This window comes from Manihot esculenta, chromosome 10 (genome assembly GCF_001659605.2).
Source record: "Manihot esculenta cultivar AM560-2 chromosome 10, M.esculenta_v8, whole genome shotgun sequence".
Taxonomy (NCBI): domain Eukaryota; kingdom Viridiplantae; phylum Streptophyta; class Magnoliopsida; order Malpighiales; family Euphorbiaceae; genus Manihot; species Manihot esculenta.
Window position 1 is genome coordinate 451,324 of NC_035170.2, and position 60,948 is coordinate 512,271.

At 37.3% G+C, this 60,948-nt stretch overlaps 6 protein-coding genes across 16 annotated transcripts in view; 3 read left to right on the plus strand and 3 right to left on the minus strand.

The window, feature by feature from the left end:
• The window catches only part of LOC110624389 (putative F-box protein At1g49610), a 12,173-nt gene extending 9,417 nt beyond the window's left edge, over positions 1 to 2,756 (plus strand). For 5 of the 10 annotated variants that reach the window (XM_021769493.2, XM_021769492.2, XM_021769494.2 and 2 more), the window contains 5 exons: positions 1 to 237; positions 830 to 1,004; positions 1,146 to 2,041; positions 2,143 to 2,283; positions 2,355 to 2,756. The exon at positions 1 to 237 is cut by the window's left edge. In XM_021769493.2, the coding sequence (XP_021625185.1) occupies positions 1,217 to 2,041; positions 2,143 to 2,283; positions 2,355 to 2,693 (1,305 nt within the window). In that variant the 5' untranslated portion in view covers positions 1 to 237; positions 830 to 1,004; positions 1,146 to 1,216 and the 3' untranslated portion in view covers positions 2,694 to 2,756. The remainder of the gene's footprint in view (positions 238 to 829; positions 1,005 to 1,145; positions 2,042 to 2,142; positions 2,284 to 2,354) is intronic. The other 5 variants (XM_043960527.1, XM_021769497.2, XM_021769498.2 and 2 more) reach the window with 4 other exon arrangements.
• Positions 2,757 to 20,527: 17,771 nt separating this feature from the next.
• LOC110624083 (probable WRKY transcription factor 70) lies at positions 20,528 to 22,319 on the plus strand. The gene is made up of 3 exons (XM_021769159.2): positions 20,528 to 21,251; positions 21,338 to 21,439; positions 21,736 to 22,319. Exons 1-3 carry the CDS (start codon positions 20,914 to 20,916, stop codon positions 22,142 to 22,144), a joined length of 849 nt encoding a protein of 282 aa, XP_021624851.1. The 5' UTR covers positions 20,528 to 20,913; the 3' UTR covers positions 22,145 to 22,319.
• Positions 22,320 to 23,482: 1,163 nt separating this feature from the next.
• Positions 23,483 to 25,643, minus strand: LOC110625259 (WRKY transcription factor 55). Its single transcript, XM_021770863.2, has 3 exons — positions 25,109 to 25,643; positions 24,516 to 24,647; positions 23,483 to 24,013 (listed from the first exon to the last, which is right to left on the minus strand). Exons 1-3 carry the CDS (start codon positions 25,504 to 25,506, stop codon positions 23,596 to 23,598), a joined length of 948 nt encoding a protein of 315 aa, XP_021626555.1. The 5' UTR covers positions 25,507 to 25,643; the 3' UTR covers positions 23,483 to 23,595.
• A 4,841-nt stretch (positions 25,644 to 30,484) lies between these two features.
• On the plus strand, positions 30,485 to 42,829 carry LOC110624813 (N-terminal kinase-like protein). 2 transcript variants are annotated; one of them, XM_021770147.2, is made up of 21 exons: positions 30,485 to 30,760; positions 31,703 to 31,801; positions 32,187 to 32,338; positions 32,577 to 32,649; positions 33,107 to 33,229; positions 33,715 to 33,823; positions 34,681 to 34,760; positions 34,891 to 34,972; positions 36,115 to 36,254; positions 36,340 to 36,450; positions 36,539 to 36,655; positions 36,774 to 36,863; positions 38,798 to 38,851; positions 39,087 to 39,161; positions 39,265 to 39,340; positions 39,495 to 39,594; positions 39,690 to 39,759; positions 40,743 to 40,816; positions 41,120 to 41,229; positions 41,631 to 41,879; positions 42,200 to 42,829. In XM_021770147.2, exons 1-21 carry the CDS (start codon positions 30,635 to 30,637, stop codon positions 42,472 to 42,474), a joined length of 2,385 nt encoding a protein of 794 aa, XP_021625839.1. In that variant the 5' UTR covers positions 30,485 to 30,634; the 3' UTR covers positions 42,475 to 42,829. The 2 variants fall into 2 exon arrangements, with proteins under 2 accessions (XP_021625839.1, XP_043816888.1); XM_043960953.1 differs by having other exon boundaries at positions 30,622 to 30,760; positions 32,192 to 32,338.
• Positions 42,830 to 42,953: 124 nt separating this feature from the next.
• On the minus strand, positions 42,954 to 46,980 carry LOC110624814 (transmembrane protein 87A). Its single transcript, XM_021770148.2, has 5 exons — positions 46,475 to 46,980; positions 44,634 to 45,570; positions 44,153 to 44,245; positions 43,890 to 44,026; positions 42,954 to 43,309 (listed from the first exon to the last, which is right to left on the minus strand). Exons 1-5 carry the CDS (start codon positions 46,723 to 46,725, stop codon positions 43,117 to 43,119), a joined length of 1,611 nt encoding a protein of 536 aa, XP_021625840.1. The 5' UTR covers positions 46,726 to 46,980; the 3' UTR covers positions 42,954 to 43,116.
• Positions 46,981 to 47,420: 440 nt separating this feature from the next.
• On the minus strand, positions 47,421 to 51,113 carry LOC110624452 (pentatricopeptide repeat-containing protein At2g40720). Its single transcript, XM_021769599.2, has one exon. It carries the CDS (start codon positions 50,020 to 50,022, stop codon positions 47,461 to 47,463), a length of 2,562 nt encoding a protein of 853 aa, XP_021625291.1. The 5' UTR covers positions 50,023 to 51,113; the 3' UTR covers positions 47,421 to 47,460.
• Positions 51,114 to 60,948: the final 9,835 nt, after the last annotated feature.

Here is a 60,948-nt window from a genome sequence, read left to right on the forward strand (position 1 = left end):
AGTTCCATTTAAAGCCCTTTTGCACATTTATATGAGATTCTGTTTAACTTGCTTCAATCTTCCTCCTCTCTCTCTCTCTCTCTCTCTCTCTCTCTCTCATAGACACATAAGAGATCTTTCACTTCTAGTTCTCACTCATTTATTTGTCTCTTCTCTTATGGTGTTAGGCTAAAGGCACTGTGGAAGAGAGCATATATAAATTGAACAGGAGTAGAAACACCGGTTCCTTCATAAGTGGTAACACAAAATAAATTAATTATTTAGCCTGTCAATGCTAAATTTAAATATATTTTAAATCCGATAATATATTAATTAAATTTGTTGTATTGAGATTGAATCGGATATTCGAAAATAATTGATTTATTACCATCTCTAAAATTTATTACATTTTAAAAAATTAACCGATAAAAAATTTATTTTAAAATAAAAAATTATTATTTAATTTTTATAATATTAAAAAATTTACTATTTAATTTCTAAATTTTTAAAATATATATAAAACATTATTCACAATTTAAAAATTTAATTTCCCTCTTTTGAAATCACTAAGGACCGATGAATAAACGAAAATGTCTTAAAATTTTATATTAATAACTTAATTAACTTAAAAAAAACTCCTAAATCTCCGATTTTTGTGCCATTCCCTCCCAATACACTCCTGCATCTCTTGTCCCTCTCTCCTTTCCCTTTCTCTCTTCTCTCTCTGGTCATTCTCCACACAAGCGCCACACCCCCAAAATCGCTAATTTCCCTTTAATTCACACAATGTAACACAAAAATTCTTGAATCAAATCATGGACCTCAAGCTCACATTAAAATTGCAACAAAGACAGGTGTGGAAGTACAAGAAGGAAGAGAAGGTGGAGAAATTGAAGATCAAGAAGAAAGAAGATCTAGAAGAGAAACATGGATGATGCTCGGATCTCCACTAAGAATGCCATCTGAAATCATAGCCAGTGCTATAGCAACAGGAAGAGTAAGAGCCCAGCAACATGTCTCCCCAGGTGTGATTGATTTCCAATATCTAAAGTTTGTGTCTTGGAAATTTTTTTTTTGTGTTTGGTTTTTGCTTGTTTTGCTTGATTGATATTCAGTGAGTGAATAGAAATTTACATGGCAAGACTTTTTGCTTTTTGTCTGATTAGGTTGAAGTAGTAGAAGCTGGTGATGATTGTATCAGTGAATTGCCTGATGATATTCTCTATCATTTTTGAGCATGAGAGATGCTGTTAAGACGGGATTATTGTCGCGAAGATGGAGATTTCTATTCTCCTTCACACCTCAACTCAAGTTTGATACTCTTTCTGTTTTTGGAAAAAACCCTGATTTGCAAAACAAGTCCAAATTTTTAATGGCTGTTAATCAATTCTTGCGCTGCTATACTGGTCCTAAAATTGATACCTTCCAACTTACTTATCGCCTTGGGGATGAGTCTGCCTCTCATATTGATGGATGGATTAATTTTGCTTCGCAGTCGGAGGCTAAAACAATTTTTCTTAATTTTGATCTTGTATTTGTTCCTGGTATTAAACATTATGATTTTCCTTGTCACCTTCTCATTTATCATGCTAAAACATCTAGCTTGAAGCATCTGCACTTAGTATCATGTACTTTTACACCTTCTCTTGATCATGCCAAAAGATTAATTTCTTTGAGAACTCTTTACATTGGTTATGTACCTTTAAGTCCATGCCATCTAGACACTATAATGTCTACTTGCTTGAACCTGGAGTGCTTAACACTGAATAGTTGTTATCTGCCTGGGAGTCTTCGAATATTTGGTCCATCCAGTGGATTGGAATCTTTCAAGATTTCATGTAATGACTTCCTGAACCTTGAGCTTAATTCTCTTAAAAAGTTGAACTTCTTTGAGTTTGCTGGTATCGCAGAGGCATTAACATTTACTGGCCTTCCAACATTGAGAAAGGCATATTTCATGTTCTTAAATAAATATATAAGCGGCGCTCGATATATGTATAAGAAACTTGCAAAAGATCTTCCCCAGCTAGAAATTCTATCAGTAGTTCTTTATCCTTTTGAGGTACGTGGAGAAAGTTCACAAAATAAATTTTATATTATAATTAAATACAAATAATTTATATTGATATCCTTTCCCGCCAACTATGAAATTTGGTATTGTAGGGTCTGCCAGTAAGTGACAGTGCGAGTCCACTCAGGAATGTGAAAGAACTGGTACTATATAATTACGTATGGAATTATGACCTTTTTGGAATCGTACCTCTAATTGATGTAGCTCCTGCTCTGCAAAAATTGTATCTCACTCTAAGTATTTTCTACGTTTGTTTTAATTTTATAAAAGGATATGTATTTATAGGTTGATTTGTTTATGGCAGTTGCACTTTAGCACCTGTGATCAATTTAATAGAGCGAAAGTGGGGAGTAAACAACCACATTTACAACTCAAAGAGCTTGAGATAAGTGGATGTATTGGTAGATCATGTGAGATGGAGTTTTTTACTTATTTACTTGATAATTGCGTCGCACTCAAGGTGATGACTGTTAGAGGAGACAGAAAGAAGTATCTTGGAGATGGTAGGTGGATGAATGACGGAATACCTCGTGTAGGTAGCAAGCTAAATCTTGAGGTGCTTCGTGATATGCTTCTGCAGCAAAGGGTTAACTCGTGTATAGAAATAATTCACACCAACATGCTAGTTATGAAATTGGAATAGAAGCCAATAACGCTAATGTTGCATTATTTCTGAACTCGGATAATATATTATTTAATTTCCTGATTTTGTGATTAGTAATTTTTTTACATATATTTAACTGTCAAAGAATTAGTACCTTTAAATCCAATTTTATACAAGTTTGATAATGACATTTGTCAATTTCTAAATTACAATTTTAGTTCAAAATGTTTGATTAACTAATCTAAAATATTATAAGGGTATATATATATATATACATTGCCTGAGAATATAAAAAATATATGGCCTAAAAATTATTCCTATCGCCATTCTATTCCAACCAAAAGAAGTTGATCAAAGAGGTGCAACTTTGGCATACACATGGAACCAAGCATATTAACAAAACTACTCATCCCTTCTTTAGTAATTGCTTGATTAAGTTAGTATTCTTGGATGCAGGTGTGTGCTCTGTGTGTGTGTGAGAGAGAGAGAGAGCAAAAGCTGAAGTACAATTATTATAAAAATTGCACTTGAGTTTAAAATTGTCCAGTTAAACCAGGAATTAATGCCAATAAGGTCTCAACAATGACCAGAAAATGAAACAACAATTTTCTTGTCAGCTTCACTCAAGGTTTCTCATTGCCAACATGATGAAAGCTATCGAAAAGCTGTTCAGAAATCTGATCCTTGTTCACTTTCCTTCAGGCTCCTTCTCAATGAACGTCTTCTTAATCCAATCAAATGGCTGAAGAAAGACACAAAATTTTTCAGATTGAAAAAATCATGAACATCATATGAATGTGACCGGCACAAATAAAAAAAGTTAAAAATGACAAAATGCAATAAGAATTACCGCTAAGTATGTAGGTAAGGATGATTTAGAGCGCATGAAGCAGTTATTCTCCTGGCAGGATCATATGTAAGAAGCCTCTGGAGTAAATCCATTCCGGAGTCACTGAGTTCGTTTCGACTTTTTCTTCGGAAGTATTCTGAAAAATCCTGCTGGAAAATAATAAATTCTAGGAAATCATAGAGAAACTAGGACTCTGATACCACTCTATAACGATCCGAAAATCAGACTGCTACCGGCGCTAGGGTTCAAATCGACTTAAGGTTGCCAAAACCCGTAGTAAGCCTACTATACATCCTATTACACCTGATAAAATTCCATACATGATCACACGAAAACATAAACATAAGCATTCCATGAACCAAGGCTCGACCTGTGCATGTATCAAAATTGAAAACATAAAACTCATACTAGAAATCTCATCAAATGCTCCAGTATGGTAAATATCATATGCCTCAAGCTTAGTTCAAATATAAACTCATACTTCAAACTTTTACATAAAAATCATGTAAACAGGGATTACAAGGACAAAAACTAGGGCAAGCACGATTCTAAAACCATAAAGCAATATATGTCCACATCTATACTGTTACAAAAGGTTATACCAGCAACTCAGCCGCCTTTCCCGAGCTAACTCTGATCCAACAAACCTGGGGTTAGGGGAAAGGGATAAGTTACAAGAACCTAGTAAGCAGAACATAAAAACAGTTCAATAAACATATGATCGAATGAAATGCGTTACAACACAAACAATTCACATCAAGATGGAATTATCACCAGTAACCCTCTATAAATTCCAATAGTGCCCGGCACACGACGGGTGCTCCTCAGGACTTCTTCTTAAACATATCATAATATATCCATTATATCAAGGGCGTAGAATGGGCAACCCTGGTCTTTTCCTTACATAGTGCCAGGGGCGTAGAATGGGCAAGTCCTGGTATTTCCATATCCGTCATAACATATCATACTCGAGGGCTAGTAGGTCATCCAACATCCATCCACAACAATAGTAAATTATGCAATGCATCATATTCGTGAATTCTAATGCAAACAACCTAATACATATACATGGCATTCGTGATGCATGAGCATACTTAAAAAGTTTAATTATTTTAAGAGGAATAAATCAGTTTAGTTCTACTCACCTCTGGTTGACGCTCGCCTAAAACTGACGCAGTTATCTCACTGCAGACCTCTACGGTCTCCCAAGTTCGATCCTACACAGATAGACTTAAATGAGGGACCAAACATAACTTTTACAAGACTCTAAACAACTCTCCAAGAACCCCCTAAAACATACCAAAACATGCATATAAAACAAGCAGGGGGAGGCTGGGCAGGGGATTTTCGGCTGCAGATTCGGCGGCCAAAGGTCTCTCACAAATTCGAAAGTCAGTAACTTTCGGGGGTAGGTTCGGCGGCCTAAACCTCTTCACAGATCCGAAAGTCAGTAACTTTCGGGGGTAGTTTAGGCGGCCAAAAGGTTGCCTCTACCTGCAGGTTCAGTGGTCGAACCTTGCTTCGGTGGCCGAACCTGGATTCTCCAGCAAGGCAGAACCCGATTCTGCCCTTTACTCACAGCAACCCAAAAGCTCCCTTTCTCACATCCAACATCCCAGAAACAAGAGAATATACTCAACAAGTGTAAGGGCATCTAGAACTAGCCTAAACCTCATCAAGCAACAACCACCACAACACAAGAATACTCCCAAGCTCAAAAACAGAACTTTAAACCCAAAATATAGAAGAAGGAAAAACTCCAACCTTTGCATGATTTCAAAAACAGCGATTCAGGATTGACATCGAGTCCTAAACAGGGGTTTTCAAAGAAGCCAAACTTACCTTTTTCTTTTGGAGAATCACCAACAAAACAATCAAGAGGAGGTTTTTGGGAAAGTTGGAGTGGATGAACTTTAGAAGATCCGAGAACTAGAGCTTGGAAACACAACACAAATCTTCAAAAAAACAAAGGAGAATTCGTGAGGAACCACACATTTTAAAGAAGCATTGAGGAAAAAGGGTCATACAACTCACCTCTGCTCGAAAATGGGGAAAGAAACCTTTACATTTTCTGGCAGATAGCCTTTTATAGGTGGCTGAGGAAGCCACGTTCGGCGGCAGAACTTGAAGATTCGGCGGCCGAACCTTGGGATTCCTCAAAACTCTTTTCTCTTTTCTTTTAATATGATTCCAAACAATAAAAACCAAAATTCATTTTATGAAAACCCTATTTTACCCTTCTAAACATTCCGGCTTCGAGATTCTGAATTTCGATGGAGATTTCCGTTGGAAAGTGGAAATTTCGACGCTGGAGATTAGCCGGGTATTATAATTTATATTTATATACTTAGACTGTTTTTATGTATATAACCTGTGAGCTCTACCGGGTTGTCAAGTCGTTAATCTTGCCTTATGCGTATTGTGTCTTTCCTGTTATGTTATTTCTCCTTTTTATTGAATGTCTTGGTACTTTTTACTTTCTATTTTCTTGAAACCTTTATTTGAACTAAAGTTCGATTTTCTTACAGCTCTTTATTTCAGCTCATACTGTTCTTTAGCTAGCTGAGTTTTTTAATTTTTTCTTCGTGTACTTATTTATGGAGCTTAATAATAAAGCTTATTTTTATCTTAATTTTGCCTTGGTTTTGTTTGCTTGGGGGCTTTAAGGACACTAGGCTCGTTTTTGAGGTTGACATGGTATTTTAGCTCGTGAGCCTTGAATTAGCTTTTCTATAGGCAACATTGTTTCGTGAAGTGAGCATTAGGATACCTCAGGTTAATTTAATTACATTTTTTTTTACGCTGAGCCTTTTCGTGAGATCGGAATCTCATTTTCCAATGGTCCGAGCCCTTTAACTAGGTCAGAGCTAAGCTTTCTGCTGCTATTACTGCAATCTATCCCCCTGGTGAGATCGGATTCGAGTTTTTCACTTGTATTCCTGTGGTCTGAACCTTCGTATGTGGTCGAAGCTAGATTCTTGCTTGTTATTTTTGTGCAATCTGAGCTCTTTTTGTGAGGTCGGAGCCAGGTTTTTATTTATTATTTCTATGTGATCCGAGCTCTTTTTGTAAGATCAGAGCTAGGTTTTTGTCTGTTTACTGAGCCTTATTCGTGTCGAGGTCCTTTCTTAGGTCGGCTGCACATTTTCCAATTTTTCTCCCTTGGGCTTATAGCTTTTGTTGATGTTGGGCCTTCATTATTGGCCTTTGTTCCCCTGCCGGTTTTGTGGTGCCGGTGGTCATGTTCTGAGATCGGTCACCTACCTCACTGGGGTCTTTTTCTCCTCAGTCGATTTTGTGGTACCGACAGTCATGTTCCGAGATCGGTCACTTACCTCACTAAAGGCTTCGTCTCCCCAGCTAGTTTTGTGATGCCGGCGGTCATGTTCTGAGACCGGTCACCTACCTCACTGGAGTTTTCTCCTCCTCAGTTGGTTTTGTGGTGCTGGCAGTCATGTTTTGAGACTGATCACTACCTCACTGAGGGTTTCGTCTCCCCAACCGATTTTATGATGTCGACAATCATGTTCCGAGATCAGTTACCTACCTCACTGGGGTCTTCTTCTCCTCAGTCGGTTTTGTGATACCGGTGATCATATTTCAAGACCGATCACCTACCTTACTGGGGTCCTCTATACCTGCTCAGAGATACTAATAGGAAGAGAAAGATGGCAATTTTATTCATGCTTCTAAAAAATAATAAATTACATAACATGCCTTTATGGGAAATACCTCTTCAGATGTTGGATGTTCCATGCGTGAGGCTCTAAATTTCCTTGCAGGTCTTTGATTCTGTACACCCCAAGTTTGATTACTTTGGTGATTCTGAAGGGGCCTTCCCAGATTGGCACTAGCTTTCCCACGGCTACCCTCTTTCCCATTGCTTCCAATTTCCTCAAAGCCAGGTCTCCAACCTTCAGGTTCCTCTCTCGGACTTTTTGGTTGTTATATCGGGCTGTCTTCTGTTGATAAGCAGTTGTTCTTATTTGGGCCTCGTCTCTGATCTCTTCTAAGGCATCCAGATTGCTCCTCAACTTCTCCCCATTGGTGCTTTTATTATTGAATTGGACTCGGTGAGTAGGTGTAATACCCGGCTAGACTCCGGTATCGGAATTCCTACCGTCCGGTGGAATTTGGGTGTCGGAAACCTCTAGAAGGGTAAAAGCATGTTTTTATAAAATGTTTTCATGTATTTTAATGTTTTAAGTATGATTTTAAATAAGTTTTTGCATGAAAATTCTTTAAGGAAAAACTCAGGTTCGGCCGCCGAAACTCACTTTCGGCCGCCGAACATGCATGGACTTTGGGAGGCACGTTAGGCCCCCGAAAGTCTAAGTGAGGGAAGTGCAGGTTCGGCCGCCGAACCTTATGTTCGGCCGCCGAACATTGCATGGATGCGGAGGCACATTCGGCCCCCGAACGTGGCCTGGCCAGCCACTATAAAAGGGTCCCCTTGGTCCGCACGGGCGAGCTTTTTCTCTCCCATTGTCGGCCAAGGTGAGTCTCCACCGTTCCTCCCTCGATCTTGAGTGTTTCCTCTAGATCTTTCATGGTTTTAACAAGTTTTCATCTTGCTTTGAAGTTTTTAAGCTTTTGAATCGAGTTTTGAGCAAGTTTTGAGCTTGGAGACCCAAGGAGCTAAATCTCTTCCAACTCCAAGTTAGATCGCCTCTACTCTCGATCTTCAAGAGGTAAGGGTCGATCTTGAACTCTTTTTATGCTTGACACAAGTTTTATGAAGATCTTTGGGGATTAAAGGCATGTTTAGTTCATGTGTAGGTTTATGGGTTTAAGTTGTGATTTTTGAGCAATGTAGCTTGTTTGTGTGTGAATGAAGTGTTGTAGATGGGGTATATGCATGTTTGAGACCCCTAGGAACTTGTATGTGTGTTTTGGTTGAGAAATATGCATGATCTATGGTTTTGGGAGGCAGGAGGTTCATTTGAACCAAGTTTCTGCCGTTTGGCAGAAACCAGGTTCGGCAGCCGAAGGGAGTTTCGGCCGCCGAACCCCTCTTGTGAAGGCAGCTTTCGGCTGCCGAAGGTGCCCCCGAAAAGAGACTTTCGTCTCTGTCTGGCACTTTCGGCCGCCGAAGGTGCCGCCGAACCTAGCTGAGTTTCGTCTCTGTCCAGGACTTTCGGCTGCCGAAGGTGCCGCCGAAGGTGCCCTGTTCAGCCGTTTCATGCATATTTTCTGTGATGTTTTCATGATGTTTTAGGGGGTTTTTGGGGGATATAGTAGAGTTGTGTTTATATATGTTTGGTCCCTCATTGGAGTCCACCTGTGTAGGTTCGGACCCGAGGAACCGAGGACCCCAGCAGTGAGTGAGCTGCTTCAGTGTCTGGTCAGAGCTAACCAGAGGTGAGTGGAAACAAGCTTAATGTTTTAAATCAAGCAATTAAATGTTTTGAGCATGTTTCATGCATCATGATGACATGTAATAGGCTGATTGCATTAGTACACGAATATGTCGCATTGCATTTTATTTTGTGGTTGTGGGTGAATGCTGTATGATCCAATTAGTCCACGAGACTTAATATATGATATAACAGGAAGACCAGGACCCCATGCTACGGCCTGGCACGAGACTTTATGAATGTTATGACAGGAAGACCAGGACCCCATGCTACGGCCTGGCACGAGACTTTATGTATGTATGACAGGAAGACCAGGACCCCATGCTACGGCCTGGCACGAGACTTTATGTATGTATGACAGGAAGACCAGGACCCCATGCTACGGCCTGGCACGAGGCTTTATATATGATATGACAGGAAGACCAGGACCCCATGCTACGGCCTGGCACGAGACTTTATGTATGTATGACAGGAAGACCAGGACCCCATGCTACGGCCTGGCACGAGACTATGTTGGGACTAATTGGTGACAGGTTCACCCTTGATGTGAATTGTCTGTGATATGATGCATTTCATGAAAGCATGAATTTTAATATAATGTTTTTAGTTTCTGCTCACTGGGCTTTTAGCTCACCCCTCTCCCCTAACCCCCAGGTTTGCAGGTACGGGATTGATAGAGAAGAAAAGAAGAGAAAAGTCATATGTATGTAATAGCTAGAGTATGTGGACATGACAAATGATAAGAATGTAATGTAAAGTTTTGAACAGTTATGTTTATGTAATTATGTTATTGAGGATAGAGTTGTGCTTGACCATAGTATATGTTAATCCCTTGGTATGTACATGATCTTATTTTATGATGAATATGTGAACCAACTCAACACTGAATGTATATTGCCATTGAGGCTTTGATGAAATCCCACAGAGGGATTAATGTTTATGTATATGACGAGTATAGTGCATGCACAGGTTGAGTTTGGTGAATGAAGAAAGAGAAAAGTTTTAATTCTTATGTATGTTTGTTGATCATGTATGGGATTAAACAGGTAAACAGGATGTATGTAGGCTTGCTACGGGTTCCGGCGGCCTTAAGCCGACCTGAATCCTAACGCCGGTAGCGGTCCGGATTTCCGGGGCGTTACAGAGTGGTATCAGAGCCCTAGGTTCATATGGTCGGACCTAGAGTGTCGGGCTCATAGATGTTATAGAAGGTCAAGCACAATAGGAAAAAGTCATGTCCACTAGGATAGGATGTAGAGTCCTGTCTTGCTATAATGATGTGATATGTATGTGATGAGGATTCATGTGTGCCCACATGAATCATATGATGCTAATATTTGCTGTGCTATGTGCTGTTTTCAGAAAACAGGATGAGAGGAACCCGTCGATCTGCGCGATTGACTGGAATACCACCTCAGGACGAGGGCGCTGATGCCCGTCCTTCAACATTGCCTAGGGCAATGTCAAGTAGGTCCAACAGGGACCAAGCAGTGAGAGACCCTAGAAGGTCTTTAGATCTGGGAAGAAGCAGATCAGTCAGAGGAACAGTGCAGGGAGGTATGTCAGAGGATATGGGGGATCAGATGGATGTTGATCAAAGGAGGGATGGCAGTTTGGGCGTCAGTATGTCGGAAGAGGGTATGGGAGAATCCCAAGGAGGCACTCAGGCCTCGGGATTTGTTCAGCCACCTCACTATCCGCCCTACACCCAAAATCCCGGGTATTCGATGGGAGGTACATCGGATTACCCTAGTTTTAACCCTTATTCCACACAGATGCCATACCCACCATACTACCCACCATATCCACAGTACCCAGTGTACCCACCTCCACCATACTATCCAAATCCAGCAAACCCTACCTCAGGGGATGCTGTACCTCCACCACCACCAGCACCTACATGCCCAGATACCCAGATACCTCAGCCTAGCTCATCTGGGGGAAGTAAGGCTAAAATGACAGATTACATGAAGTTGGGTGCTCCCCAGTTTGAGTCAGGTGATGACCCGTTTGTGTATTTGGAGAAGGTCAAGATGATCACAGAGGAGATCGGAGCTGATGATAGTAGAGCCATTCAGATGGCTGGTTTCACCTTGAAATGCAAAAAGGCCCGTGAGTGGTTCAAAAACTATGTGAAGCCGAGGGTGGATGGCCTATCGTGGGAGGAGTTCGCTAATGAATTTGCAGGATGGGCTTTCCCTGATAGTTCAAGGGAATTGAAGATGATAGAATTCGAGCAGTTGAGGCAAACCGATGATATGAGTGTAGACGAATATACTGACAGGTTTATGGAGTTGCTGCCTTTTGCTGGGCAAGACCTTAGCACAGACCAGAAGAAGTCGAGGAGGTATATCATGAAGCTCCATCCCAGGTATTCCTCCTTGGTACAGTCAGCAGATAGAGAGAGTTTTCACGCCATAGTAGACATGGCTAGGAGAATGGAGGCTAGTGCCATCGTTCAGGGGACAGTCAAACAGACAGTGGCACAAGCTTCTGGTTCTAAAACTCCGGGTGGGGGAAGGTTAGATCCCTCTACCTTGAGTGCAGCAGCTTCAGGCAGTAAGAGATGGGGTAAGCCCAAGGGTAAGAAGAATAAGTTTTGGAACAAGGTCAAGTCTAGTCTGGGATTTGGCAGTGGTTCTAGTTCTGGGGCAGATAATGCAGCTTGTGCGAAGTGTGGTAGGCCACACAGGGGTTTATGCCGGTATGGGACGACGACCTGCTACAGATGTGGGCAAGAGGGACATATGTCATGGCAATGTCCTAAAGTAGTTCCTATGGCACAGACAGCTTCAGGAAGTGTGGCACAGCCAGTAGCTCCAGCTGCTACACAGGCCAGTGGCAGAGGCAGAGGGAGAGGGTCAGCCTCTTCTTCAGCAGGGTTCAGAGGTGAGGGTCCGTCAGCTCCAGCCAGGATCTTCACCATGACGCAGCAGGAGGCTAACACATCCAACACCGTGGTGTCAGGTAATCTCATCATTGGGTGTTCTGATGTGTATGCATTAATGGACCCGGGTGCATCTCACTCTTTTATTGCACCGAGAGCCGTTCAGAGGTTAGGATTGATGGTCTCTGAGTTAGAGTGTCCCCTATGGGTCAGTGGACCCAAGTGTGACCCGTCAGTTGCAGAGTCAGTCTGCCAGTGTAGTCCAGTTTTTATAGAGGGAAGATGCTTGTCCGCCGACCTTGTGGTTCTAGATTTGACAGACTTTGACGTCATTCTAGGGATGGATTGGCTATCTACCCATGGTGCTACCTTGGACTGCAGGGACAAGGTAGTTAAGTTCAGATGTCAGGATGGGTCAGAGGTCGTCTTCAGAGGAGACAAGAGGGGTACACCTAGAGGTCTAATTTCAGCTCTTCAGGCTCGTAGGTTGCTTAGGAGGGGATGTCAGGGGTTTCTAGCTCATGTGAGGGAGTTGAATAGTCATGTTAGAGAGCCCGCCTCAGTGCCTGTGGTGAGTGAGTTCTTAGATGTTTTCCCAGACGAGCTTCCAGGACTACCACCTGCAAGGGAGATAGAGTTTGAAATAGAGCTGATGCCTGGAACTAGGCCTATCTCTATCCCTCCCTACAGGATGGCACCAGCTGAGATGAAAGAGTTGAAGGAACAGTTGCAAGAACTGGTGGACAAGGGTTTCATCCGACCGAGTACCTCACCTTGGGGTGCTCCAGTACTCTTTGTGAAGAAAAAGGATGGATCCCTCAGGCTTTGTATCGACTACAGGCAGTTGAACAAAGTCACCATCAAGAATAAGTACCCATTGCCAAGGATCGACGATCTATTCGACCAGCTAGCAGGAGCGGGTTGTTTCTCCAAAATAGATCTGAGATCCGGGTACCATCAGTTGAGAATCAGAGAGGAGGACGTGCCAAAGACGGCCTTCAGGACCAGATATGGGCACTATGAGTTCCTTGTAATGCCGTTTGGGTTAACCAACGCCCCTGCAGCATTCATGGACCTCATGAACAGAATATTCAGACCATACCTGGATCACTTCGTTATTGTCTTCATAGATGATATCCTAGTGTATTCCAGGAATGCAGAGGAGCATGCCCATCATCTGAGGATAGTTCTGCAGACCTTGAGGGAACATGGCTTGTATGCCAAGTTCTCCAAGTGTGAGTTCTGGTTAAGGAGCATATCATTCTTGGGGCATATAGTGTCAGAGAATGGAATAGAGGTAGACCCCAAGAAAGTAGAGGCTGTGACTAACTGGCCCAGACCCACCTCAGTGACAGAGATCAGAAGTTTCTTGGGTTTGGCTGGTTATTACAGGAGGTTCGTACAGGACTTCTCCAAGATTGCAGCTCCTCTAACCAGATTGACCAGAAAGAATCAGAGGTTCGAGTGGACCGATCGATGTGAAGAAAGCTTTGAGGAGCTCAAGAAGAGGTTGACTTCAGCACCAGTGTTAGCTCTGCCAACCAGCAATGAGGACTTCACAGTATTCTGTGATGCATCCAGAGTAGGCTTGGGTTGTGTGTTGATGCAGAATGGTAGGGTGATCGCTTATGCTTCTAGACAGCTAAAGAGGCATGAGATGAATTACCCCACACACGATCTGGAGATGGCAGCAGTTATCTTTGCCCTCAAGATGTGGAGGCATTACCTCTATGGGGTAAAATGTGAGATCTTCACAGATCATAAGAGCCTGCAGCACATCTTGAGTCAGAGAGATTTGAACTTGAGGCAGAGGAGATGGGTAGAACTGCTCAGTGACTATGATTGTAAGATACAGTACCATCCGGGTAAGGCTAATGTAGTAGCTGATGCCTTAAGCCGGAAATCACTTGGCAGTCTATCCCACATCACGGCAGAAAGGAGACCGGTGGTGAAGGAATTTTATAAGCTCATTGAGGAGGGTCTACAGATGGAGTTGTCTGGTACAGGTGCTTTGATTGCACAGATGAAAGTAACCCCCGTGTTTCTGGAGCAGGTGGCTCAGAAACAGCACGAGGACCCAGAGTTAGTGAAGATTGCCAGGACTGTTCAGTCAGGCAAAGATAGTGAGTTCAGATTCGATGATAAGGGGATCCTCCGCTATGGGAACAGACTATGTGTACCAGATGACATCGGGCTTAAAGGAGACATTATGAGAGAGGCTCATAATGCAAGATACAGCATTCACCCTGGAGCCACCAAGATGTATCAAGATCTAAAGAAGGTTTATTGGTGGCCAGCTATGAAGAGGGAAGTGGCACAATTTGTGTCAGCCTGCGAAATATGTCAGAGGGTGAAGCTGGAACATCAGAAGCCGGCTGGAATGCTTAACCCGCTACCTATTCCAGAATGGAAATGGGAGAACATAGCTATGGACTTTGTAGTTGGGTTACCGGCAACATCCAACAGACTAGACTCCATATGGGTGATTGTGGACAGACTCACCAAATCTGCTCACTTCATTCCAGTTAGGAGCAACTACTCTGTGGATAAGTTAGCGCAGGTGTATGTTGAGGAGATTGTCAGACTACATGGGGTCCCGGTATCTATAGTGTCAGATAGAGGGCCCCAGTTCACCTCCAGGTTTTGGCGGAGTCTGCAGAGTGCTATGGGTACTAGGTTGGATTTTAGCACTGCCTTCCATCCACAGACAGACGGACAGTCAGAGAGGACCATCCAGACCATAGAAGATATGCTCAGAATGTGTGTGCTAGATTTTGGCGGTTCTTGGAAGCAACATCTACCTTTGGTGGAGTTTGCCTACAATAACAGCTATCATGCTAGCATAGGGATGGCTCCATATGAAGCTTTGTATGGGAGGAAGTGCAGGTCACCCGTTTGCTGGGAAGAGGTTGGAGAGAGGTCCTTAGCAGGGCCTGAGCTTGTTGAGATCACCAGCAGGGTGGTGCCCATTATCAGAGAAAGGATAAAGACTGCCACCAGCAGGCAGAAAAGTTATGCAGACATCCGCAGGAAACAGGTAGAGTTTCAGGAGGGGGATCTAGTATTGCTCAAGGTGTCTCCGATGAAAGGGGTGGTTCGATTTGGTAAGAAGGGTAAGCTAGCTCCGCGGTACATTGGACCCTTTGAAGTCCTGCAAAGGATTGGGAATGTATCGTACAAGCTGGACTTACCTGCTTCTATGGAGAGAATCCATCCGGTTTTCCATGTTTCCATGTTGAGGAAGTTCGTGTCAGATCCGGGCAAGGTTCTTAGCGAGCCTGATGTGGAGATCCAAGAGGATCTCACTTATGTTGAACAGCCAGTGCGGATTCTTGACACTCAGATCAGAAAGTTGAGGAACAAGGAAATCCCGATGGTGAAAGTCCTTTGGAACCACCACAATTTGGAAGAATGCACTTGGGAGACCCGGGAGTCCATGCTCCAGCAGTACCCCCACCTCTTCTAAGGTTAGTTGAGATGTGTTCCATGTGCTATATGTGTGTATGTTATGTTTGTTTCGCTATGCATGTACTAGTTGAGGAACATTCGGGGACGAATGTTCTTAAGGGGGGGAGAATGTAATACCCGGCTAGACTCCGGTATCGGAATTCCTACCGTCCGGTGGAATTTGGGTGTCGGAAACCTCTAGAAGGGTAAAAGCAAGTTTTTATAAAATGTTTTCATGTATTTTAATGTTTTAAGTATGATTTTAAATAAGTTTTTGCATGAAAATTCTTTAAGGAAAAACTCAGGTTCGGCCGCCGAAACTCACTTTCGGCCGCCGAACATGCATGGACTTTGGGAGGCACGTTAGGCCCCCGAAAGTCTAAGTGAGGGAAGTGCAGGTTCGGCCGTCGAACCTTATGTTCGGCCGCCGAACATTGCATGGATGCGGAGGCACATTCGGCCCCCGAACGTGGCCTGGCCAGCCACTATAAAAGGGTCCCCTTGGTCCGCACGGGCGAGCTTTTTCTCTCCCATTGTCGGCCAAGGTGAGTCTCCACCGTTCCTCCCTCGATCTTGAGTGTTTCCTCTAGATCTTTCATGGTTTTAACAAGTTTTCATCTTGCTTTGAAGTTTTTAAGCTTTTGAATCGAGTTTTGAGCAAGTTTTGAGCTTGGAGACCCAAGGAGCTAAATCTCTTCCAACTCCAAGTTAGATCGCCTCTACTCTCGATCTTCAAGAGGTAAGGGTCGATCTTGAACTCTTTTTATGCTTGACACAAGTTTTATGAAGATCTTTGGGGATTAAAGGCATGTTTAGTTCATGTGTAGGTTTATGGGTTTAAGTTGTGATTTTTGAGCAATGTAGCTTGTTTGTGTGTGAATGAAGTGTTGTAGATGGGGTATATGCATGTTTGAGACCCCTAGGAACTTGTATGTGTGTTTTGGTTGAGAAATATGCATGATCTATGGTTTTGGGAGGCAGGAGGTTCATTTGAACCAAGTTTCTGCCGTTTGGCAGAAACCAGGTTCGGCAGCCGAAGGGAGTTTCGGCCGCCGAACCCCTCTTGTGAAGGCAGCTTTCGGCTGCCGAAGGTGCCCCCGAAAAGAGACTTTCGTCTCTGTCTGGCACTTTCGGCCGCCGAAGGTGCCGCCGAACCTAGCTGAGTTTCGTCTCTGTCCAGGACTTTCGGCCGCCGAAGGTGCCGCCGAAGGTGCCCTGTTCAGCCGTTTCATGCATATTTTCTGTGATGTTTTCATGATGTTTTAGGGGGTTTTTGGGGGATATAGTAGAGTTGTGTTTATATATGTTTGGTCCCTCATTGGAGTCCACCTGTGTAGGTTCGGACCCGAGGAACCGAGGACCCCAGCAGTGAGTGAGCTGCTTCAGTGTCTGGTCAGAGCTAACCAGAGGTGAGTGGAAACAAGCTTAATGTTTTAAATCAAGCAATTAAATGTTTTGAGCATGTTTCATGCATCATGATGACATGTAATAGGCTGATTGCATTAGTACACGAATATGTCGCATTGCATTTTATTTTGTGGTTGTGGGTGAATGCTGTATGATCCAATTAGTCCACGAGACTTAATATATGATATAACAGGAAGACCAGGACCCCATGCTACGGCCTGGCACGAGACTTTATGAATGTTATGACAGGAAGACCAGGACCCCATGCTACGGCCTGGCACGAGACTTTATGTATGTATGACAGGAAGACCAGGACCCCATGCTACGGCCTGGCACGAGACTTTATGTATGTATGACAGGAAGACCAGGACCCCATGCTACGGCCTGGCACGAGGCTTTATATATGATATGACAGGAAGACCAGGACCCCATGCTACGGCCTGGCACGAGACTTTATGTATGTATGACAGGAAGACCAGGACCCCATGCTACGGCCTGGCACGAGACTATGTTGGGACTAATTGGTGACAGGTTCACCCTTGATGTGAATTGTCTGTGATATGATGCATTTCATGAAAGCATGAATTTTAATATAATGTTTTTAGTTTCTGCTCACTGGGCTTTTAGCTCACCCCTCTCCCCTAACCCCCAGGTTTGCAGGTACGGGATTGATAGAGAAGAAAAGAAGAGAAAAGTCATATGTATGTAATAGCTAGAGTATGTGGACATGACAAATGATAAGAATGTAATGTAAAGTTTTGAACAGTTATGTTTATGTAATTATGTTATTGAGGATAGAGTTGTGCTTGACCATAGTATATGTTAATCCCTTGGTATGTACATGATCTTATTTTATGATGAATATGTGAACCAACTCAACACTGAATGTATATTGCCATTGAGGCTTTGATGAAATCCCACAGAGGGATTAATGTTTATGTATATGACGAGTATAGTGCATGCACAGGTTGAGTTTGGTGAATGAAGAAAGAGAAAAGTTTTAATTCTTATGTATGTTTGTTGATCATGTATGGGATTAAACAGGTAAACAGGATGTATGTAGGCTTGCTACGGGTTCCGGCGGCCTTAAGCCGACCTGAATCCTAGCGCCGGTAGCGGTCCGGATTTCCGGGGCGTTACAGTAGGAATCTATAGCTCCATAGGGACTACAACTTCTGTTCCAAACGCTAACAGGAATGGTATCTCCCTTGTTGAGAGCCGAGGTGTAGTCCCAAATGCCCATAGGATGCTGTGTAGCTCGGCAACCCAATTTTTCTTAGCACCATCCAACCGCTTCTTTAGCCCTTGGAGAATAGCTCGATTTGTCACTTGAGTTTGACCATTTGTCTACGGGTGAGCCACTGAGGAGAACTTATGTCATATGCCCATATTCCTCGTGAAGTCTTTGAAATATTTGTAGTTGAACTGCTTTCCATTGTTCGATATGAGCGTCTTAGATATCCTGAATTGGCATATAATGTTGCTATAGACAAAATCTATTACCTTTCTGGGATGTGATAATAGGCGCAGCTTCTGTCTCAAGCCACTTGGAGAAGTACTCTACTATCACTATCATGAATCTCCTCTACCCTACAATCTTAGGGAACGGGCCTAGGATATCTATCCCCCACTGCGAGAATGGCCATGGACTAGATATGCTCGATTGTGGTGTGGCCAAGCTGTTGATAGTATTAATAAACCTCTTCTAACAAACTCCTCTACTTCTTTTTTTGCTGTGGGCCAGTAGTACCCCTGTTGAAACATCTTATTTGCCAATGTAGTTACCCCTTCATGAATCCTGCAGGCCCCCTGATGTATCTCTCAGACTACCCTAGCTGTCTCTTTCGGGCTTACACATCTCAACCACAGGCTGGATTTTCTCCTTCGGTATAAGGTCCCCCTTACTGTTTGGTAATTGGCAACTTTAGCTGCGATTTTTCGAGCTTCTGCTTTATATTCATGTAATTTTTCTGCTTCCAGGTATTCCAAGTATGGGGTCATCCACCTTCGTTCTTCTTCGATCTGCATGACGGAGGTTGGCCTTTCGAAGGTAGGAGTATCTATTTGCTGCATGTATACTTCGTCTAGGAGCTGTTTTAGTTCTTCTGCGAACAACTTACTGAGCAGGTTTACTTCTTCATTTCTTCCTAGGGTATTCTTTGATACTGGATAATGATCCCCTGCTCTCCGAGCTCAATTTATAGAGTTTGTACCCTGACTAAATATTTCTGCATGATGGGATCTTTTGCTTGGTATACTCCATGTTATTTGGTTTACAATAAGTTGAGAGTCGCTGTTTACTTTGAGGTCGGTTGCCCCCACTCCCAAAGCTATCCGCATCCAATTTATAAGGGCTCCGTACTCTGCCATATTATTGGATGCGGGGAACCCGAAGCGTAAAGTATAACACACTTTGAATCCATCTTCCTCTTTCAACAGCCTGTGGAGCTGGATGCTCCATTTATAAATAGGTTTTATCTGAATTCATGTGGCTATTATTCTCCTCCTTCTCTTCTACCGAGCTCAGTAATGCTTCCCCTTGTTTTTCTTTATTTGAGCTAAAGGAACATTCAGTTATAAAGTCAGCTAGGACTTGAGTTTTGATGGCTGTCCAAAGTCGATAAATGAGACAATATGGGTTGATTTTCACAGATCATACTAGCATTCATCCTGAGGTTACAAACTTGTGTAAGACTTTCTTTAGGGGTTGGTCAGTCATTACCATCCTGGTGGCCCTCTAGATACAGTATAACATTTAAAAATCCCTAATGGTAAATTAATGAAAGACTTATAAAAAAAGATAAATAATGTCTAGTTTCATTCTTTATAAAGTTGTTTTTAGTTTTTTTACTTGTTCTTCAATAATTATAATGTATAAAAATTTTTTAAATTACCTTTTTACGGGGGCAGGCTCTTTAGCGAAAGCCATTTGCCCGGACCATATTCAGCTCTAGATCATTGCTATTGAAATTAACTATAAAACTAAAATAACTTATTAAACTGTATAAATTTATAATTTTAATTCGATGTTATTTATTTTTAATTTAATTTAATTTTAAAAAAATTTAATTATTTTAATTCGATTCAATTTTAATTATAAAATTTTACTAAAATCAAACTTATTTTTTAAATGGTTTTATATGAATGGTATATATACTTGAATCTTTTTTAATATTATTATTTTTATAGTTGTTTATTTAACATTTAATTTTTAAAAAAATATTATTTAATGATTTATATTATAAAAAATTAAAATTAAAATATTTTAATCGAATATTATAACATTAAAAATAATATCTAACATTAAAAGTTTATTAAAGAGTTAATCGATTAAATATACTAAATTAAATTGAATCAAATTAAATATTAAATTAAATTAAATTAAATTAATTCTGATTAATTTTTGTATTTGAAAAAATAAACATTTAAATTTTTATATCTTTTAGTCATTCCATCCAAATGGATGTTAGGTTAAAGGTTCTTGGGTGAAAACATTCAAAAAAATAAATTTCTTCCAAATTACCCTTTATTCTATTTATTTAAATTATTAAAAATTAAAATATTTTAATAAACATTTAAAATCAATTGAATTTGATAATTTATATTGCAGTTATATTATAATATTAATATTATTAAAAATTGAAGTGTACTATGTAATAATAAATAAATGTTTAATTATTGAATTTGTTTATTAAATTTAAAGTGTAGTATAAAATGACAATTAAAAAATTAAAATGTTTAATAAAAAATTGAAATTCTAATTGATATCTTGAATTTAAAAGGTACAATAAAAATATTTTAATTCATATAAGAATAATTAATGAATAGAATAACGGATTTTTGAATAAATTAAAAATATAAGAGTTTAAGTTTTTTGAATTTTTAAAATTATTAAAAAGTGATCCATTAATTTATTTAATATTTTTTTTTATGGTTAATTTGGCAAAACAAACATAAATTTTCTTACAAAAAGACAGACCAATGAAGACAAGGAGAAAGGGAGAGAATTAGCATCATGCTTGCATCACCCTCAAAGCGTCACATGCCCCCTTGTAAGCATTTAAGTAGAATTTTCCATGAACCCTCATATCATATCCTGCTCTTTCCTGCCATCTTCCTTTGATTTTCTTCTCTATTTCCCATCCTTTTTGTCAAACATCCAACCATTTCATAAAAGCCCATCCCTATCTCATCTCATCTCTCAACTTAATCTTAGAGAATGAAATAGGAATATATATATATATATATATATATATACCAAAACACAACACAGAAACAGAACAAAATTAAACCCACTTGATACTGCAACCAATGGCAACTCCTTGGCCTGAAAATCCATCAACCAGCAGAGAAAGGGTGATAAAAGAGCTCATTCAAGGCCAAGAAATTGCAACCCATCTTCAATTTCTCCTCAAGAAACCTTATGGAGATGATGGGTTTCTCTCAGCTAATGAGCTTGTAGTCAAGATCTTGAGATCTTTCACTGAAGCTCTTTCCTTGCTGACTTCTTGTGATTTTGTTGAGATTCTTCAGAACCAGACAACTTCCCAAGTGGATTCAGTTGGTTGTGATGACCGGAGATCTGAAGATTCCGGCGAGAGCAGGAAGAGGCCAACTACCAAGGATAGTAGGGGTAGCTACAAGAGAAAGTAAGTAAATTTCCAATTCTACATAATAAAACTTATAGGCATTTGTTAAATTATGAGAAACTAAATATTTTCGTACTTGGTTTCAGAAAGATTTCCCAGTCATGCACAATAGTCTCACCTACAACAGAAGATGGTCTTGCATGGAGAAAATATGGGCAAAAGGAGATCCTCAATGCTAAATACCCAAGGTATTAATGCTTCTTTGAACCATCACCTTTCTCCTCTTTCATGAATTCGAATCTTCAAAGAGAAAATAAAAGAGAAAAAGGGTATGTGAAATTAGGCCTTGTTATAAAGAAAACAGTAGTTTAAAAGAATTAAAAAGATATTTGGAAAAATTACTATTGGATTCCTGTATTATTGAAACTCATCAATTGCTCTCTTGATTTTAAAAAATATATATTAAAATATTATTAATATTTAAAAAAACTATTAATTAATTCCTCTATTAAATTTTAATTTATAAATTTAAAATTATAAACAGGAGCTATTTTAGGTGTACCCACAAGTACGATCAAGGGTGCAAGGCAACAAAGCAAGTCCAGAGAATGGAAGAAGACCCACAAATGTTTCGGACCATTTACATTGGTGATCATACCTGCAGAGACATCCTCAAGGTTCCACAGATCATCACAGAACCAGATTCTCATATGCTCCAACACAAAGAAGAAGCCCCCTTAAGCGATCTAACAGATAATCTTTCATCTTTGGACCCAATCATGTGGAAGGATCTTGTATCATTTGAATCATCAGATGAGCCTGCAGCAGCAGATTCTATTACAATGTGTGCGGAGGGTAGTTGTCAGAGTTATGACATGGATTTGGTAGTGAAGGCCATTGATTTTGATAGTGATCTTCAATTCGATGAAAGTGATTTCAACTACCTAAGCTAAGGTATATAGAAAGCTGTATAGATGATGATATCCTTGACGAACTCAATCCCTGTATTATGTGATCTTAGTTTTGTTGGAATAATTAGCATACATGCTTAGGTTAGCTTAGCCTCCATGAATCCTAAAATTCTGCTGTTCATATGGAAATATTACTTTGGTGTGCTTAGTGGGGACATACTTTCCTGTTCACATGTACAATCGACTTTGATTGGATTTGAATTTAAAGACTCTATGGTCTTAAAAGAAAGGAACAAAAGTTTCTTTAATAATAGGAAGGGACAAGCCATAAATAAAGGATGCAATGAATCAAAACAGGGATGGATGATTCAACAAAACAAAAGAAAAGAAAAAAGGAATCTGAATTGGGATTGTAGTGGTAAAATCCAAAGTGGGCCCTTTCCTTTGAATTTGGAAAATAAGATGCTCTGTATCTTCTTCTTCATCATCATATAGCTACAAATCAAGCTTTATAGGCCATTAAAGGCTACACATTGCATTGCACCCTTATACTAATCCTTCCCCCTTTTTATTTTTCTCCTCTGAAAATATATAAATAGATATATACAATAAATAAAAACCACATAATAAAATTCAAATTTGAGCACGGAATTATTCCTGTGGAAATTATGTTGAATTAGTCCTTTAAATTAATAAATTTTTAATTTAATGAGATTTTTATATTAATTGATGGGTGGGTAAAGCAGAGGGGGAGGTAGAAAATAGCAATTGACCAGGTAAGCCAAAATATTTTTCTTTCAAATAATAGGGCCACGGAGGTTGTTGTTGTCACCAAAGTAATATTTCTTATTCAAAGAAATACTTTTTTATTATTTTTATTAATACACACGATAATCATCCTAATATTTTATTATTGTTTAATATTAAATATCAAGACAGATTTTGCATATCAAATTATTTATTTATGTTCTTTTTTATAATCTTAAAGGCGCACTATCCTACATCGTTTTGCTGCATTTGGGATTAATAATTTGAAAGTACTTTTCAGTGGAGCTCAACCTAATTCCAAAGAGAAACCTCTCCTCTTTAATGACTTGGACTAATTCCATTGGATTATAAAAAATAAGGTTTAAAGTTTAGTTTTTCTTTTATCTGTTAATTTTGGACCCCTTTTTTATGCTGTATATTCATTAAATTGAATCCTGTTTTATTTTTTGATATTGTTTCAATTTTACTTTTTTTTTTTTTTTTCTGTTTTAATTTTCACTTGATCCAATAGTTTTGATTTAAATTTCAGTTTACGAACTAATTTCGCATAATTATTATTAAAAGAAATCAAGTAGCGATAATTAACTATTAATATAAAGCATAAATTAATTCAGTAAGGAAAAAAAAAGAGAAGTTGTAAGATTGGAACAAATTAATACATGTAACAAAAATTAATTGAGTACTATATTAATTAAACCATTCCTGTTAAGCTAATTATTAAATCATCAATTTTTCTTCTCCTCTGGCTCCCATTTACCTTCCATGTAAGTGAAAATCGATTCCATGCTATTGCTACTACTGCTGCCTGAATTAAACATCACATCAGCCATATCTGCTACCGGAAATTCAGCTTCTTTACCATATCGGACGGTGGAAGGACCTGCAGCCGCCATGCTACTCCCACTACCACCTAGACTAAATTCCAGCCAAGGTGGAGGCTGAGCAGCCATAGCACTCTGAGTCATCTCCCGGGTAATTTCCGGCAATTGAGGAGGTGGAACTGACGGTGCAGTAGCAGACATGTGGCAAATGTGATCGCCCCGATACGTGACTTCAAAAGTGTAGGGATCATCGTCCAGTCTCTGAACTTGCTTCTTAGCTGGACACTGGTATAGTTTTTGGTGAGTGCACCTGTAGTAACCCCTTGGAAAAAGGAAAAATAATCGTTGTATTATGTGATAAGTATTGATTAAATATGACATCTTCTGTGATTAATAACTGTAATATAATTATCGTATATACAAAATTTTCCTCTTGAAAAAAACAGTTTGATAGGTAGAGTCTAAAAAGGTATTCTATATATATATATATATTATAAGGTAAGATATTGAAGTGAGTCATTTGATTTTTCAAATATGTATGATATTATATTTTTCCAACTAGTCAACATGGAAAAGTATCTCACTATGTATTTCGTATCACTTGTTCAATTAGTCGGTCAACGACTCAATCTTAGTTCTACACTAAGTCAATTGGTTTATAAGAGAATGGTAAAAATTGGCATGAATAATACTTTAAAATTTTGGTTTGAATGTGTCACATAAATTAGGAATATGAATTAATGAAGTCTTTTGTAAGAATTAGCCACCATTTCTTTCATAAGTTATTTTACACCAACAATTCAAAACATTCAAATGTGATTTACCTTGGGAACCTTGACCCTAATATTTCTTTCTGACCATATTTCCTCCAAGTGTAGCCATCCTCCGGTGGGATTTCAGTGTTTCCCATCCGAGGTGCAGGTACCCTCATCGTCCTTTTGTCTGCATCATCTTTCCTGCTAATTAAAAACCAAAATGACTAACAGCCTTTTGTATTGGAAATTTTTTGAAAAAATTTTCATGCATTTTTAACCTACCTATTGATTTAATTGAATTATATGGTTGTAATCAAATTATTGTATTTTTTTTTTTAACCTCATTATGTGATAGCTGTACCATATGATGATGAGTTCTTTTTTTCCAAGAAATTAATATATAGATTAAGTGGGATTGCTTCTTTTTTTCTTTTCTTGTTTTGCTTTTTCGGACAGTTCCTTTAAACCTTTGGGCAATTCGCATGTTACTTAAAGGATGTTTGACAAAAGAAACAAAAAAAAAAAGCACCCTTCACAACTCATTGAACTTTTCTAGGTTAATAAAGATTGATGATTCTGATCGTGAAACACAAGTCATCTACAGCGAATTTATATTTTATTACATGTTAATTAAAAATGTAGGCATTGAAGAAGTTTCTTACCTTCTTCGCGGTCTTTGCGCTGATGATGAAGCCATTGCCTGAACATCTCTGCCACTCAATTCCATAGCCAAACCTCCTTCTGCTTGCTTATTCTCCAATCCTGAACTGCTGCTCATCCTCTCAGCCATTAGTTGTGATTGAAACAACTCTACCATTTTAGTCCTTAGCCAATACTCCTGCAAGCTTGGATCAATCTGCGGCTGCTGTTGTTGCTGCAGCATTTGAGAAACGTCTTGATGAGAACTTAATCTCTCCCTAGCAGAAATGAAAACTCTAATGATCTCATCTAACTTAGAAATCATCTCTTGGTTTTGGTGGGTGGCTAAGTTTTGCACGGCGGGTTCAAGGTCTTTAGCTAACTTGACCCCCTGAAGGATTAAAGAAATGAACTCATCCATGGCTTGAAAGGCTTAACAACAAGTTTTTGTTTGGGTTGTGTTGGGTTTAAACATGGTAAACGTACGTAAAAGGATATTTAAATGAGGAGATTAATGGGTTCTGTAATCTTTTTGGTGTGCTTCTATGAGGGTGCTGAGGGTTCTTCGTTATAGAGAAAAAGTGGGAGTATTATTATATATTCAAAGTATTTATGTTTGTTTTACACGGTGCATAAAAGAAGAACTTGGAAAATAAGACCAAGTCATTGGTCTCCTTGGTATGCATTGTTTGAGTCTAGAGGAAGACCATGCCCTGTTGAAACCACTTAAATTTTGTTTTAGACCTTGAAGAATTTTCCTAAGCTTTGAAGTTATGACTATGTTGCCAATGGAAACTGGAATTCCTCCTGCTTCTAGGTTGCCTTAAATATAATATAATTTCTCAGGAACTTACCTTCCTAAAGTTCATGTTTAACCAAAAACCATGGTCATTCAACCCCACGTCATGGGTCATGTAGACCAGCCATCTGGTTCATATTCTCCAAGAAAACTGTAGATTTAGCAAGACAGGTCAAGATTCCTGGGCCATGCGTGAACAGAGGTGGTAAATTTTGTAGGGCCTTATAATATGGTTTTGTTTGGAATATATGATTAATTTCCTGAAAATTAAAAGGGTTATTTATAACTTGGTGAACAATCCTGGAAATTACCTTGATAATCTCCGTGATCAATGCCCATTTGGCCATTTTCCATCTTAATGGTCTTGTCCCAGTTGAAGAATTTCAAGAAGCTATCTGTATCATATGTTGCTGTCGTTGCAGACAGAGAAAAAAGAACTAAACTTGCAGGGTGATGAAGGGGTTAGTTTGAGTTCCATGCATGTCCTTGTAGCGGTCTTCAACCGTCGGATGGGATTGCATTCAATTTGGGCGGTGACCAACGTAGAGCTTACATATAAATATGTCAAATGTGGTGATAGGGCAGAAACTTCATAAATCATAATCAAATACTCCATGTAACTGCATGTTGTGTTACTCAATCTTAATTATCATCCTAAATCATTTTCTTTGAATGTTCCTATCATAGATATTTCTCTTTAATTTAGATAAGATTACTTAGACTTTAATTCGCTCCTTATCAAAATTTTGAAAAACGAATTATTTGTTTTAAAATATATAGATCATATATACGACAAGTGTCTTATTATATATTTTATCATTAAAAAAATTAAGTTGTCTTCATAATTATATAAAATAACGCGCATTCTCCCGTTAAAATTGTAAATCTTTTACATTTAATAGATCAAAATCTTTATGAGAAGCACTAAACAAAAAATTCTACTTTGTAAATAACTAAATTCTCTTCCATTTTTTTCGTTCTTTTAACAAAAAGTCTCTTTTACCATATCAATTATTTTGCCCTTTTTAATTTAATTTCAATAAGAATAAACTTTTTGGTGCCTTTCAGTGAAGAGTGATAGTTATGTTGATGATATGCAAATCTCAATTGCAAACAGGGGAGTCAATTAAAGTGTTGAAATTTGTTTTCATCTATCTCATAGACCCAACATGAATGGGTCTTTGGAGCTGTTAACATTAATAGAGGATGAGAGTAGGTAGTTGATATTAGTAGCCAATTTCTTTTACGTTTTTGTATATTTATATATATATTTTTGGTACAATGGCCTTTGAATGGAGAGCAAATTTAAGATCTCTAATTATATGAGGCCATGTTCCTTGGTATAAGATATCTCCTTTGTTTAAATTGTCAACTAGACATGTTTCATTTTCACATCCTCAATACTTGTGAAAATTATGAAACTTGATTAACTTTCACATCCATGAAGGCTCCATGAAATTGTGTGATGATGCCACAGTTCCACTACAACAATATTGCAAAGGACAAAGTCAACCAATCTTTTAATTTTTATTTTGGATTTTTTTAAACTGAAAACTGCTTTCAAAACTTTATATAAATATATAATATATACTCTTAATTATTAAATAATTACTGCAAATCAGAATATTTTTAGTTATTGAAATTATCACATCATACGCAAGTTTTTAAATTATTAGACTTTTAATTATTGATCATTTAAAGGAATTGATAAATATGAATTTTGAATTAACTCTTCAGAATTTTTTATCAGCTACATTCAAAATTAGAATTAATTATCTCACTAAACTTTGAAAAGTTTACTAATATATTTAATCATTAACCCCCAATTTTACTTACTACAATGATTAAATTAAATATTTCCTTAATCGCAACAGTTTATTATATAAGCAAATTTAAATAGGTCTAAAATAAATTAAGAAAAGATTGATATGCCACATATTTAAATTTAAAATATATTTTAATTTGTATATTTATATTAAATGAAATATTTAATATGTTTTATTTTTACTTTTAAATTATATTTGTATATTTAATAATATTATTAATTAATATCTCTATAATAAATATAATTTATTATTTTCATTATTATCATTTGTGTATATAACTTTCTAATTTTCTATTATTGTTATTATTAATATTTAATTTTTTAATTTCTTACAACTTTTTTAATATAATATATTAATTACAATAAAATAAAAATTTTAAAATATATTTTATTTTTATTTTTAATAATAAATAAATTTTAAAAAATTATAATCTATACTATTAATTAATTAATATTACATATTTTTTCTCGAGAATAATAGCAAATATAAATGTAAAAACTTAAAATTATATCGATATAAAAATACACTTTAAAATAAATTAATAAGATGCATTCACGGCATAATCTGATAGTAAGCGTATCTGAATAAATTTAAAAATTTTTAAATTCTACTCTTCTGATTTCTATTTTAAGAAGATATTGACAAATATTATTATTACTTATTAAGTGCAAAATTAAATTTATATAATTATATAGTATAAATTTATAATTTTTTATATATTTATAATTTTATTTTTATATAAAATAATAATTATTATATATATATTATATAATTTATTATTTTTATCCTTATTATTAATTTATGACCTTTTAATTTTTTATTATTTTTAATATAATAAAATACAATTTAATATATTAATTATCGCTATTATATAATCTTTTGATTTTATACTACTTTTAATATAATATATTATTAATAGTGTAAAAAAAGTATTATTATATTTTATTATTAAAAAATTATTTTATTTTTATTTTAATACATCTCATTTTTTTTATCTTTTCTATTTGAGCTAATTCAAAATTATTATTTATTTTTTTATACTATAATAATATATAAATTGATCATTATAACTATATTTAATTTTATTTTATTTTTAAGAAATTTCTCAAAATCTCTTTTAGTATTTAATAAAATTTAATATATTTAAAATGTATATAATTAAAAAATTAAAAAAAAATTATCTTTTATGAAAAATGATAAGACAAATAGAATAATAAATAGAATATTAAAAATATATTTATAAAAATTAGATAACCACTATGTAGAAAGAAGTTTAGATAATAAAAATATACTAATAATATTCCATAACGAAATGTTATGTAAAAAGTTGTTATTCATTAATTTGATAATTTTTTAAAATTATATTTATTTACTTTAATATTATATATATATATATATATTTACTTTAATATTTTTAATACTCTATGTTAAGCAAACGTGAATTATTATAATTTATTTTAATTTTTTTACTTTTTAGAAAAATGTAATCTTTATATGTTTGGTTTATATAAAATTTATAAAGACAATCTCAATTCTATGTAATTCACACGGCTCTTTCTTTTATTTTTAAATTTAAATTGCTCGTGTTTTAAAATTTTTATTTTTTTATTATTTTCTTAATTTTTAGCATGATTCATTCTTCTCCTACTCTTCCTTCGTCACCACTATTATTATCACTGTGCTTAAAAAAATTTTATTTTCCTATGAAAGTAGGCATTTGTAATTGGATGTTAATAATGTATGATAATAAGTAATAAAATTTTTAATTTTTAATTAACTTTGATAATACATGAATTTATACTTATTATTATTTTATGCCATTAAATTTCTTATTTTAGAATTAAAATGATATATATTGATTGAGTTTATAATTCTCCTTCATAAATATCTTATTTGTTCATAGGCAATAGGTTATATTTTTTGAAATATTTTTTTTATATTATTTTGAATTTAAAAGGTAAAATAAGATGTTAGTATTTAATTTTTATTAATCACTATTAAATTTGAAAAAAAACGTTTTACTTTTCTTAATGAGGAATAAATTTATATAAAAAAATATTATTTTATAAAATAATTTTATATAATTAAAAAACTTTATATTATTTTATATAATAATAATATAAAAAAATTTTAATATCTACACGAATAACTAGTTAATTAGAAAGTTTGTGATTTATAAAATTTTTAATTTCTAATAAAATAAGAATTGTGTTGGGGTTGATCCTAAAATTTGATTGAGGAACTATATTTTTATGAGTGAAATAGTTTAGGTCCTTGTATTTAATTAGAAGTAGCTATTGAATCCCCATTTTTCTAAAACCTAAATTAAAACGCTATGTTTAATAAATATCAAATTCTTTAATATTAATTTCTGCTAAAATTAACAATTTTTTAACTTTCTTAAAATTAATGCTAATTATATGTGGGAGGAATTAAATAAAATAAAAATAATTAAACAACATAAATATTTAAGAGTAAAGTAAGTTATAAAAAAATTAATTTTATAAAATATATAAACATTTTAATTAAATTTTAAAAAATAACTTCTATTTAATATCGTTAAAAATAACTTCATTATTATAAAGTTAGTACAATTAAAATTTAAAAATTTGTCGATATATATTTTTAAATAATATTTTTGGTGATATGAGGCTATGGAAGTTGGGGCCTGATGATTTGATGAGCATGGTCTTTTACAGGCCCAAAGGAACGCAACAACAAGAAACTTAAACGAGCCCAGAAAGTTGATAGATCTAGCAAGAAAGTTATTAACTATTCTGCTTCCATGGATTCTTTTCTATCTGATTTCACTTTCTCAATTTCTACACAACACAATCTCTCTCAGTCTCAGATCCAATCGCATCATTTCCAGTTGTCAATTCCTCTGTGTTTTCTCCATACTAGGGTAGAAGAACAAGGGCAAGATGTTTAAATTTTTGAAAGGAGTTGTGGGTGGATCTGGTACTGGACTTAAGGATCTCCCTTATAATGTCGGCGAACCTTACCCTACTGCTTGGGGCTCCTGGACTCACCATAGGGGCACCTCCAAGGTACCTATTCTCTATCTTTTGTCTTCTTCAATTCACTTTCTTCTTACTCCTACCACTCCCTGGCTTCATCTCTACTTGTTTCTAACCGGTTACTTGACTAATATTTTCGATAATTACTCAATGGGACGTTATGGGTTTTGTGATTTTGTTTCAATCATTCACAATTCAGGTTCTTTTTTGTGTTAAGTAAGATGTAGAAGTTTAAGATCGTCCACTTAGGAGACACTAGGTGCAAGCGGGTTAAGTGAGGCTTTAGTTAAACTAGTGAACTGTACTACTTCATATGTTTGCACTGGAGAGTTGACTGCCTAAGCAAGTCTTGACTGAGCCTATGACCTTTTCTGCTTTGCAATAAACTGATAATCTCTACATTAACATTCTACTCAAGTTATGGCTGTTTTTATCGTTCACACGGAAACATAGTTTTTGGACTCTGTTTCTTTTTCCACTCATTTGTCATGGTATATGAGGATAGTCATTGAATGCTAATGCTTTTAACGAGTTCTCTTCCATCCCTTGATCGAAAGCTTTGTGGGCAAATTGAAGGTGGGTTAGTTTATCGATGCATGAATGTTATGTATTCTAAGTGGCTTATACTTCTTGTTGGATTATCACATGATTGATTTTCAATTTTCCGTGCTCCAAATTGTGGGTTAATCACTGAATAAGTTAGAACTTAATTGCATGTGATTTGTCATAATGTTCTGCTGGTGTATTTCATATCGCTATTTATGTGCATAGAAGGACACGAACCTTTTTCAGTGAAAGTATCTTTTTAAACCTGCGCTTTTGGTGAATGAACATGACAACTTAGAGGAGTCTCTTCTGTAGATGATGCTAAATGTTTGAATAATGAGCTCTTTAAACTGATCTTGTAGTTTTTTCTCTTTTAGTTCTCTTCAATAAAGTTGATGTACTTCTGCTTATTGGTTTAACTTTCAGGATGATGGATCTCCAGTCTCAATATTTTCACTTTCTGGAAGTAATGCTCAAGATGGACATCTAGCAGCAGGCCGTAATGGTGTCAAGCGCCTTCGCACTGTAAGCTGTCACGGTTTTTGGTAGATTTTTTTGGTATAAATGGAATGTTCTTCTTGTTTATTTGGGAGTTTGATTCCATTTGATGATTTGAATCCTGAGATAGGGAATTCTGCAATAAATTTTTTAATGGTCTAGACGCAAATTTTCCTACTAATTTTGGAATAACTTCTTTATGATGATCCTTATAAAAAATTTATTCAACCAACATTAGATTCCAATTCAAATAACTGGTAGTTTTATTTGGATGCATCATTTGATTTCATTCTTCACCCATAAATTGTATCTTTGATAAAGTTTGTTATCTATAAGTGCTATAGCTTTAGGCATATTCTGTGTCTAATCAGATTTATGCCAAGAAGCATAAAAACGCTCTTTCTTGTTTCAGGTCAGGCATCCAAATATTCTATCATTTCTATACAGTACTGAGGTTGAAACTTTTGATGGTTCTACCTCAAGGATTACTTTGTATATGGTGACTGAACCTGTTATGCCATTATCTGACAAGATCAAGGAGCTAGGTTTAGAAGGCACACAAAGGTATTTCTGCTGGAGTTGTGCTTCTTTGGTTATGCAACTTTTTCCTTGCTTTTTGTATATTACATAAATCTAGTTGATGTATTACTCGTTATTCTTTGCATTATGATATGTACATTCTGTTCATCCACAGGTTAATATTTCAAGCTCTTCTGTCATAATTAGTCATTGTGCTGATTACATGGGAGTTAATGGAGTTCATTATATATGTATTTTTCACTTGTGATATTTTTGTTGGCAGAGATGAGTACTATGCTTGGGGGCTCCACCAGATAGCTAAAGCTGTGAGCTTTTTGAATAATGATTGTAAACTTGTACGATTTCTCAACTTCTCAAATGTCATAATTGAGTAATGGAATAGTCTTTATTTTTCTTAAAAAAATGGGAGGGGCCTAACCCTAAAAGTAAGCTTAAGGGGATAGGAGTGCCCAAGGCTTAATAAGGGGCAGACACTTTGCCTCCTATCTCAAATCAATATGGGAATCTAACACACCCTCCTCATACTTAGATTGCAAATTGGTAGAAGCGTGAAACTCTTATGGGAGGCCCAATATTTGGATGGAGAGGCCTTGATACCATCTTAAGAAAGTGGGTCGGGCCTAACTAGTGCCCAAAAACTAGTTTAAGAGGGATAAGTTCTCAAGGCTTTATAAGGGGGGCACATAACCCCTATCCTTATTCCTTATCCAATTTGGGAATTTAATAATCCTTTCCTTTCTAGGATTTCTTTTTCTTTCTCTATTTTCACTGTCTGACCAGCTTCAACCACAGGTACATGGTAATGTTTCCTTGGCCAGTGTTGTTGTCACCCCAACTCTAGACTGGAAGCTGCATGCTTTTGATGTCTTATCTGAATTTGATGGAAATAGTGAAAGTGCAACTGGACCAATGCTGGTAATCCACATGCTTGGCAGTCAGCAATTGATTGCAATTTCTTTTTAACCCCTATACGGCATATGCTATCATCTGGAATCTACTTAAGCAGCACACATGAGTAGGGCAATCTTTAATGACTGTTGAGAGGAACATTGCAAATTCTGTTCCTTGCCAATGTTGTTACATCAATTCAGTTTATGTTTTATTTCTTTTTTCCCCTCTCCTGGAAAGTCTTTGACTAAAATATTTCTGCAACTCTATCTTATTTTGTGCAGCTTCCACTTTTTGCAAATGAAATGTTTCACTTAAATGTCATATAATTGTTTTTGCACATTTTATGTACTCAATTACATTATTCCTTATGATGATGGATGTTAAACTGTGATTTCTTGCTGTAATTCATTCTGAATGGTTATTTGGATTTCTTTCGACACTGGTCTTTTAGATAGAATTGGATGCAGTTTATGTTATTTATTCTATTTAGTTGTTTCTTTTTCCATCAGCAATATGAGTGGCTTGTTGGACTACAGTACAAACCAATGGAGTTGGCTAAGTCTGACTGGGTTGCGATCAGAAAATCTCCACCTTGGGCCATTGATTCCTGGGGTTTGGGTAAGAACTGAGCTTGACTTTTGTTTTGGTGTTTACGGTCAATTCTTTTGGAAAACATACTTTTCACCTGACATTTTACTATTTCATGGAAGAACACATTTGTCACTTATGGTTGTGACCTTTTGGCACAATATTATTGTTTTTTTATTTTGGAGGGGATGGGGTATTGTTCCATCATAAGTATTCCCTGGTGGTTGTAGAAAAATGAATTTTAACATTTTTTTGCCATTTCTTGGATCCTCTAGAGACCCCCCCCTTCCAATGGAATTCCTCTACATCTTGAAATCAACCTTAAAAAATGTCCACGATTGTTCATTGATTCTCTGGAACTAGTTGCACCTGATAACTTATTTAACTGTTTTCCCGTCCATTTTGGTTCCTTCTCCAAACCTTTGCCACCCAATCCATATTTTCGGATGAATCAACCTATTCTCTCATATTTTCTCTTTTGTCACTCCCTTAATTGCATGTGTTACGCTTGTTATATGGTTTCAAACATAACTAAATGGTGATAAATGATCTTATAGCTGACCCTACCTAGATTGGGATAAGGTTAGCTGTTACTGTCCATTTGCTGTTCTGTTCACCAATGAAATGAGATTATGCTGTCGTGAGCTTCCACTTCCAAGACAGTTTTAATAAGTAAGAGAAACATTTCACTATCCAAAGTTTGTTTACTGTTACCCTATTTCTTCCATCCTTTGTGCATTGCATCGAATTGTAATCCTTGGCATCCTAAAATTCATTGGCTGATGGGACCTGGAACCTATAGGGGGATTAAATTCTTTTCTTAATTTATTCTTACAGGATATAATATAGAATCTAATTTGTCTTTTCCTTTTGGATGTGGTTTCTAGGTTGTTTTATATATGAACTCTTTTCTGGTACCAAATTGGGGAAAACAGAGGAGTTGCGCAACACTGGTTCCATTCCAAAGGTTTTATCTGTATTGGAAACAATGATATTCTTAAAACCTCTCTAGTTCCATGTGGAGCATACTGTGTTTTTGTTGGTTGCTTTGAATGTGTTTTATGACTTATTTCTATTTACATCTGTGTTATCTTCAGTCATTGCTTCAGGATTACCAGCGGCTCCTGAGTTCTATGCCCTCTCGCAGGATGAATACGTCAAAGCTTCTAGAAAATAGTGGTGAGCTTTATCTTGGGTTTATTGTATATTTGTATCTTTTTCTTTTGTAGGAACTCCATGGCAGTACTCAGAGCTACTATGAGATGGGTTTTTTTTATCAATGTGTTTGGCTACTAGTTTTTTGTTGTTACACTCACTATTAATATGGACAGCTATATATTTGTAAAATCAAAGACATTGGTCACTGTTAGATTGTTATTTTATTTTCTAGGTTATTATAGTTTCATCTTGTTTTTGGCAATACAGTATGAATATCTTAAAGATTATTTATTGCCCGATCACTTGTCTTTCTCGAGTGAATATAAACCATAAGTTTTTTGCACAGTAGTTCATTGAAAACAATTATTTGTCACTTTGATTAGGAATGAAATGGATGGTTTGAGAATGAGCTGATTTGGTCGTTTAATGTTTTTAGCTATATATTTGGGCTGATATTCTAGTTTGTGGCTTTTTAGAATTGGATCTTGGAGACAGAGGAATATGAGGGATTGACACTATCCCTCATAAAGGGAAATAGATAGATACTGGTAGACCATTTAAAATCATCGGAGATCTTGCTTTTGACACGATTGAAGCCTTATTACATATAGTTTTGTATACATTTATCGGTAGTAGTGATTGATATAAATGGTTTTATAGACATATGCATGTATATTTGTCCCTCCCCCCCCCCCCCCCCCCTCTTTTTTTTTGGTTGGGGGGGGGGGGGTGGAGGGGAAAAGAAATAAACTGTCAAGTTTGATAGTCTTAATTGTGAATAATAATAAGCTCTACCTAAATACCTCCCAAAATAAGAAGATACTTAGCCAATAGCAAGTACAAATACCAAACCAACAATAACTAGGAAATTCTAAAGAGTAGAATTCCTAAATAATGAAATACTACTTATTAAATTTCCTAAATACTAGAATCTTAAAATTCGTACTAGAAAATGAATAAAAAATCTTGATTTTACAATGAAATATTAAATCAAAATAACTTCTAACTGGATCTTTCCTTGAATGCATATTTTTTGTTTTTTATGTTTTTATTTTTTTTGGGGGGGGAGGGGGGCTTGCAGGGGGTGGGTTTCTATGGCTCTCATCTTTGTGCTTTTTTCCCCTTTACTTCTATTACTAAAGTTTTCAATTCATGATTTGCAGAATACTTTCAAAATAAGTTGGTGGATACCATACACTTCATGGAAATTTTTACATTGAAAGACAGTGTTGAGAAGGATACCTTCTTTCGTAAACTTCCAAATTTAGCAGAGCAGCTTCCTCGCCAAATTGTGCTGAAAAAGGTGTGGAAATTCATTTCTCTTGTATAATATGAAATTTATTCTCTATGCTTTTCCCATTTATCATTTTTTATTCTGGATTTTACAGCTGCTTCCTTTATTAGCTTCTGCCCTTGAATTTGGCTCTGCTGCTGCTCCTGCTTTGACTGCATTTTTGAAAATGGGTTCTTGGCTTCCAGCCGAAGAATTTAATGTCAAGGTCATATTCTTTCTCTTCAAGCATTAGATGTTGTCATTATTGACATGTTACTTTATTTGACTGGAGTAGGTCCTTTTTTTGTTTTTAGGTATTGCCAACAATTGTGAAACTGTTTGCCTCAAATGACCGTGCTGTTCGAGTCAGTCTCTTACAGCATATTGATCAATTTGGAGAGTCATTATCAGCACAAGTTGTCGATGAGCAAGTAAGCAGTCTGTGATTAGATGAAAATTACTTCACTGTCTCTTTGATTTTATCAAGTAGTTATTAGTTGGGTGAACTCCTAAATTTATCGTACATTTTGATTGATTATTTGTGAACAGGTTTACCCTCACATTGCTACTGGATTCTCTGACACATCTGCTTTCCTCCGTGAATTGACCCTCAAATCTATGCTTGTTTTGGCACCGAAGGTACTTTTAATAGTTTCACAGCAGGATCTTTGCTTCTTTCATATGTCTAATGAGTAATGACTTTATCAAATTTCTTCTCTTGTCCTATTACTGTTACTCTTCTGTTGTTTTATTGTTGTTTTATTTATGGTTTTTAATAGTAAAATCTGAACAATTGTTACATATCTTGCATTTTCCTGTTGGATTTGAAACCTTAGCTTATAAATGTCTCTAAATAGTAAATATTTGATACTTAAGTGAAATTCTGAATATAGATTATCCAAAGTGGTTGATGGTTTCAGATGCATGCTTTTGTTTATGTTTTTTGAGAGTTCCTTAGCTTTTGAGAGTCCATAGTGAGCTTATGGAGGTGTTTTGTTGTGTTTAGCATCATGGCTAGAGATAATTTCTTTGGAGGGTCAGTTGGATAGTTATAACTTGTTAAATTAAGGCATCCTCATATGATCAAGTGAGTTCGGCAAGCTATGGTAGGAAGAGATAAGTGGCATTTCTTTTTCTTCTCTTTTTTTCTTTTTTTTTTTTTGGGGGGGGGGGGAGATCGGGAGGGGAGGGGCAAGAGGGGGGCTCATAGTCAAGAATCGTTCACTGGGAATGGAGAGATGGTTAAAGCTTCCATGGAAGGGACTTTTAACTTCAATGGAGATGCTGTCATTTTGATTCCTGGTTGTGTGAGGGAGACTCAAGAAGCTAAAAAATATTTTGGTTGACTTTTCTATGCTGACCAAAAAGGAAGAGACAATGATAGGTTAGTTTGCTGTTCCTCCAGGATTGGCTAAGGTGAATGCTGATGGTGCATCAGAAAGATAAACTAGACAGGCCGAGGCAGGGTATCCTCAACTCAGGAGCAAGGGTGGTGTTTGGGTAGAGCTCTTTCTTAGAATTTTGGTGTTGCTGCTTTGATGTGTGCCAAGTTGTGGGGTATCTGTTAGTCTCGGTGTCGGCTTGGATTGGAATGGTGGGATGAGGAAAGTTATCGCGGAAGAATGCTCTGAGTCCTGTTCAGATCATTCTGAGAAGGGACTTAAGGAAGGAGCCAACGAATAATCCTAATGGATATTCAGTGCTATCAAAAGCTGATGCAGATGGATTGGCAGATGAAGTGTTCCAAGTTTGTAGGAAAGCTAAGTTGTGTGCTGATTGGTTTTTGAACTGTGGACTTCAGTGACAATTAGGAGTCTATTTCATTCCTCTCCTCAATGTAGTTCTTGGGTGGGAAAGTGTGGGCAGGTTTACATGCTGTGCGTAGGTTGGCTTATCTGATGTGTAGCTAATTCAACCCCCCCCCCCCCCCCTCCTGACCCAACCATGTCTTAAAAAAAAGGATAGATATAGGAAAAATTCTATAAGGTTATGTGGGGAGGAAATTAGCTGAAATAGGGTTAGTGGATGATCAGTGGCGATGAAAAAGTACATAAATATGGATATTGAAAAATATTCTAGAGGCACATTCTGGGAGCTTGCATGTGATAGAAGAATGTTATCTGAGGTACATCAGGTAGAAGAATGTTAACTGAGATATTTCAGGTAGGTGAAAAGATGTTTTCATGTTTAGAGCAGATTATTTTGTTTCAGATAAAGGAAGGATCAAGGGAAGCAAAATCAAGGAAGGAAATGTTTGAATAGGATGAGCATAAGGTCACATATGGAGTAAAAATGATAAAAGGACTTCTATAGTTGGTCCCATGTGATTGAGAATGTTGACCTTTTCCTGAGTTATTGATTGGTATGGTTGACATTATGGTTATTTAACTCAAATCATGCTGCTTCAGCTTCATCATCCTTCATCTTATATTTTTTTTCTCAAGTCATGCATCCCGTGCTCTTGCTTGATTGTTGACGATCTCCATAGGTTTATTTTCCACTGAAGTGGATAATTTAATTGTAGTTTGCCTCCCTCTTTCTGAATGTTGCTTCTGTTTGACCTGATATTGCAGCTTTCCCAACGTACTATTTCAGGATCCTTATTGAAGTATCTTTCAAAGTTGCAGGTATTTTATCATTTATTTGTTAATAGAAAGAAAAAGTTGTATCTGCATGGTTTCTCTCTTTCTTTCTTTTTTTTTCTCTCCACCATGTAGGCTTTCTTTTATAAATGACTGTTGGTTCTTCTCCTTTGGTGCAGTTGAGGATCTTTCTTTCCTTTTCCTTTCATTTTGAATGGAATAAGTTTTTGGTCCTTTACTTGTGTGGTTTGATTTTTTTTTTTTTTTAATGTTTTCACAGGTTGATGAAGAGCCTGCAATCAGAACAAACACCACCATATTACTGGGGAATATTGCAAGTTATCTAAATGAAGGGGTAAATGTGAACGAGTTGTCACATTTATTATTACTCATTAATAGAGATCTGTTAGCTGGTTCCAAATGAAAGTATCATCTGATGCATTTGAATTACAATGCAGACCAGGAAGAGAGTACTAATTAATGCTTTTACTGTCCGCGCACTGCGTGACACTTTTTCTCCTGCTAGAGGAGCAGGTATAAGAATTATATGTACTGTTTATTTATCTTTGTATTTATTCCTTGTCCTACTATTTTAATCAATGACTGGCCCTCAAATTTCCAGTTCAACTAATTTACTGAAAGGTGTAGTTTTATTCTTTTTGGTCTTGATGTTAGTGCTAACATGCAGGAATAATGGCTTTGTGTGCCACTAGTTCTTATTACGACATAAATGAGATTGCAACTCGAATTCTTCCCAATGTTGTTGTACTCACCATTGATGCTGACAGGTCATATTTTCTATGTATGGTTCAATTTCCCAATGTTAGTATCTGCCCTTTGATGTAGATGGAATTTAATGCTCTTTTTCTTTTCTTTTGAACAGTGATGTTCGATCAAAAGCATTTAAAGCTGTTGATCAATTTCTGCAAATACTCAAGCAGTATTATGAAAAGGTGTGTGCTCAAATTCTTGTTGCTTCTGTGCCAATGTGCTTTCTGTTTCTAGTGTATACATGTAGAAGGGTAAAGAGACCACTTAATAAGTGCAAATCAAATACTAAGAATTTTAAGCCATATTCCAAGCTCCACTTGTTCTGAAACTTGCCAATTCATGTATGTGCTATACATGGTGAAATAGTTGTTTGAGATGACTCTCTTTGACATATTAATTTCAACATGACCAGTCAATTCACAAGAATGCCACTTTGGCCCTTGTCTTGGGTGCAACTGACTTTTGTGGGGATTAACACCTGTCTGCTTGATGAGAAGCTTATAAGAAATGAGCTAAGGACTTTGAACTTTTGCATCTTTCATGTGGTTGATTACATACTGTTAAATCCCACATAGGTTAGAGTAGAGATAATATACCTCTTATAAGGTCTTGGGCGCTCCTCCTCCCTTGAGCTAACTTTTGGAAGTGAATTAAGCTTGGATGGCATCAAAGTCTCCCCACCAAATGCTTGGTCTCCCATAAATATTTCACACACCAAGCGTTTGGTTCTATGCATGAGAGGGATGAGTTAAATTCTACATTGGTCTATGATAGGCGTAATTTGTCCCTTATAAGGCCTTGGACACTCCTCTCTTGAGCTACCTTTTGAGGATGAGTTTTGGCCTGTTATTAAGACTTACTGCATTAGTAACTCTAATTCCATTTATGGCACTAATATTCTTGTTGAGTTTTGGAAATTTTATTCTAATAATCTTGGATAAAGTAGTCTAATTGAACATTATTTTAAGCATGTGTATTAAGTGTAATCTTGTAAGCTGAACTTATGGGTTCTCACTGCTTCTTTTGCTTCATTTCTTCTCCTCTTTATTTACGCCATGATATTTTGGTTTTGTGCACATTTGTTGAATGTTCATGACCTAAATTAGATTTATTTATGTGTATTTGCAACTGTGTACATTGATTCCTCCCTTTGGTCCATTTGTAGACAACTGCAGGAGATACCAGTGCAGCTGGAACTGTGGGAATCTCATCAATACCAGGAAATGCTAGTTTACTGGGGTGAGTTAATTTTGGACATTTTATAATTCACATATATTAAACTGCAGATTCTTGATGCTGGTCTCACTAAATAAGGGAACTGACGTATCCAGTCTTATAGTAGGTAGATTTTATTATTGGGATAGAGATTCAGATTTTCTTTTTTATCTTATATGTCGCAAACTTGCAATTTATGATGCATCAGTAATGGCTCCCTTGGTTCTACATTATTCCAATATTTAGCTATTGTTGTTTACGTTGTAGTTCAAATTTTAAACCTTACCTCCATACTTTTGGCTGACTGAAGATATATTTATGTTGCAGATGGGCTATGAGTTCCTTGACTCTCAAGGGTAAACCATCTGAGCAAGCTTCACTTCCTCCTATAAATTCTGGAGCACCTCTAAGTTCTACTGCCTCCAATGCCAGCTCAGGTATGCATCTTATACATTTGATGCTTTCCAGCTCTGTATACATATTTTCCTTGGTAAATATGTACTGCATAACACTTCATGGTGTGCATGCCAACTTTTATGATTAACTGATGCTTAAGGAAGCATCTAGATAAATACCTTAATACAGTTCCAATTAAACAGTAGTCCGTTAATTGATTTGAGGTGCCTACAATGACACATTACCCTGCTGATCAAACTTCCATCCAGTTGAAGGATATGGACTTCTTGGTATCGTCAGTTATTTGAAAAATAAAACTAGGAACCATCACTTCTACTGATAAGTTGTTGGTTCCAATGATCATTGCTTCTTCCCAATTTTATCTTGATGCTTTTGTTTAGCAACTTCAGTATCTGATGTTGGGTTTCTTGTGCAATCAAAGCCATGGATGCTCCAAGCACTGCGCCAGCCCGTGTAAATTCCAGTACAGACTTAGCCGATCAACCAGTGCCTGTGTCTCCCACTTCAACGGATGGATGGGGAGAAATTGAAAATGGAATTCATGAAGAGATAGATAGTGAGAAAGATGGTTGGGATGATATTGAACCTCTTGAAGAGCCAAAAGCATCTCAAGCTCTTGCGAACATTCAAGCTGCTCAAAAGCAGCCAGTCTCTCAGCCAAAACCAGAAGGTAATGCAACCATACTTATCATTATGGTTATTGATGAATATGCTCAAGTATCTAGAGTGAATGTTTTGGTCATATGGGGCAATTTTGATGAACTTGAAGCGGCAGCCTCAGATCTTTTTAGACAGTTTTCCTTCATTAAATGCTGGTCTTAGCAAACGCATCACCATCTTAATTGGGAAAGTCTGCTTAATTGAATACTAGCAATATCTCCTTGTCATGCTTCTGTTGTCTTAATGTTTTTGCGTTTTTGTTTACGTTGTTTCCTTTGACAAGACATTGAAGAAGTATATTTAACAAGTGCTTGTTTAATCCCTTCTCAGCTGCTACTTTGCGACCTAAAAATACGGTAAAGGCAACGAAAGATGATGACGATTTATGGGGTTCCATAGCTGCCCCTGCTCCAAGATCGACATCAAAACCTTTGAATGTGAAAGCAGCATCAACACTTGATGATGATGATCCTTGGGCTGCCATTGCTGCTCCTCCACCTACTACAAGAGCCAGACCATTGGCAGCTGGTAGAGGCCGAGGAGCTAAACTTGCTGCTCCAAAACTGGGCGCACAAAGGATAAACCGGACATCCTCTGGAATGTAAGGGACAGAAATCAAGAAGTGACATCCTCTAAAGAATACAGAAGATGAAGAGCTGTAAATTTTTTCCTTCCTTACTGGTGGCTGGTACACACACTAAAGTACTTGAATCCCTGTAACCTTGGGTTGTATCTGCTACTTGCTCCCATAGTATTTGATTTGTATCATCATTCTTTTTTACTAAATGTTTGTTTTGTTTCTTCAAAGAAGAAATGGCTGTCTGCCAGACTGCTTTGTATTATAAATTAGTTTCTGCAGCAACTCAACTTCGAACTAGCATATCACAGGGCTTGTAGACGTACTTGGAATGTAATTGCATTTTTGTCTCATAAAGAAATGGAAATTTTTGTTATCTTTTCTATTATTCATGTTAGGATGCTGGGTACGCTTACACTATTTTGTATTTACAGCAACTCCAGCCATCCATTAAGCCATGTAATATGGAAATGCCTATGAGATTTGCATCTGAATTTCCCCTACATCCTGAGTGTAATGCATGCTAATGCTTACACAACTGTATAAAGGGAACCTAAAATTACATAACATAGCATGAATTTTTAATTTACATATAATCATTGTATTATTCCCACTGGCATAAAGCAAGAAAGACGTGGACTTAAGTAGGATGTGCAGAAGATGGGGAATGTTATTCTCTTTTGTCTTCCTCGAGATCTTCAACATGGCCAAGCAAATACTGCTCTGGTGCAGATGATGTCTTCCTTTCCTTTCTTTCGAGCTTAGTAGCTACATCTCCAACCACCTTCACTGCACTCCCAGACAGAGGAATCCTATCTTCATCATCATCAGAATTATCCACCGTCTCCTCGGAAAATGCATATCTGTATATTGCAACTTGTGGTAATAAGAGTGATACTGCCAGATGCTCTAAGCTGAACTTGACAAACTCTATGAACTAAAACCCATGTAAATTTCCTACTTATCTTAGAAAGAGCTATTGCACCTTGCTTAATCCAATTAAGCAACATCTCCTTTAAACTCTATTACAAGTTAATGAATTTTTAAAAAAATTAAGTTGATTAACGTTTTTTTTTTTTTTGGGAAATACTAAAGATTTCGATTTTACAAAATATAAGTATGTGTTAATCTGATTGATTTTCAAATAAAACGAACTCGTGAATTTTGTAAAAGTTTAGGGATCTCATAGGCATTCTCCCTGTTCTGTCAAAACTGAAACACCTTCAAATATACGAGACAACTCGGACATCTATGCCTTGCAATGTAACTAGTTTCACACGGTAATCTTCGATTATGGTCAGAGACTAATTACTTTGGCCTTGAGATGAATATGAGCGAACCATTTCAACTAATAGATTATCTTAGAAGTGATAAGTAAAAGCTAGAAAAAAAAGATAGGCAATAACATATTGGAAGGAGAAAGACATAAGGTTGAGAAAGTACCTTGTTGGGTTATGGGATGGAGCCCAAAGAACGCATATGACCACCAGTAGCACAAATGCAAGCAAAATCCAGAAAGCTGAGATGATCCATGCTCTTTTCCACATTTCACTCAATGGATCAGTTGCATTGAAGTACATCTGAAACAACATGGATTTTGAGCATATTATGATTGTGATGGTGGCGGATATAATCTAAATGCAAGGGAAAAGAATTAAGGTGAGAAAGACAAAGGGGGAGGTGGGGAATCAAAAGAAATACGTAACCTCAATTCCAATCCATGCAATGGAGATCAGCACTGCTATTGCAAGGGAATTAGTAAATTTCTGATAGAGTGCAAATTTAGCTGCACTTCTTATCTGCTCACAAAGTAGAGAAGAAACTGAAAAATTAAACATAAATACTACTAGCAAGTGGATCATCACATCAATCTTCCAACAGCCATAAAATCTAGCTCCCCACATTGTGCTGTATTTAACTGTGTAGCTTAACTGACAACATGTAAAAATTGGGGGAAAAAAAGGAACCCAAATCATGAAGATAACTAAATATAATCTAAGCCCTGCATTGTACACAGATCAAGGCTATAATATATGATGGCCAAGTTGTCCATTGAAATGTAGAAGCTACACCCCACAAAATTAAGTGACAATTGTGATTGTGCATGCACACAGAAATACTTCAGAAAATCATATCAATCAAGCACATCATTGATAGCCTTTCATTGACAGATTCATGAGTTATTACCTGAAGCTTCTCTAGAGTTTGGGATAATGATGAAAAAATCCAAACAATAAAGCAGGCATCCAAGAGAGCCACAGGCAACACAAGCACTAGCCTTGCTTTCCCAGAAAAGTCATTGATAGTCCCCAAGTTCTCAAGCAGGCCAAGTGCTTCAGAAGCAATGAAATATGTGATACCAAGGAGCATTGCTTTTGAAGTTATACCACCACCAAGAGTTGGCCGCACAACACCATATCCCATTGAAACCACCAAAAGAAGCAAACGGGAAACAGTCTTCTTAATAGCACCAAAGGTAACTGCCCACACAGTAATTCCAATCGGCCTTCTTCCTTTTGAATTGAAATTTGCATATTCAAAGTACCAGAAAGCCATTTCACACATTCCCAAACCTATCACAACTGTAATGTGATTGTGCAAATGAATAATATTTTTCCAGTACTTGACAAACCAGAAAAACCAGACAAGTCCCAGAGCAAGGTAAGCTAAAGACATGAGCCCAAAGAAAGTCATCATTGGGCCCATCTTTCCAGGAAGATAACCATCTGGGTTCCTCCACACTGTCCTGCCATTGACTCTCATCCCTATAAGTTCTGGATCACAAAACATAAAGTACAGATAATACATCCCAGTGCTGTTGATCTGAATTGTTTGGGGATTCATTTTAGCCTCTGCATTTTTTCCTTCGAAGAAGGTCTGGAGTCTTTTTGGCCCATCTGGGTTATTGGGGTCTTGGTGGATTATTACCTCTCCTGCCTTGCAGGCCCTATCCTTGGCAAGATCTGCAGTACAGCATAGTGCACTAGAATTCAAATAAGCAGCCCCAATTTTGTCTCTATCTGTGACCTCTACTATTAGAGCTTCAACTAATCCAGTCTTTTGCTGCATTTCATTCTTGTTTTCAGCAGATTCTTTTGTTCTTTGGAAAGTGATTGATTCAAATCTACAATTAGAAATGTCATGGAAGAGATAAAACCATCAATTGCTTCAGGTTTCCTAAGAAAACAAACTCGCTTTCGAGAACTCATTATAGCAAAAAGGCATAGTATTAACCTCATTTCCAATAAAAAAAAAGGTATGGCATTTTGATTCAATTGATAACATGCCACAACACCAGCTTTGCTCATAGAGGGTGTTAGGCAATAGAGAAAACTGATTCACTTCAACTCAGGAATTAATTGTAAAGTAAAATAGAATGTTCATGGCCATATGGGGAAGAAAAACTGCTTTATTTGTATTTTTTACAGAAAAATTGGCAAGAAAACCGAATGCCAGCTCCATTCATCACAGCTTAACTGATTAGGTGGTTTCCTGAACACCACATTTCTGCATTATTTAGAATTAATTTAAGAACATAAAAATACAAGATTTTTACCAGAATTTCATTCATCCTTATCAGCAGCACAATAGTTTGGACCACCATCGAGATAATCAATAGCAAACAGATGCAACAATTTCAAATGTATTTATAATGAGGAGGAAGAGAGACATAAATTACATTTGTTCCACATTGCAGCCACAGAAAATGAAGGAAAATTGATTTTTATTTAGGACAAAGAAACATTCGGCAAATTATACGTAGAATTGAAAAGAATTACCAGAAAGAAAATGATGGTTTTCCTTTTTCTGTTATCTGAAGGCATTGAGGTCTATCGAAATTAAGAAAACGTCAAGATGCCTGTGTTTCGCTCATATTATTAACGAAAGAAATCATGTTTTCCCTTTCATTAAAACCGTTCACCACATTTTCCCAGCAAGCAAACAGATTATCAAAACACAAATATAAACTGGTCAACCAAATAGCAGAAGGGGAGGGAAAAAAGAAAAAGAAATATAAAACAAATAACCTGATAAAGGACTTGCCATTGAGGGGCTTGTCTTCGGGAGAAGAGAGTACATTTGGAAGCCTAGAAGCATAAAGGCCTTCGCTGCCACCATGGAAGAAGAAGGAATTTGAACGACGAATGAAAGCTTCGTTCTTGTATTCATGGATCGAAGCATCCACATGTGTTATTGAAAACAAACTAATACATATAACTATAGCTATAAAAATGGCCTGCCCATTTGATGATAGATTACAGAAAACACAATGCACCATCTTGTTCTCTGCCTTTGCCTCCCCCTGTGAAATGTTGATCCCAGAGCAGAGAAATATTATGCAAAATGGGCAGGGGGAATATCAAACATGTACAGAATTTAGAAACCAGGTGTTGTGTTATGATTGAGATTATGGATTAAAAAGAGAGAGATTTGTATTATTTTAGTAATATATATCTTTAGAACGTGCCAAAATTATAGTATGTAGTTAATAGGGGAAACAAATATGTATTTTTTAGTCTGTTTGGACTTTGGAGTTGAAACATATTGCTATTCTTAACAAGAAATAAAAATTGTTTCGTCAAAGAGAGAGAGACAAGGAAAGAGATATAAATTGCTATTCTTGAAATTTTGTGCCATCCATGGAATGCATATTTATTCTATTAATTCCCCCTTGAATGAATGCTCAATTTCGCCCATGTATTTATGAAAAAAAGTTTTAACTTATTCAATTTTTTATTTAAATTTGTTCACAATTATAGCTCAATTTAACAGAAATTTAGTTCTAAACTTTTTTAGCTTAATCAAAATATTAATAAATTTAGCCTAAAAATCATAAACTAAACTACTTAATTTTTTTTATCTAGATTAATAAATTAAGAAATTTTAAAATAATATGTTTTATGTTTGGGCTAAATTGAGTTTGGGTTAAATTTTTTTGACTAATTTGTACGAAAAGCTAAAAATAACTCATCCTGCAAAAACAGATTTTTGAACTTTTCTATTCTCCATTTTCTTACAATATCTCAATTTCATAGTTACTTTGTTTCTTAACCATGTTCCTCTTAAGACTACTCAATGTCTCATATATCTCAGTTGTTCTTGGAGATGAACAATCCCCAGAAAAGAAAGTATCAACCCTATCTCTCACTTCAATCCAACTGCATCCAGGAGTCTTCTTCAATCCTTTTTCTTTCATTGATGCCCTTAAGTTTGCTGCTCTATCCCACAATTCAGCTTCTCCATAAATATTCAACAGCTGGACATAGTTGCTGCCGCTGCTTGGCTGAACCTTTAGTAGTTCATTGGCCACCATTTCTCCAAGCTCTAGATTATGATGGATCCGACAGGAAGATAACAGAGACAGCCAGATACTCTTGTCTGGTTCAATGGGCATGTTTTTCACAAAAGAGTAAGCATCGTCTACGCGTCCTGCACGACCAAAAAGATCAACTATATTTACATAATGCTCCATTCTGGGCTCAATCACATACTCATTTCTCATCATTTCAAACAGATCTAGGCCTTTGTCAATTAAACCAGAATGGTTGCAAGCTGATAGCAGAGAAAGGAAAGTAACATCATCAGGTGTGATTTCAGAACTTCTCATCTCATCAAATAATCTCAATGCTTTGAAGCACTCCCCTTGAGATCCATAACCTGAAATCATTGAATTCCATGCCACCAAGTTGTTTTGAGGCATGCTTTGAAAAATATGCTCTGCATATTTCAAGAATCCACACTTGATGTACATATCAAGTAATGTATTTTCTACTTGAATATCAAAAGTGAATGGGTTCCTGAGTTTTATCAAGTACCCATGTACACTCTTTCCTTTTAGCAATGCTGCAACTGATGAAATAGCAACAAGGACACTTGTAAAGGTTACTGAATCTGGATAAAAACCATTTTGCAAAATTTGTGGAAAAAGACCAATAGACAACTCTGATAGGCCATTCCGGCTATAGCAAGATATTATAGAGTTCCAAGCCACAAGGTTCTTAAAGCGCATATCAGAAAAAACATTTCCAGCCCTATCTGGAAAACCAAATTTGGAATACATATCTACGAGGGAACTCGCAACAAAAATGTCCATTTCCAGTCCATTTTTAATAACAAATCCATGCACGACGCAACCTGATTCTACCTTCTCTATTCCTGTACAAGCACTGATAATGCTTGCCATAATATCAGAATCTACTTTCACCCCATCTGCTTTCATTGCTCTGAAGATCTCCGCAGCTTCCTTGTATTGCCTATTTTGGCAAAAACCTGATATCATAGAGCCCCATGCAACCACATCCCTTTCCTTCATTATACTAAAAACTGAATAAGAATCATCATTATTCCCACATCTAGAGTACATAGTTAGCAATGCGCTCTGTACAGTAAGATTATTCTCTATGGGTCTTTTCACTAGCTCTGTATGAATCAACCTACCAAAATCATAGAATGCAACCATGCTGATAGATGATAAAATAGTTGAAATAGTAAAAGAATCTGGAAGATGTTTACTCAGCCTCATTTGTTTGTAGATTTTCAAAGCATCATAAGCACGTCCATTACCAACATAAGCTGATATCATTGCATTCCATAATTCAACTTCTTTATGTGGCACTTGATTAAAGACTTTTTCTGCTTGTTCAACCAGTTGGCACTTGGCATGCATGATCAGAAGAGAAGTACAAACGTAAGGATCATTCTCAAAACCCAACTTGATTGCATCACAATGAACCTGGTTGCCGAAAGTCACAAATTCACCTTCACTACAAACATGTATAATTCTAGTAAATGATGATGACACAGGTTTAACATTCTTATTCTTCATTAATAAATATAACTCCAAGCTCCTTTCCCGCAAACGATTTTGTCCTAAGCCTCCAATCATCACATTCCATGCTACAATATTGCTCTGATCTTCCAACTCTTTGAACAAACACCACGCATCTTCCGGTCTACCACAACTAAAGTATGCATCCATAAGTGCAGTCTCCAAGAAAAGGTCGCTAGTCGAGACGTTTCTAACACTATAACCATGAATTTGCTTCACTTCCTTATATCCTACATATCCATGATCACCAAGTAGAATACACAATGAATAGGGATCAGGCCTAACACCTACTAACTGCATCCGATGAAATTGCCCTACACCTTCTTTAAGATGACCAAAACGAAAATACCCATCAATTATAGAGTTCCATATTGCAACATCCTGAACTACAACTCCGCTGCCAGGCAATTTATCAAACACATGAACTGCATCTGAGAGAGACCCACATTTAACGTACATGTCAATAAGTGAAGTAGCGATAAATTGATCAAAGAATACGCCTGTCGTGATAATTGTGGAGTGTATAATTTTCCCATACTGAAGATTTGAAAGAGAAGCACAGGCCTTGAGGAGAGAAGGGTAGATGAATCTGGTTGTGTTAAGAGGATTTCTAGAGTACAATTGCAAGGCTTCAAAGCATTGTCCTTGCAGAACCAAGGCTTTGATTTCGGCATTGAACAAGAATGGGGACACATGGTAATTCGCTAGATAAGAAATTTCGCGAGAAATGAGTTTACTGGAATACATGACAGCAGCTCGGCATTTTTGGACTAAAGTGGCATCTCATTGCTTGTCATTTTAGTTATTCAGGGACCTTCTTACAGGACAGTCCAGAACTCTAGTACCGCTAACAATTGAACAACAGCTTACATAGTAAAATTACTTTCTTTCATGGGAAAGTTCGAAACTTTAAATTGATCTCATAAATTACAATCTTATAGAGATCAAATTAATAAGAAATAAAGGGTGAAGGATCTGATTTGGTGAAGAGTGGTGAGCAGTCGGGTAGCAGAGAGCAGGGGATTTACGGAAAAAAGGATGAGAACGACAAAAGCGGGGAAGGAAAGAAAGTAGGGGTGGACTTGTTGGGAAAGAATAGGACCAGGGACTCAAACTGTGAATTTATTGCCGCCAGCCGTGACAAATGGTCAGCGAATTGTTAAGTTCCAAACAGAAGAGGTTGATACTCAATCTGAGAAATGGAAGAGCGCTCTATAGGCAGTGTGTATGGAGGGAACCCTCGGTTCAAAGGGATGGAGAGCTTTGCCAGGGTAAGATGGCGGAGGTATGGCTTAATTCCTGTCCATTTCATTAAGAGCAATATCTTTCTTTTCAATTTTGAATCAGAGGCGGGCAAATATAGGGTATTAGAAGGAGGACCATATACTTTCGATAGGAGGCCAATGGTTTTGATTCCATGGAAATTCAAATTGAAAATTGAACTTGAAACTATACAAAAATGGTTCGATTTGGGTCCAGCTACTAGGACTACCATGGGAGTTCTGATCAAACAAAATTCTAAGCAGAATAGGAAGTGTATTAGGAAGGTCTTTGTTTTTAGATCAATGTTCCAGAAATAAGACTAAATTGGGTATGCTAGAGTCCTTGTGGAGATGGAACTATATGGAGAATTTTCTAAATAGGTGATTACGGAGGATGAGGGGGGAAGTCAGTTTATCCAGCAAATTGTCTATGAATGGAGGCCAACGAAGTGTCAGAGATGTAGTAGGTTTGGCCATATACTGAATGAGTGTAAATGGAAGCAAAGGGAATAAATTTGGCAGATCAAGAAGAGCGCTGAGGGGGGAGCAACCATGGCTAAGCAAAGTCAAGATGAGAAGGATAAAAAAGATGAGGGAAAGGATTGTAATGCATGATGTAGGACTATTTAGACTTCGTCAGGAGTTTTAACCAATATCGTTTGGTTAAAACGAAATAAGAGAAAAGAAGGACTATTTAGACTCCGTCAGGAGTTTTAACCAATATCGTTTGGCTAAGACGAAATAGGAGAAAAGATAAGCTGAAAGACTAAAAGTCTTATTGAAATTCCTCAAAGATTGAAAAGTGAAAAATGAGTTCCTAATAGCCAAGAGAGGCTATTTATAATAGAAATAAAATAATCCTAATCCTAATAGGAGTCTAAAATCCTAATAGCCAAGGGAGGCTAAATAGAAATAAAACTCTAATATGCAAAATAATCCTAATCCTAATAGGAGTTTAAAATCCTAATAGCCAAGGGAGAATTATAAAAATACCCAAAATATCCAAAATAATAATTAAAATATAAAAGTTAGCCCCGGTCCAAGTCTGCCATCAAATCCAAGGCTAGTTGTTCCGTGTCATTCCCTTCCACTTGTAAAGAACTCGTCCTCGAGTTGTCATCAGCAGGGTAGTACTGAAATAGATCTGCCACATTAAACGTCTTGGAAATTTTCATTTCATGTGGGAGGTCAAGAATATAGGCATTGTCATTGATCTTCTGAATGATCCGGAATGGACTAATCTTCTTGGCGTCAAGCTTTTTTTGTCCTCCACCACGCTCCTTGCGTAAATACACCATAACTGGGTCACCGACATTGAAGGACTTGAAACGCCTATATTTATCAGCTGTAACTTTATATTTATCATTGGCTTCCGTAAGGCATTGTTGTACTTGCTTGAAAACATCCACATGCTGCTTTGCCAGGTTGCTTGCTACAAGACTGTTGTGATAACTTGTGGGAAGTGCGATAAGATTAACTGTATGCGCTGGGACTTTCCTGTACACAACAGCAAATGGTGGCATCTTTGTGGAGCTATGAATCACACTGTTGTACGCAAATTCTGCTTGGGCAAGAGCAAGATCCCAAGCAGTTTTCTTGTTACTGCAGATGCAACGTAGAAGACTGCCAAGCGTGCGGTTTACCACTTCAGTTTGTCCATCAGTTTGGGGGTGAGCAGCACTGCTGTATCGAAGTTCAGTCCCGAAGCGTTTCCATAAAGTCACCCAGAAGTGAGCTAGAAACTTCACATCTCTGTCAGAAGTAATGGTTTTGGGGACACCATGTAAGCGAACAATCTCCTGGAAAAACAGTTTTGCTACATGGGAAGCATCATTAGTTTTCTTGCAGGGAATGAAATGCGCCATTTTAGAGAACCTGTCAACAACAACAAAAATGGAATCAGATCCACGTTGAGTACGTGGAAGACCAAGAACAAAATCCATAGACAAGTCCTCCCAAGGATGGGCTGGAATAGGCAGTGGAGTGTATAAGCCTGTATTCTGCGAATGTCCCTTCTGAGTTTGACACACTGGGCACTTCTGAACCATTCGACTTGTATCCTTTTTTAATTGAGGCCAGTAAAAACGCTCCTCCAACCCAGCAATAGTCTTGTCACGCCCCAAATGACCACTCAAACCTCCTCCATGGATCTCGCGAATCAACTTCTCCCGCAAGGAAGATCGAGGGATGCATAACCTGTTCTCCTTAAAAAGAAAGTCATCATGTATCAAAAACCCATCAGTAGGCTGGTGAGTCTGGACTCTGGCCCATATATCAGCAAAATCATCATCTGTAGCATACAAATCCTTCAGGAATTCAAAACCTACAACCTCCTGATTAACTGTAATCAACAGAGCAGCCCTCCTACTCAAAGCATCTGCCACCTTATTACTATGGCCAGCCTTATGTTTGATGACATAATGAAATGCTCCAAAGTAAGCTGCCCATCGGGCATGCATCTTATTCACATGTTTTTGAGTTTTAAAATGGATCAGAGACTGATGATCTGTGTGAATAATAAATTCTCGTCCCATCAAATACTGCTCCCAAGTTTTAAAAGCCCGGAATACTGCATATAGTTCCTGCTCATAAGTAGACCACTTCTTTCTAGTTTCATTCAGTTTCTCACTAAAGAAGGCAATAGGCCTTTTAGACTGTGACAATACTCCTCCAATCCCAACTCCACAAGCATCACATTCAATCTCAAACAGTTTATCAAAATCAGGTAGAGCAAGAATAGGGGCAGAAGTAAGCTTATCTTTAATCTCTTCAAAGCTCTTGTTGGCAGCTTCAGTCCATGCAAATTTCTGCACTCTCTCTTTCTTCAAGCAATCTGTGATAGGGGCAACGATGCTGCTGAAATTTCTGATAAATCGTCGGTAGAAAGTGGCAAGGCCATGAAAGCTGCGAACTTCAGAAATAGTTTTGGGGATGGGCCAATTCCGTATTGCTTCTACCTTCGTCTCATCAACATGTATCCCTTCTGCACTAACAACGAATCCCAGGAACAGAACGCGCTCCGTCATATAGATGCACTTTTTAAGATTAATAATCAACTCACTTTCTTGTAGGGCCGTCATGACTTGACGGAGATGCTGAAGATGTTCTTCCTCACTGCGACTAAATATCAAAATGTCATCAAAATAAACAACCACAAATTTGCGTAAGAAAGGACGCAAAACTTGGTTCATGAGTCGCATAAAAGTGCTAGGTGCATTTGTTAAACCAAAGGGCATAACCAGCCACTCATACAAGCCTTCCTTAGTCTTGAAGGCAGTCTTCCATTCATCTCCCTCCTTGATCCGAACTTGGTGATAGCCACTTTTGAGGTCGATTTTAGAAAAGACTTTAGCCCCGGATAGCTGATCTAGCATGTCATCCAATCGTGAGATAGGAAATCGATATTGAACTCTAATTTTGTTGATGGCCCTGCTATCCACGCACATTCTCCAAGTCCCATCTTTCTTTGGAACTAATAGGGCAGGTACTCCGCAGGGGCTAATGCTCTCCCGAATATGCCCCTTCTTCAGTAATTCTTCCACCTGTTCTTGGAGGATTTCACTCTCCTTTGGACTCATCTTGTAATGAGGCAGATTCGGTAATTTTGATCTAGGAATGAGATCAATCTGATGTTGGATATCTCGCAGGGGTGGAAGCTTTGATGATTCCTCCACTATCTTAGGAAACTCCTTCAACAACTCTTTGACGGGTGGTGGTAAAGAATGTACATCCTCCATTGTACTTTTTTCTTTCGCCAATAAAGTCTGTGTGCCCCCAGATTTCTCAACTGCGCCTAATAGCTTCTGCACTCCCGTAGAAATAGCAACAACATTCTTCTCTTTCACTTTAGAATGTTTCGCAGAACCGGAAGGTAAGATAGTAATCTTCTTTTGATTCCACATGAACATGTATGAGTTCTCCTTCCCTTTATACAAAGCATCAACATCGAACTGCCAAGGGCGGCCTAGCAAAATTCCACAACAATCCATATCCACAACATCACAATTAACAGGTTCAGTATAAGATTTACCGATCGAGATAGGCACGCTGCAGATTCTGTTGACCTCAATTGTCGGTCCTTCCTTGATTCATCCAACTTTGTAGGGTGAGGGGTGAGGCTGTGTAGGCAACTGTAATTTTTCTACCAATTGCTTAGCTATCAGATTCTCACAACTGCAGCTATCTATAATTAGTCTGCAAATTGCCTTTCCTACTCGACACTTTGCCTGAAAAATCTTCTTCCTTTGCGTCTCATCCTCCTGTTTTGTTGAACATAAGATTTTTTTCACCACATAGGTGACCTTAGGATTGGCGGCCATAGGAATGGTGGCCACAGGATTGACGGCCACAGGATTGGCGACTGGTTGGGGGTGTGCGGCAACGGCGGGTTGGTGGATTCCCTGCTGTAGGATCAGTTGTCTGATCATCTCCTTCAATTCTGCTAAGGATGCCTCAATCGCAGCAAGTCGCGCCTCTTGGTTATCTGCCATGGTCGAACTTCGCTCTGATACCAATCTGATGTAAGACTATTTAGACTCCGTCAGGAGTTTTAACCAATATCGTTTGGTTAAGACGAAATAAGAGAAAAGAAGGACTATTTAGACTCCGTCAGAAGTTTTAACCAATATCGTTTGGCTAAGACGAAATAGGAGAAAAGATAAGCTGAAAGACTAAAAGTCTTATTGAAATTCCTCAAAGATTGAAAAGTAAAAAATGAGTTCCTAATAGCCAAGAGAGGCTATTTATAATAGAAATAAAATAATCATAATCCTAATAGGAGTCTAAAATCCTAATAGCCAAGGGAGGCTAAATAGAAATAAAACTCTAATATGCAAAATAATCCTAACCCTAATAGGAGTTTAAAATCCTAATAGCCAAGGGAGGCTATTTACAATAAAAATAAAACTCTAATATGCAGAATTATAAAAATACCCAAAATAATAATTAAAATATAAAAGTTAGCCCCGGTCCAAGTCTGCCATCAAATCCAAGGCTAGTTGTTCCGTGTCAATGCATCAAATGGGAATGTGTTTAGAGAGCATAACATGGGGAAAGGGACAAGTAAGGAGAATGAAGGACTAGAAGAGAAGGATGCCTGAACTGTTGTTGGAAAATTAAAGGGGAAAGGGAAATTATGAAGTGGGAGTAGATGAAAACGGATCTCAAAAGAAATTAATGTGAATATTAGAGTCATAGGAGATGGAAAGAGGAATAAAAGGATTGTTGAACCCCCTGATAGGAGAAAATGATTGGTTCATGGAATGTTAGGGGTCTAAATGACCCTAAAAAGCAGTCAGAAGTGAATACTCTGATTGCTAGGAATAAATTGGCTGCTATTGGTTTAATAGAGACAAGGGTGAAGCAGGAGAGATCTCAAAAAGTGCAGAATAACCTAAAGTTGTATGAATGGCAGTTTATTGATAATTACCAGTTCGCTAGTAGTGGGAGGATTTGGGTTGCATATGATGCTCAACTAACACATTTGCAGATTGTATCAAAATCTGATCAAACTATCCATTGCAAGATGCAGGTTGATAGGAATGATTTCTATTGGACAATAGTATATGGTAGCAACTTGTGTGCAGAAAAGAGGAGATTATGGGAATCTATTCAAGCGTTTGCAAATGATATGAGTACACCTTGGATTATTCAAGGTGACTTTAATATAATTTTGAACATGCAAGAAGGAATGGGAGGAAATGAAACAGATAATCAAGCTAGCCAGGATTTTACTGAATGTGTATCTGCAGCTAGCTTGAAGAGTTGAGGTCCAAGGGGTGTTTCTACACATGGGCAAACAATCAAGAGCTGGGGAGCAAAATATGGAAGAAATTGGACAGATGCTTGGTGAACTTGGCCTGGTTAGAGAAGTATGCCTTATCAGAGTATGACGCCCTTCCTCCTGGTTTATCAGATCATTCTCCATTGATTGTGGCTATTAGGAAGGAATTAGAGAGGAGGAACGTGCCTTTTAGATTCTTCAAGATGTAGGTTTCATACCCTGACTTTAAGGTGATACTATAAAAATCCTAGCAAATGAAAGTAAATGGAACTGCCATGCTTAAATTGTGGAAAAAGCTAATGAGTATAAAGAAAGAGCTGAAGAAGTTAAACAAGAGAGATTTTGCTGATATTTCTCACTAGGTAAACAAATACAGACAGATGTTGGAGGAAGTCCAGAGTGGTTTACAGAGCGATCCTTTCAACCAAATCCTACTGGATGAGAAGAGGGCTTTTGTGAATCAATACAGGAGACTTCTGAGATAAGAAGAGGAGTTCTACAAGCAAAAATCAAGGGTGAACTGGATACATCTTGGGGACTCGAATACCAAATACTTTCACAATTCTGTTAGAATCAGGAATGTAAGTAATAAAATTGTGAGCCTGAAACTGCAAGATGGTGAAACTTCTGATCAGGGAAAGACAAAAGAAGCGATGTAGATTTTTACAAAGACTTAATTAGGGCTTTCGATTCATTATAAACTCAAAATATATGAGAGTGGGTCTCATTTGATTTCTTTGAAAAAAAACTCATTTGGCTGTGTTTTCAATTCATAATGAATCCAGTAGTATCTCGGGATTATAAAGGTATAAAGAGTTGAGTTAAAATTAAAATAATCGATCAAATCGAATTAAATTTTAATTTTAATTTAATTTATTAATAAATTTAATTCAGTTTAATTTTTATTTTTCATAAAATTAATTTAATTAATTTTCAATTCCATTTTAAAAAATAAAAATTCAATTTAACCAAATAGAACTAATAATTATTATATATTAGCTATACTTACAAATAATAGGCTTTTAGCATAGACTCTCTTGCTTGACTCTTAAAAGTTTAAAGTTTTGATCCTTGGTTCCTTCTCTTTTATTTTTATTTTTTAACTTAAAACTAATAAGATCATGACTATTCATTTTTGTTACTGCAATTCTTCTCTTCTATCGCTCTCTCTTTTTTGCGGCCGTCGCTGCTGGTTAGGCAGTATGCTTCTCCAAAGCTAATTGGAAGTGGAGCCATTATAAGTGAGGAAGATAGTGCGGAGTTGTGTGCCGATGTTACAGATGAAGAAGTTAAAGCTACATTGTGGAATATAGGCTGTGATAAAGCGTCGGGTGTTGATGGGTTTAATATATAGTTTCTTCTTCAAGAATGTCTAGAGCACAGTAGGTGAAGATGTTATGGAAGCAGTAAAAGAGTTCTTTACAACTGGTAAGCTACTGAAGCAATTCAATACTACCACTTTAACTATCGTCCCAAAGGTACAAAACCCGGTAGGCTTGAATGATTTTAGACCTATAGTATGTTGCACTGTGATCTATAAAGTCATGACCAAGATCATTACAAGCTGGACGGGCAAAGTCCTTGGCAAAATAATCAACATGGCTCAGTTAGCTTTTGTACCAGGAAGGAGAATTGTTGAGAACATCCTACTGGCCCATGAGATAGTGAATTATCACAAAGGACATGGTGTTGTATGGTGTGCCATGAAGGTGGATTTGAGGAAATCCTATGATTCTATCCAATGGGACTTTGTAGAAGAAATATTTTGTTGGGTTTAAACTTCCCAAACAGGTTCGTGGGATGGGTCATGAAGTGTGTTAGAACCCCTTGGTTTTCTGTTATGGTGAATGGAAGTTCTGAAAGTTTCTTTCCTAGAAAGAAAAGGCTCAAATAGGGAGACCTTATGTCCCCCAATGCTCTTTGTGATATCAATGGAATATTTCTCTAGAGTACTTATAGTCAAGTTACCAGCAACTTTCAAATATCATAAAGGGTGCAAGGAGGTGAAGGTAAACCATTTGTGCTTTGCATATGGCCTTTTTATGTTCAGCCATGGGGACTTTGAATCTGTAAAGAGTCTAGGAGATGCTCTAAAGCATTTTACGGCTGTATCTGGCTTGCAAGTAAATAAAAAAAGTGTTTTGTTTATCTCACTAGAGTGCAGGACCAGGTAAAGGCACAAATCCGACATAACCTAAATTTCGAAGAAGGTATGCTGCCTATTACTTACCTAGGGATTCCATTGGTATCTACTGCCATTAAAAAGAATCATTGTACCCCTTTTATTGATATAATAACTGCCAAGGTGAATAATTGGGCAACTAAACATCTATCATATGCTGGCAGAGTGCAACTCATTAATTCTGTTATGAGAAGATTGCATGTATATTGGTGTAGTGTTTTCATTATTCCTAAAGCTGTTGTTAAAGAAATTGACAGGAGATACAGGAGATTCTTGTGGACAGGGACTGTAGAAAGAGATAAAAAAAAAAAAAGGAGCAGTAGCATGGGACACTATATGTACACCCAAAAAGGAAGGGGTGTTTAGGGGTCAAAGAGATTGTATCTTGGAATGCCGCAGCAATAAGGAAGCAAATTTGGGAATTATTTACTGCAAAGCCATCCTTATGGGCCAAATGGGTAATGCAGAATAAACTAAAGCATTTAAGCTACTGGGGGATAACTAAACCACTTGAAGCAAACTGGGCTTGGAGGCACTTAATATGTACGAGAGGAATGTTTAAAGAGTACTACTGATACAAATTGGGAAGAGGGGACTTCTCCTTTTGGCATGATCCATGGCTAGATGGTAAACGTATAATTGATAGATATCCTTCCATTAATATTGAGGATACAGATATTCCTAGAAAGGCCAAGGTTAGCGATCTATGGAGAGCAGGGCAATGGAGATTATCTGACCCTATTGATAGTATTATTGACCAGGCATGGTATGAGGTGAGAAAATATAGGGTGAGGGTGGGAATCTACTGGTCCATAAAGTCTTGTGGATAGGGACTGTAGAAAGAGATAAAAAAAAAGGAGCAGTAGCATGAGACACTATATGTATACCATAAAAGGAAGGGGGTTTGGGGGTTAAAGAGATTGTATCTTGGAATGCCGCAGCAATAGGGAAGCAAATTTGGGAATTACTTGCTGCAAAGTCATCCTTATGGGCCAAATGGGTACTGCAGAATAAACTAAAACATTTAAGCTTTTGGGGAATAACTAAACCACTTGAAGCAAATTGGGTTTGGAGGCACTTAATATGTATGAGAGGAATGTTTAAAGAATACTATTGGTACAAAATGGGAAGAGGGGACTTCTCCTTTTGGCATGATCCATTGGTTTCTAATGAACACCTTTCTTTTATGTGTTTATTAGTGGTTTTTGATTGAAGAAGTTGCTCATTCTATTTCAATAGCATCAAGTTTTCGTTGTTCCACATTATTCCGGCATTGCATATGCAATTACCGTTGCCAGCACTGAGCTCCAGTTCTTCAGTTAGTTTAGTATGGGTTTAGCAATTTTTGTTGGAGTTGTTGATCCATCACCATCACAATTCACAAAGGGGACTAGAGTTACAAGAATGGAGAGTGGCGTTGCGTTGGGTCAAGTTTAGTTGCCGGATCTTAGGATTTTATAATCTCATGGGCTTTCCTTTCATATGGACCTATTTGTATCTCTTGGGCCTGTGTGGCTCATTTAATGAATATGATTTTTATTTAAAATCATAAAGAAAACAATAAATAAAATGGTTGAGATGGAATTGAATAACGTGAAAGGTGTTTGCTGAAAAATAGTGAAAGAAAAGAAGTGGGGAAATCTGAATCTGAATCTGGTGATGTTTGTAGAAATTTGTGAAAAGTGGTGCTGACTGTGGTTTGAATTTGACCCAAGCCCTAGCATTGGCAAAGACAAATCATACAAAACAAAATACGCCCCAAGGTCCTGTCGTTTTACTGTCTGCCTTTATTTCTCCTTGAGACCAGTGAACCCTCAATTCTCCCCCCCCCCCATAATTTCCATTCTCTTACATACCTATTAGTGTGCTCGAATTTCATCTTTAATTTTAGATACTAATTATGTTTATGAAGTGAAAATTTGAACATACAACGGCAACATCATGATACAAGAAATTAATTTTATGTAAACTGATGATCTGAGATCCAATAGAATAGGGTTTTACAAGGGTTTTGTATTACTGAATAAGGCCTAAGCTTTCTGAGGAGGGGACTCCTCTTTTATACATTATCTTGCTTGCTGGTGACGTGTAAAGGTCTCTCCAGGATTGGGCCACGCGTCTCTGCCATGCGGATTCGGAGGTACTAGGGTATCAGCCGCCTGCTCCATGCATAACGGCCTCTGATTCTCCTCGTGCGTACGTTCGAGCGGATCTGCCAAGCTGTCTAGTGAATATTATTCTGGATCCTGGACTGGGCTGAGAATTGGGCCGGATGCTAAGCCTGAGCGGAGAGGGCCTGCTTCGGGCGGGCCGGGCCGGCTTGAGTGAGGAAGATGGGTCGAGCCCGGCTTTGAAGGTTGGATGAGCCAGGCTTGTTATATACATCAGGTGTGTGTGGGCCTCTACGTCATGGGCCTTGGGCTGTGGTCAAGCCCCTGGTCCGGGGT

Bases quoted from the DNA above. Each gene is read 5' to 3' on its own strand.
- LOC110625259 (XM_021770863.2), bottom strand. From the start codon at position 25,506: ATGGATGAGTTCATTTCTTTAATCCTTCAGGGGGTCAAGTTAGCTAAA. The intron at 24,648-25,108 runs GTAAGAAACTTC...TTTAATTAGCAG, and splicing joins GCGCAAAGACCGCGAAGAAG to GAAAGATGATGCAGACAAAA. The intron at 24,014-24,515 runs GTAAATCACATT...CCTTTTTCCAAG, and splicing joins TTAGGGTCAAGGTTCCCAAG to GGGTTACTACAGGTGCACTC.
- LOC110624814 (XM_021770148.2), bottom strand. From the start codon at position 46,725: ATGGTGCATTGTGTTTTCTGTAATCTATCATCAAATGGGCAGGCCATT. The intron at 45,571-46,474 runs GTTATTTGTTTT...TTCTAATTGTAG, and splicing joins AATGGCAAGTCCTTTATCAG to ATTTGAATCAATCACTTTCC. The intron at 44,246-44,633 runs GTAATAACTCAT...CTTTGTGAGCAG, and splicing joins AAACTCTAGAGAAGCTTCAG to ATAAGAAGTGCAGCTAAATT.
- LOC110624813 (XM_021770147.2), top strand. From the start codon at position 30,635: ATGTTTAAATTTTTGAAAGGAGTTGTGGGTGGATCTGGTACTGGACTT. The intron at 30,761-31,702 runs GTACCTATTCTC...TTTAACTTTCAG, and splicing joins ACCATAGGGGCACCTCCAAG to GATGATGGATCTCCAGTCTC. The intron at 41,880-42,199 runs GTAATGCAACCA...ATCCCTTCTCAG, and splicing joins CTCTCAGCCAAAACCAGAAG to CTGCTACTTTGCGACCTAAA.
- LOC110624452 (XM_021769599.2), bottom strand. From the start codon at position 50,022: ATGTATTCCAGTAAACTCATTTCTCGCGAAATTTCTTATCTAGCGAAT.
- LOC110624083 (XM_021769159.2), top strand. From the start codon at position 20,914: ATGGCAACTCCTTGGCCTGAAAATCCATCAACCAGCAGAGAAAGGGTG. The intron at 21,252-21,337 runs GTAAGTAAATTT...ACTTGGTTTCAG, and splicing joins AGGGGTAGCTACAAGAGAAA to AAAGATTTCCCAGTCATGCA. The intron at 21,440-21,735 runs GTATTAATGCTT...AATTATAAACAG, and splicing joins CTCAATGCTAAATACCCAAG to GAGCTATTTTAGGTGTACCC.